The following is a 59039-nucleotide window of genomic DNA, read 5'->3' as shown; positions in this document are numbered from 1 at the left end:
ACCTGTGCACTACCACCTGCGTCAAAAATGAATAATAATTAAAAAAAAAAAAGTTAAAGAAAAAGACACAAAATGTGCGGTGACGTGCGCGTGGTAAGAGCAGTCATTCACTTCCTCACATGTGGGGCTGCTGCAGGCAGGGTACACAGGACTTCAGTCCAACACACAGAGACAAACAAACATTCACTCCTACAGTCAATTTACAGAGCGTCCAATTAACCTCTGCATGTTTCAAACCCACAAACACTACACAGTCAGACCTGGTCGTGAACCTGTGTCTTTTTGCTGTAACCACTACTAACCACTACCACTACTCCACCATGTGGCCCCTGTCCAATTCAATGTAGATTAATGTCAAACTGACCGACTGACATGCAATGTCTCTTGATGACTCTTAGGTTAGTGTCTTACCAAATGTATCAGGATGGACCGCAATTATCAATAACGTGTGAATTGCAATACTAATCCAAAGGTCAAGATGTGAAACAATGAAATTCTGCAAGTGTAGACTTATTGAAATAAATAAATAAATATGTAACTAAGAACAAGATTTGCTACCGTTGCTTTATTCATTCATTCATTGACGACAGCTTCATCCTCGGGGAGCTGAAGCCAATCTCAGTTGACATAGGGTGAAAGGCGGTGTGTGGTCTATCATAGGGCCAACACATAAAGAGATGCATGGTGAGAACATACATATTCCACACAGAAAGGCCCTCGGCTGAACCCGGGATGCAAACTGGTCACTTTCTTGATGTGAGTCGACAGTGCTAGCCGCTATTCTGCTGTGTGGTCCATGTTGCTTTAATATTACAATTTTTAATTAATAATTATGAGAGGGTGCCCTGTTTTCCACTTGAGCCCCTGCCCCCTCAAATGTCTGTGCACACCACTGGGAGAGAGTAATGGCTGAAGAGGGGGCAAGAGGACGGACTGGTTTATAAACTACACAGATGGGGAAAAAAGTAATGGCCTCAAGATTGCATTTTGTTCTTGCTCCAGCAGACTGTGCGAGAGCTGCTGCAGTCCGACTAACAAACCAATTAACGCATATTCTCTTAGGGTTGTGAGTGCAGCACTGATGTGATGATTGACTGCCACATCTCACAGTGTTGCCAGTAAAGACGAGCCTAACTCAGGACACAATCGTCACACATTTTTACACTTAACTGTATAATTATGGGGCGTTGGATTAAAATAACCTTCATTCATCCTGCGCAGCGCTCAGTTCAATGAGTGAAGTCAAAAGTTCAACAAACATGGGTAGGAGCTAAATTGCAAAACTTATTTGAAAATGGAAAAGGAAGAAACACTTCTTTTTATTTTCCACCTCATGATTTCCCTGCATATCGTGCTCATTCCAAGGTCAATTGAGGGCCCAAAGCAATTTCATATTCCTGTTAGAAGTGGAGCTGGCCCTGCATGAAGAACTCAAATCCAGGTGAACCTAATAGTTGTAAAAAAAAAAAGAAAAGAAAATGCATATGAAGGCAACTTTTTTATATTATTAAAAAAAAAGAAGAAAAGAAGAAAAGCCCTGAAGAATGAATAAACAAAGGCAGCTGTTCAAAATCGCTGCTCTTCAGGGATGATATCTAATGATCTGTAATTGTTTACAGGAAAACCGATGGAAGCGTTTTATAATAATCATCTGGTGTAAGAACCAAAACAAAAAAATAAAATGGATGCAAATTATAGCTTGTTTCGTCTGGTTGATCATCCACCCATCAGCACTTAGTATTGAGTTTTGTTGTGTCGGAGATTCAGCTCAGCTGCTACATTACCCATTCATTGATTTTTGCCCCTGGCTTTGAATATCTAAAGACCTGCTTGGTGCCATAAATCAGTTGTCATGTGGTTGACTCAGGTATTTTTGAAGAATGCAGTGAAAGAAAAACTTTCGAGCCAGTATTTCCTCATATGAAATCATATACCAAACATTAAAGGTTAAAGGTGCTTCATGTCATCAGCGTTTCCCCACAAAGCGCTGATCGTGATGCGCCGCATGCACGCCATTACCCAGAATACCTGAGGAGGAACGAGGAGTCGCATGAATCAAAACAGATCTCTCACACCTCACCACTGAGCTTCCGTGTCGCATTCTTACCCTTGGTGTTTTCAGGAAGTATCCCGCAGAGGAACTGCGTCTGTCGCCTCACACCTGCTTCCACCCCCCGCATTATCGCCTAAATTAATCAACTGTGTTGATACATTTATGTTTCCACTTCCACATACAGACAGATTCTACACTGTAATTATCACCCCTGCGCCCATGTGTAATTTTTCCTCAATCAAATATAATTAGGACCTCACAATGTGGCTGATTGGGGATGATAACTTTATTGAGAGGATGCAAAGAATCTCAAAACCGCACCATTCTGGATTGGCTGATGACAGAGGAAGACAAGAGGATTAACAAAATATCACTGGAAAGATTACTTGTCACATTTTTTTATTGGTTGGGACTACAGGCGGAAAATTAGCCTCAGGCTACAACGTGGCATATCCACATTTTAATATATATATAATATTTATTAATATGCCTTGTCTCTTTCCTTAAATAAATAACAACAATAACAATAATATTAATTTTAACTACCTTAGATTCAAAGACAGATTGCTCTTATGCAATGTTATTTTTGAAAATGGCTTTCCATGCCCCTTTTTTTTTTTTTGCCAGAGACTAAAGCCAAACTAAATAAGAGACTCAATACAAAAAATAACCTGAGATTATTTTTGCATTTACAGCTCAGGAGGAAGAAAACATGCAAATCCACAGCACAAAGTCAAGGAGTTCAGTGTAATTAAAACAACATCCGTCAGGGATATGGAAATATCCCATGTCCCTGTGTCCAAATCTCTGGGTAATTGTGAGCACTTGTATAACCAAATGAGCTCAGAGTCACTCGGGGAGTTTGAGAAAGTCAGAACACAGTTGCCACAGAGCCTGAGCACAAGTCGCAGAGGAGGATCAGTGCGCTTTTTGTGGCAACACTTCATTAAAGACAAAGGGACTGTGCACAGGCGTTACACTGTGCACCAAACCAAGCTATTTTTTCACCAGCAGACACCCCAGGGGAAGCACAGGCTATGTTTAATTTATGATGCTCACTGTGAAAGGACTTTGGCTACACACTGGGTATAGAGAGGAGACCGAGCAGCCAGGATCTTTCATAGATAATAAGTCAAATCAAAGTGTATTATCCTGTTCTGTGTGTTTTGTGAGGCAGCGTGTTCCCGAGACTTGCTGCAGACTGACTGACCACAGTCTCAGTGCTCTGACACTGACTGACTCGCACTGTTTTCTTTATGGATTTTTACTGAATTTGAAGGCGGTGGCAACTCTGTTAACTTTGTCTTTTCAGGGCGGTGAGGCATGGCACGATCTGGGTACGACTGTGAGAGATATATCATGTTCAACAACTCCTCCGTCTTCGCTATCAGTTGTTTGGACATTTTTAGAGAGTAGTGTTAGACAGCGGTGTCACAAGCTACTTTTTCACTTTCACACAGAAAAACCCAAGTCAGGCAACGTCTCAGCAGCTGTTGCTGTAAGATAAATGCAAGATGGATGCATGTTGGGAGGTGTCTGTGGGAGACACTACTGTACTACGCTGCATGCTAATGAGCCGAGGACTTCTGAGCCCCGCAGAGAGTCTAATGTTCTCCTCCAGATGGCCATTACATACGGGGACGTATCACCTCAGCTGCTTCCACCACGACATTTACACTCCCCAATTGTCTGAAAGATTTATGTGTGAAAATACCAAGACAGCCCAGAACCCCTCTCCTCTTCTCTTTCTTCCCCTTCTTTCTCCTCTCTACTGGGGCTTCAAATGTGAGGTTACCAACACCACCACAGGCCCAGCAGGTCTCTTGGTACTCACCATGCCAGCACCACAGGGGAGCAGAGTGGCTTCCTGAGTTCCACACTGTAGTACAGGCATCCCAGCGAACACTGTGGGCTTGCCCCAGGAATGCCTCCTGACCACAGCCACAGTCACTGGCACTAACAGGGAGCATGAGAGCGAGAGTTGGGGGGGGGGAAGAAAAGGAAATGCAGTTATCAAGTTTGTCAGAGCGGAGGTGACACAAAGTAACAAACTTCAAGATTTATTTTTACTGCATGTCAGATAAGGAGCATCATGGATGATGACACAAGTGCATTTTAGCTGTCTAATCAAAAATGTTCTATTTAAATGGAGAGTCCATCCTTATTATAATTTGTGTATTTCTTTAAAGCTGCTGTGTATAACGTCTGGCGATTATTGTTATTGAGGATGTTATTATTCTGCCTCTGTTCGTAATGTAACTTAACATTATTTGAATGCTGAGTCCTTCATCTGAAAGCTGGCCATTAAGCAGTTTGACAGGATAAACACCTCCTACGCCTGTTTGCTCCTGCACTGCGGCTCAGTGTTTTTTGTTGTTATTTTGTGCAGTAGAATTAACTTCTGAAACGTTTTGGCGGCTTCATACCTTTACTTGCTCCCTGGCTCCCAATAAAACTCCTTATCACTTTCAAAATCCTCCAATCGTTTTTATAAATGTTTTAATCGTAATAATATTATTACGATATTACATAGAATGTAATATTTACATAGAATATGTAAATATTCTATGTATTTACATAGAATGAATCACTTCCTGTGTGCAGTGTGGGAATGTCACCGGGCGAAACAAACAGTTTCTTAACACAACTGATAGGTTTGATCAGCACTGTGCAAACCCATTTGACAGTGGTTTGAAAATTTTTTAATTTTCTAGATATCGCAAACTGTCTAGGCGTTATGGTAATGAGAAGTACGCATGCCAAATCCAACAGTAACAGAAAGGTGAAGGACTCTCCTTGAAGATTGAAAGGACAGTCATTACTGTGATTTTTGATTAGACGATTGTTCATATCCTTGATGAGCACCTGATTTCTACAGGCATTTTGTGACCCAGTGCAGCACCGTGATTTGTTATTTTATTGCATCTGAAGCTCCCGTACAGAATATATACTATACTGGGAAACACAGAGAGAGTCTGTGTGGAGCTACAGCTTTATGTTGAGTGGCATATAGAATATCACATTACTGGGAATTAATGTCACATGAGTTGAAATGGCCAACAGTAACCTTGGGTTTAGGAAGAATTGCTTTCCTTGAGTCACAATCATATTTCCTTAAGCTTCATGCTGCAGCAACAAGGAGCTAGACAAGACACAGACATGCTTTTTTAGCTGCGTGAGTGAGCGTGGAAGTGCTGGAGGGGATACAGGCCTGTGCGCATACTGTATCTGGTGCGTGTGAGTGTACACCTGTAATCAAGTGGACCCATCAAGACTAAATGAGACAGAAAAAATAGAGGGAGACATTGTCCTGCTGAGATCCCAGTTTTAATCCTTGCTGATGAGCCTGTATCATTCAGAGTATCAATCATCATCATCATACAACAAAGTTGTATAACAGCACTTCAGCACGCCAGCACACACACACGCGGCACCACACAGAGGAGAGAGATAATACCCGTATATTTGAAGTAAACTCTTGATGACACAGAACTGGGCCGGGCATGCTTTAACCCCTGCACACTCAGCAGTGTCTCTGTGCCACTTTGTCTCCACTAATCCTCTGTGATCAACTCCTATCTGGAGAGAGGGACGAGGCTCTTGGCGGCCTCTTTCAGACAGACAATGTGCATGGTAAGTAGGTAAGTAAAGAACAGGACCAGGACAGTGGGGAAGTCCCATGAGCTCACTGTCTAGCGTGATAGTGCGGCAGCAGCAGCTACGCCTACCTGCTCCGACTGCAAACTCTAGGGAGTGTCTCCAAGGAGGTTTGTGGAGCATCAGCTTGTGTGTGCGTGTGTGCCATAAACTACCAAATATCACGAAACCATTTTGCGAGTGAAACCCCTTAAAACTTAATATCTCATTTAAAACCATGTCAGGCTGTGTAAGGTTTGCACAAGTCATGATTATGTTTGGGGGCTATTGTGATGCTTTGATGAGTAAAACCTTCCAGCACATCGCCCACATTCACTTTTCACATTCTTTGTTAATACTCTGACCTGAATCATTTCCTCTCCAGGGAACAAGACAAAGCAATTTTGTTTGGAAAGTTAAAAACTGCAACTCGGGACCAAGTTCTCAGAATCACACTATACAGTCCTTAAAAAGCAGTACCAAAAGTAAAGAAGTCTGAAAAGCAGCCACTTTTGTTTCCTGTATAAGGCAACGTTTTAAGCAACATTTCACAGATCAACAGCCAAACCAACTTCATTTTAATTAGTGACTCAAATTTTACTGTTTCTGGCAAAATCTGTCAACATTATGAATGATTATGATTCTTGGAAATGTCACACAAATAATCTGGAAACTGAGTCAAAGTCATTAATTTGGGTTCATGTTTTGGTTAGCATCGTTGGCAGTAAAGGACACAAGTTATTTCCCTTTGGCTGAATTTGCAGGAATTTGACTCTTTACTCTTTCCCAACTTTTGTCTGATGATAATAAATTATTATATTGCTGTTTATTGGAGATTATAAATTTCTTAATTCCTGTCTGGTCTGGATGAATCAATCCCTGACTTTGATGTGACATTATGAACTCGTGGTTGGAGGAGTTCACGTCAAGCCCCAAGGTGTCCAATGATGCGTCTTTGATCGGAGTTTGCTCTGAGCCACGACACTGAAGGAGAGTCTGTGATGATTTGTCACTATGAACTCTGTCTTTTGTACATGAAAGTAGAAGCACATACCTCAAGAGCCACAGTGGGGAAGTCTGGTTACAGCATTAGTCGACGCAGAGGCGCACAAACATCAACCTGGACTGCCCTCTAGTGGTAGGCCCTGTTTTTGTATTTTTTATGGAGAATTGTTTTTTATTATCTTTAACTGTAAGAACAGGGACAACTCAGACAATATCACTCATTTCACTTAAAATACTGAAAAGAAAAACCTCTCCTTTTTTTTTTTTAAATCAAATAGTCACTGCCAGTCCTAGAGTCTGGTGCCTTTTTTATTATTATTAAAATAAGCTGTATTTTGTGTGACTTAGTACTTTAGAAGTACTTTAGATTTTAAATAAAAAGGAAAGCCTTTCACTTACCACAAACCTATTTGAATTATTGCATTCAGTTTTGAGTCAATAATTGCAGTTCAACTGCACAATACATACCACTTTTTATATTGGTCTTTATTATGTATGTTATATTATTCTATTATCACACTATGAAAACTCACTACTCAATTTTTAAAAAAAATTGTAATATACACTATTCGCACTGGTCATGAATATTGATATTATGCTACGTACTGACAAAAATCTTCTTCCTCCTCTCAAGGACATGAAGGTTGCAGACTCGAGAACCTGAGCCAAAATCAGCTGGGATGCGGAATAATGGATGATCAGCTGCTGGCGAACGATGTGGAATCTGAGGAGCTGCTGTAAATAATGAGAATAACCAGAGAAAGTGACAAATTTCAGGTGGAACCAAGGTCAAAACAGAAAAGAAGTAATTTCTTAAGCCTGGCTGCCTAAAATAAAATGTAACTGTAGGAATGAAAAGGCAGCTCAGTCCACTTCATTGTTGCCTACAAGAAAAAATAGCTCATCTATTTACATAAATTCAAATGTATTTACAATTATACAAAGTCCATCACAATGGCAAGCTATTCACAGTAAGGACTATCAGTAAGTGCACCATCAGTAACATCTATGCAGGAACTACGAGTTGCCAGGTTTGAGTGTTTTCAGCAAGTGTGTTTGGTTATTATGATAAAGAATGACAGAGTGGAACATAGTAGATAATAAATATAGAGAACTCTTACCTTAAAACTGCATCACACAGTGCATCACACATGGAGCTGGAACTGTGAAAAAAAGTGTGCATGAGGATGAGGGGGAAAAAAAGATGCTATATTATTTTGATTATCTCACAAACTTAAACAATAAAACAAACCCATGCCCTACACAAAACCTTTTAGGACCAAACATTATAAAGTGTTGAATATACAGTATATAAAAAGGGGGGGAAAAAAAACTGATATCAGTTGTGAAGTTAAGACACTTAAGTGCATTATATTTACACTCAACAACAACACTGCCATTTTATGTTTACAGGCCAAATATGGCTGTGCCAAATCAGTGTCCAAGGCAGCACTACATTCTCTACCCACATTAGACATAAAATCTACAGTACATATATATATATATATATATATATGTATAAACATCTGAGTAATAAACAGAATCACACTTTATAGTTGGACTAATAAATGCTCAGAGACTATAAAAATCTGTTTAATTAACACAACCGGCCCTGTTGTTCCGCAGTGACTACAGTATGTCAATGCTTTCTTTGTTTTAGAAAACATCATTCGTCTTCAAACTGGTCTTCAAACGCAGGCAGCGAGTGGAGGTATGCGCGTGCACACACACACACGCACACACAGAGGGCATGTCATTAGTAGCAGCTGATGTAAGATGTCTACGAGAAACAGAGTGAAAGTGACAGAAGCTGTGGCAGAGTCCTTGTCAGTCAGGTCTGCTGGCAGCGGCTCAACACAGAGAGCAGGTGGAAAAGAAAGATAGCTCACATACCAACACATCACAGAGCGGCTCAAAGAAGTCTGTGTTGGTCTGACAGCACACAGCTGCTTCCTCCATCACCAAGTTAGCATTTAAATATGGACCTTTTTTTTTACACAAATTCTAAAAACTATGTAATAATACAACTACTGTCATATCCATGAGCTTTATTTATCAGAATCTCCAAATAATTTTTCCACTTGTTATTGTTCCCCTCCCCCTTATCTCTGATAACTATCAGGAGCTTTAAATATATGTAAAACAAAAAGATTAGAAATGGAAATGTATAATAATAATAATACAAAAAAATGCTGGGTGTGATCAAGAAAACACAAAGGTGTGCAGGGCAGGGCTCAAGGAATCCCTACAGTGACGCATTTGGCACTGATGGAGTTATTCAGAGAGAACACACATAATCAGTGTGTGGCTTTAACTGCACAAGAGTAATTGATGTACCTGTGCTCTGCTGCAACCCCATCAAAATGCTGTAAAGTTTTCCAACTTTAGAAACACAACAAAAACAATGTTCATTGAAAAACTTAAGGTTTGCACAAGTCATGCTTTATGCTCCATGGTTTATTGTGTTCGACAACCTGACGTAAATGACTCAGAGACGTATTTTATAAATTGAGCTCAGTTGTCACAGCAGTAGGTGACCTCAACATCAAATGGAAGAGGACAGACTGTTTGTCTTATTCCCGGGCGATAAAATATTCTTCAGACAGTCCATCAGCTCATATAGTAAGTGTGCCAGCAAGAGCAGCGAGGCTGTTGCGTAAAGGCTAAAACCAGAAAGTGAGAAAACAGGTTGCACAAGTCTCGCTTCACATCAGATAAAGGTTGCTGAAGCAGAGACAGAACACCAGTGGCTCAGTGTGTGATTTAACATGACACACGATCACAAGGATGTTTGTGACCAAAGCACAGACACACTACACAACACTGCCATTAAACGTGTGTCACTCTGCAACAAAGGCAACCCATATGTTTGTGATTCTCATCAACCAAAAGAATGCAAGTAGTTGCCTTGGGTTTTCAGTGAACTATGGTCTGGCACTGCACATTTTTAGTTATTCAAACCAGCAACCTTCAGTTATGATCCAAGGTCAAGCAACTGGACCTTCTTGAGTCAAGTTGAAAGTCAAGTTTCTGAAGATGACAGAGAACATTCACAGATGTGAACTAAAACTAAAACAAACAATGAAAAGTACTTTATGGTTAATTTTTCTGGATCACAAGACACAAACATTTAAAATGCCACATTTGGTTCCCAGCCTGTTACAAGTAACAGTATTTAATTTACAATAAAACACATAAGCAACAGTGAGAGAGTGAGTGATATCCAACGAGTGCAACATGAATGAGAACTGAAAACAATGTACATGAGGAAGATATTAGTAAAAGTAGATGCAAATGTGGGTATGGCAGTATTTGGTTGATGTCGGGCTGGCTCTGGTTATACTAACTTGATGCAGCAGAAATGAAAAAAATGCACTAATATGTGGTTAAGATGCTTCCTGAAAGGTCTGTAATGGCTTCATCATGTGTATGACAAGAATTGTCTGAATGGAGTTGGTGGTGATTAGGTGAAGAGTAAGATGAGGTGGCAAAGCATCAGCATTAGTCCCTGAGCAGCCCCAGCTTCTTCAGGGCCTTGCGACGGTCCTCTTCATTATCTGAACGTGGGCAGATCAGCACACTGATTCCCTCTGATCGAGGCAGCTTAGAGTCCCTGTGGGCAGGCAGGGACCTCCGTGGGTCGTGCTCTTTACTGGTGGCACGGCCCATCTGCACATTTTCTCCTTGAGCGCTTGGAAATTCTTTCCTGCTCCCCAGAGAGGCAGGGCGTGGCCGACTGTTTCGCAGCTGACTGGCCATATTGAAGTCTTGACTTGCTGTAGAGCTGCTTAGTTCCAGGCCCGAGCGTTCCAGGGTGGCTGATTTGACACCTGTGATCTTGGGTGGGGTTAAATATTTGGTCAAAGTAGGAGAGTTAAGATGAGGCATATTTGCCTCTGCATCTCCATTGTCCTTTGAAACATGTTTGACAGCAGACGCTCCATGAACTGGCAGAGATTCTGAAGGGTCACTGAAAGCAGCAGGTACTGGGAAAATATCTGGAGCTGAAGGATTAACTGATGGAGACGTAGCAGGAAGAGGCTGTAGAGGGACAAAGACAGGGGATGGACTGTTGACATAGGTGTTAGATGGTGTTTGTAGAGCTGCTGGGCTGAATGGAGAGGGAGGAGCTCCCCATGATCTTCTAGTTCTGGGAGATTGTGAGGGAGATAGAGAGAATTTGGGGCTGAGAGGAGGTCCTGAAACTGCCTCGTCACTTTTTAGCAGGCCAAGTTTTCGGAGCGCCTCCATGTGGACTCTCTGCGGGTCCAACAGCACCTGGTCATTACTAGTGGTTACCCCGTTGCCTTCAGAGGCAGTCGCCGGTGACCTGTACGATTTCTGAATGTTGGCAGGAAGCTTCTTAGGCTTAGGCGCCACAGCAGGTGGACTTCTGGGCTCAGCAGACTCTGGAGGAGGACTCCTTAGGTAGTCAGATGGGATGGCCAGTGGACTCGGACAGGGAGACACTTCAGGTGACGGCATGCTTGGACTTTCCTCGGTCAAAGACGAGCTGTATGAGGTTTTCTTCCCAGAGGCTCTCTGACGAATCTGTTCCAAGTCAACAGTTGTTAATGACTTGTTGTTCTTTGTACCTGCAGATGGAGGAAAGCGTTTGACTTCCTTTGGGTGTGCAAGAGGATGTGGTTCATCCATGAAGTCTGAGGGAGGAGGAATCAGACTCGGATCCATTCCAGAAGCCTCACTGGACTTATCTGGATGAAGATTGTTACCTGTGACAATTATAGGATTACCATTTGCATCCGTAGTCACACACAGCTCAGGTCTGTTAACAGTGACTAGAGGTTTTGGTTGAGTGACAAGGTTCACTGGTGATAGGAGATCTTGTGTATTGGGCTCAGAAACAGGGTGGGACTTTGGTTCAGAGATTTCAGACAGAGTATGATGCTCTACTTCTCCAAATTTAGACATAAAACTGGAAGTGTCTAAAAAAAGAAAAGAAAATGACTCCAGTTAGTAAACAGGACTGAAGACAAACAACCATCAAAGGCTACATCCATATTGGTACATTTAAAACAGCACTTTCAAACACTGGGCTTGTGCGTGCCAATATAAACAGGAATCAGATTATCTACTGGTATTTGGTTACTTAGATGCAGGAAATACAACTAACAAGAAACAGCAACAGTGAAAAAAATAAAAGCAGAGTTGCCGTTTTGAAAAGGTGGAAGTGTTACTTACAGCTTTTTCTAATTTCCCAGTTTTAGTTGCCTGATAACTAAAACAGAGTGGACACTAGGTGCAAATGTACATGTACGTATGTGTTGCATATTAAAACTAAAACACATTAAGTTGCCAGAGAGTATGCAGAGCAGAACAAATTAACATACCGTTAACTTTTCCCTGATCCATTTTTCCTGCCTGTAAGCCAAGATCTGGTTCATCGTTTGAGATGCCGCTGTCCTCCTGTATCTCCAGAGCCTCGATGGTTTCCTCCAGATACATGATACATGCCCTCTCTTCTGCAGATAAATGCTCCATACTGTCTTCACTCTGCACACACAACAGAAGGTGCATTTTACAAAGTCAGCGCAACCTCATGAGACACAGTATGTAGCAAAACCTTATAAAGGATATATATAATAAAAGATTTGTACAGTATATATTGTCAGAATCGGTTTCAAAGTGACAAAAAAGTTGACATTGTTTTTAAATATATTGTATAAATATATATAAATATTTATGTCATTTATACAGAAATGGAAGTCTAAAAAGCAGTGACATTTTATTCACAGAAGTATGTTTATCACAATAAAGTAAGGCCAAAAGGATCAAAAGACACACTATAATTGGAACACATTTGCAAGGCCATCGGTCATGGTGACCTTGACCTTTGACCACCAAGTTCTGATCAGGTCATTGTTGTATCCAAATGAATGTTTGTGCCATATTTGAACGCATTCCCCCAGAGGTGTTTGTGAATGCCTAAAACATTCTGCCTCCGGACACTGGTTATCGCTGGGGTGGTGGAATAATACACAGCTGCAATTTGTGAGAATTTCTCAACACTTCAACAATCTCTGTCCTTTATATAACCCTAAACACAACCATGATACAGAAGTAATGAGCAATAGGTCAAAGTTGTTTAGGGTTCAAACAGCTACAAAGGAATGAGTAATTACACAACTGGTCCTGCTCCTCCTGACTATCGTTCATTCTTTACAGACATGTCTGGAGACTTGTTTCAGGTGACTTCATGTAGTTCCTGTGAACAGCTTAAGATCTTCTCCCCGCTGGTCAGCCAAAAAAAACCCAAAACCCTCAACTATCACTGAAACCACTTTAAGGCCTCTCTAGCAGATTTACTCCCTCTCATTAACGCTCACTGTACAGTCTCATATTGGCAGTATATGCTCATGCACACATAGTTGCAACAAAAGAAATTAGATTAATTGTCAGATTTATCAATAATAATGTGTTGCAAAATAAACAGGTGAGCTACAGGGGTCAATGAAGAAGGTGACTGAAATGAGATAACCTACAGCAGCACTTACATAGCCAGAGTTCATGCTGATTACACTTTCACAGCTACCAGCACTGTCCATATTGCTCAAGGATTTAGTGGCAACACCGCCTGGCCATGAGTCACTCTTCGGCATCGCATTAGGAAGACGATGAGAGCAGGAACTAGTCTTCCCAGTCCTATTTGTACCTTGTTAGAGTCAGTCTGCGAAGAAAAGATTTACACACTTTTACTATAAAATGCTGATTTGACTTACACAAATCAAAGCGAAGCTTAACACAAAAGGTGAAACAAAGCCAGTTTGAAGACAAAAAAACCCATCGTTAAAGAGATCATTAAGCTAAACCACCACAATTATTTATACAATGATTCATTAAACCTTTCCATTACTTGGATTAATTAATGCTATTAATTACAGCTCATAGCTTAATGATCGTCACAGTGCAATTATTTTCATAATGCAATTATAACATGACAATAGGCTTTCAAGCTTTGAGATAACCATGATAATAAATGAGCCATTACATAAGATAGTGGGTGAGTTAATGAAAAGTACAGATTTATGCTTAGTTTACAAATCTATTACACACATTATTCACTGTCCCCCTGTCATACAATATGTATGCATGTGATATAGAACACTAAGATGGTCAACTATTTACTTTGACACGCCAGTCATTAAGATTCCTTTATCAAGTGTAAAAATGTTCATCTTTGTTTGTGAACAGCCATGACATGCTCTCTCCATCATGTTTAATCTTTTAATGACAGTGGATGTACTGGATCATGTAACCGTTCTTATGTTTCCTACCCATTAGCTTATGTCAGGTCTGAGAAAAATGTTGTCAAACAAAAACCACAATGGATTAATGACTGGTTCATCATCCGGTAGAGGCATTTTCAAAAAAATGTCACCTAAGACCTGGTGATTTAAAAACAAATGGCATGCATTTATTTTTTTAAAGTTCATTCTGTGTAAGTGCTTACAGTGCCAGAAACAATTTACAGTTAAGACATGAGAAACTATATGATCACTGATCAAGTTCAAGCACTATTAGTATGAGTTTGGTTAACTGGGTCACGCAAATACAATGTACTGTATTCTTCAAAACCATATATTCATCATGTAGACACAGCGGCACTATCAGGTTGTGGGTGTGTTTGTGGAACGACCAGAGCAGAGTTATTGTTCTTTTATCTTAAAGAAAAACATTTGAGACATAGAAAGTTACCAAATACAAGTTAATCTTTATAGGTCCGTTTTATCTGCTTTCCGTCTGTTGACAGTTGTCACTGATGTCATTCATGTGTGATTCAATAAATCTTTCTAATAATAGACATGGTAGCATCTTCTCATTCATGTCTCTTGCATGTTTCTTTAATGCTCTGCATGTACCCGTGATTAAAGCCTGTTTTATCAGATGATGAACATCATTCATTCGCAGATGTTCTTGCTGATTTATGGCCTTTTTATGATTGTATGGGGTAAATTGCATATTTGATTCTTTTTTATTTAACCAGATTTCCTCTGGTTAAATAAAAAAATAATAATTTAATAACTAACTAACTACTATAAATAATGCGGGGAAAAGTTTTGGCTGTTGGAAATGGCATATTTATTCATCATCATTACCTTCACTGAGAAGGTAGTAATTAATAAATGAAGCTAACTAATAATCAAGTTAATTTAGGTAAGCTATGTGTGTCTGCTTATGAACAGCGTACATCGAAAAGTAAACGAAAGATCTCAATGAAATCTTCTGGGGATGAAGGTCATGGTTCAAGGAAGACAGATATATTTTGGTTGTAACTTTAATGGATAAAATCCAGATGTTTGTTAGGGGAGTGTATGTTGACACCGTGGAAAACGAGTTTCTTCAGTGCTTCCTCTGGTTTATAGATGTTCATGTCGATTTATGTAATGATGTCAAAACTATTTGTCCTTCATATCACTTTGATTAGCACTGTTATGAGGTCATTTAGGTAAATAAACTCTAAATGCCAAAAGCAAACAAGAATTCTGGAGAAATAAGGGCCTCTCTATTGCAACAGGATGATGAGGGGAATCAAAATAATGCATGTTTTTCTAAACATAGAAACAAACCGAGTTAAAAGTGAAACACAGATTCTTAAATGCTGACATTTGCAGTCACACCAAGCACTTGTAAAAGTCACTGACATTGTGGCACGTTGACGTGATGACACAGCAAGGAAACCTATGGAAAACAAGTAGATCGCCAACACCCACATTTAAACATGTTTGCTAGAAACACAAGCTTGTTGACAAAGCAGCCAATGGGCTACAAGAGAAAGCTGTAATAGCTGCTAATTACAGTAACCTCCCGTAGGCTGTTCCTGATCAGCAGAGCAAGACAAATGTCCAGACTGAAGCAGCCAACACCTTCAAACTCTGAAAAAGGCAGCACACCTGTAGGGCAGTAGTGGGGAGGATCACTACACCCAGAGCTGAGTCAGAATTTAATAGTGACAGGAATGTCACTTTGCTTGCTTGCATGTCTTTTAGATAAACAACTCTTAAAATCAGCCAAGTGCGACTGATGTGACTGGGTGTAAAAACCTCGGCAGAAAAAACATTTCTTACACTCGACTTCTTATATGCCGGGGGATTTATCATCTACAATGTAAGGTCAGTCAGTCAAATAAGTTGGTTAATGATTAACAGTCAACAAAGGTTCATGGTGAACACCAAGTTTGCGAAACTCTCAACCTGCTGCAGAGAACAGAAATATTTCATTAATGTTTAGCTTGGCAGCCCATCCCACCAAAGAGACCATTATTGACATCAATGTGCAAATATTTGAACCTTTCGACTGACTCAATGCCTGCTCACTAAATACTGAGTGATTAAGCATTTCTGAACAATGTGTTATTACTGTAATACAATACAAGTTTCCACTGATAGTCAAAAGGAGTGTTTTGATGAGAACTTCACCTATTCCTCCATTTCTCGTCACCTAATCTGGACCTAGAGAGACTGGTGATATTTCACACAGGACACCATGATATGCAAATAGGACAAACAAAAACATTCTCAATTCAACAGTGTCATCAACTACAGGGAAAATGTGTTTGTTTGTTTGTTTGTTTTGGGACCGTGAGTGCATTGACTTCCATTTACTTGGACAGACAACCCAAGACATAGTCCCTAACCTGAACCATAACTAGTTAATGCCTAAAACTAAAATGAACCTAATTTTGAAAGAAACAAAGAAGCACTGTTGAACTAAACAAAGACGAACCATTTTTTGTTTTGTTTTCTAAGTCATTTCACATTTTTAACTCATAATTTGACAAAGTAAAAAACTGCTCTCTTACTTACTTCGGGTAAAAGCTGCGGCTGTTCCTGTACAGAAACAAAGCTCATTCCATGGCGTCACTGAAGGGAACCTGTCCTTTCCCTGTCTGCTACTCCTGCTCCACACTGCACAGTGAAACTGCGACTACAGGCAACAGACACGACAGGTGGGAAGTGATTACAGCCAGGTGAGCCAATTAGCTTTCGGACAGGTTGGCATGTGACCAATCAGCCAACACCTGACTGTGACGTTTCTAAGCAGGAGCCATTTTTACATAGATACGAATCTATGTTTATAATTTTAACATACACATAACTATGTTAGAAATCTTTCAATTGTTATTTATTTGGCAAATAACACACTAAATTCACTGTAAAACTGTATATTTGACTGCATAATAACAATAACTATAATTTAGCATTAAAACAAATATAATTTCAGTTAAAGAGCTTGTATATATTGGTGTATAAACCATTACAGAAAAATAAAATATTTCCATAATACCAATGCTGTAAATGTCAGGCAGCTGTGGTATAAACCTTACATAAGGTGGTGGTCTAATACATGTTAAACACTGTATGTAGATACTGTATAGATATTATGCAATACTTAGATTTGTCGAACAAATAAATACGTGTGACTAAAGTCTCGGAAATACTAACACTGGCTTTCATTTAGGAGTCTAAATGCTAGCTCTTCTGTTTTGAGCTAATGACAATGCTAGCATGCTAACTTTAGCAGTTCTAGCATAAAATAGATGCAATCGGCATTAACATTAGCGTGTCTTAATAGAGTGGCACCATACAATACCAAGTTCATCTATGAATTTTCTACATTTAAAATGAACACCTTTCACAAATAGCATCATAATTCGATCAGATTTTTTATTTTATGATGCTGAGAAATGTCACGTTTCAAAACGTAGGCCTCATATTTACCTTGATGCGATGCAGCCACAGCTTTCCATGATTCAAGTACAGTTGCATAACCAGAGTAAACCTGATATATCTATTTTATCATCAAAACAATAAGCATAGAAATAACATTTTATATTGCTCCTATACATGCCTAAATGTCATGTCAAAGCTAAAGAGAATTATGTTTTTTCAGTAGCTACATTCCTTGTTTTTTTAAAACCCATTAGCATTGCTCATAAATAAATAAAAAGGATTTAACCATATTACTTATACAAAAGAATTAGTTAGAATTCATTTAGTCATAGCTGTGAACATTTTATTCTAAGAAAAAAAGTGCAATACCTGAAAAAAATCTCGACATGGATACACTTTAGTAATTGAATTTGCGAGACCAATATATCAGTATAAAATACAAGGCTGTGTTAAACATTCATATTTGTCACTATTAAAGAGCCTTCAATGAAAACAAACATAAATACGTTTGTTCTGTTAAAAGATACTGTTAGTTGCAGCCTGTACCTTCTGCAGTGGCTCGTTGTTTAGAGTGACAGTTGAGGCTATGAGGACATTTCACCCTCAGCTTGTGTGTATGATAACTTGCAAGTTTGCCCGCTCTCCTCTGAAGTCATCAACGAAAGGCATCACCTGATCTGTGATTGACACCTGTAGTAAATCTGGCAGACAAATGGCAAAAAGTTCTATCGTAACATTAAACAAAACGAGAATATAAGCAAAGAGACATTTCTAATTGCTCCATTTATTAGTTGTACAATTATGAAAAATATTCATATAAAAGACTGGAAGCCCAAGATTATTTACAATCTTTTTTCCGAAGTGAGGTCCCTCTTCTGAGTCATTTTTCTCAGCCTTTTTTTTTCTTTTTTAATGACAGGGTATTTATTCACGATATGTTTAACTTTATAAGACATAGGCCTTTTCTCTGTTTTGACAAACGTCAAAAATTTCATACATACATACATACATATACATATCTATATATATATATAGAGATATCTATAAAAGCAAAAATCATTCAAGTATCAAAATACAGACTGCTAGATTCATGTACAATATCATTCTCATCATTGTTGTTACTTGATTAGTCCCAGAATATCTCTCCTGATCCTTAGCAGAATGTGCAAAAGCAGAATGGGACCAGGCTGATGGCCGAAGGTGCCGACACCAACGAGCTGAAGACAGTGTACCATAAAGATGACGTACTGGCCTAAACAACGTACCACATATACAATAACAGTTAAATCAAAGGACCTGACTATGTACCCATAAACAAAAAAACGTACCATTAACAGTCAATGTACTAAGAGTTAGTTAGCAGAGACACGGTATGCCCTATTGTTCTGTTCTGCAGCTAAAATCTGAAGAAGCACCAGCCTGCATGGCAGGTTTGGTGAAAAATCTTGGCTAGATTACTTTAACAAAGACGTCGCTAAGGAGCGAGAGAACTAAAATGAACCACGCCTGATCCAGTTCCTGCATTAGGACACATCACTGTCATATAAAACAATTAAAACTTAGAAACAGAGAAAACCTTTAAATCAAATAAAAGCCACTCCCTGTTGTGTCACAATAAAACAGTGTCTGTAGTGTCAGTTATTTTGTCCTGTCTGAGTTTGGTTAAACAGTTCCTCCCATGCAAGCAGTCACTGTTTATCACAGTTGTTGGATGAGAATCAGATGATTATAAAGAGACGCTACAGTGTTTAGATAAAGGACCGCTGGGAGTGTGTACCTACAGTGTGCGGTCTCTTACCATTACTTTGTACCTTTGTGGCATAACACAAAAATTATACGTTCCTCATCTTAACCACTTCCTCTCTGGCATCAGCTTCTGCAGGTACATGTCCTGATGGACAGGAAGTTAATCAGGTGTACGCGTATGTGGAGCAAAGTGGTGAGGTCATGTAAACGGACGGAGTGAGCATTGTTGGAGGCTTTGTGTGTCTCTGGGCCCGTGTGTTACTGTGGATGAGCAGCAGGTATGATCCGGCTGGTGATGCGATCTGCTGCACGACGGCACTTTTTCAATTAAACCTCCTACCCACCATGCAACAGGGCTCTTTCTTTTTGGCTGGGAGGGCCCACAGTGTTCAGCTATGGGGAAGGGACACACACACACACACACACACACACAAAAGAGTGAGGTTAAAAATAAAGTTGAAATAACACCAAACAAATGGACAATGGATAGTGATGGATTAACCCCCACATAATGATTAACTCCTTTCACTGGCAACAGTGAAATATTAACATAGTGTCTTTCGGCAAAAGTAAAGGCGATGTTGACAGGATGAACAAAGAAGGCATTTGTTATGAAAAGAAGAGAAAAGACAAGACTGATGAAAGATGCACTTATTCTTACACACTTGGGGATTTGGTAAAAGAGTTTAGTTCGAGTAAGTTCACTCCAGGAAGCATCAGGTTCAGATCCTGGTGTTCTGATTGATAGACAAAGGAGGGCATGTCAGTCTTGATCATGGACCATGAATATGTGGGTCCATACTATCCTCTATGCCTTATTTAATCATTAGTCCAACAGACCATATCACAGTGTTTGGATCGTATCCTCTTTTGGCTCCAAGTAAACAGCTGACACTGTAAAACCTCCTCAACTAATCCTGTGTCACCACTGAATAACTTCAAAACCGGTATCCCGAATTAACTAAAACAATCTGCGACTTTCCCACTGATGCATAGAATTACATGACCAGTTTCCCGGTTCCGTAGGGAAACACGTCCATCCAGGTACAAGGATGAGTGCTGCGGGTCACTCCTGGCTGTAGATAAATCAAGATTTTCCCAGCACTCAAGGGGTCAGGAGTTGAAAGATCAGTGACAAGCCTCAGAGTGGCCGTCGCCTAATTGAGCAAGAAAAGCACCAAGAAAAAAAAAGAAGAGCTTATCACTGAAAGTTAATATCAGGAAGCTAACTGCGGGGGAAGAAAAGAAAGCAAGGCAAACAGAAAGGTGAGTAATAGAGTGACGGTGAGAGGAGGGGGTTGAACTAGCAGAGTGTTGTAAAAGCAAGGACATGTGACGCGACGGCTGAGTGGAGATGTGACAGAGGGGATGCAGCCCGAAGACAGAGAGAGACAGTCACAGTGAAAGGCACACAAAAAAGAAGGGAAGGAAGAGGGGTGAGACCAGTCCCAGGTCGAGAGGTCAGGAGGAAGAAGGGTCCACTCAGAATATGGTGGTCTCATACTTAGTGCTGATAGTGCGCTTGGATTCCTTGGGGTCCACAAGCCACGTGGCGCTGCCCTGGGACTGAGCGTCTCCCTCCTGGTCCACAATATCACCCTGTGAAATAAGCAATATGTAACCATTTTATTAATTATTATTAACACAGTTAAACACCATTTAAATGTAAATGTGAGTAATCGATAATGTTTTTGTCAACTGTGGTCACCCTTAAAAACAGTAGTGTATAAACAGATATTGGCAAACAATGTTGGTAAATACATTTTAAAAAGCACTTCTGAAAAACAGTAACACATTGTGATTTCATCACTGAAGAAGCCTCCATATTCTTTTAAATGCAGTCTGTGCTCAGTGCATAAAACCTGTTCTGTCTTACTACCAAACTGTCTCTAGAGGGCACTCAAGTCAAAGGTAAAATTCTCTAGGATCATGTATATGGAGTTTAAACAAGCTCTGATATATATATATATATATATATATATATATATATATATATATGTATACAGAAATCTTCACATTCTCATGTAACTCATATTGTACTTTAAAAAATAAATCTAATGTACGTAAATAAATGAAAAGAAACTCAATACAAATACAAAATAAATTCTCACAGAAAATGGGCAAAAAGACAGAGTGGATGCTGGGCTTTTCAGGGAAATGAGAGCAGAAGAAAAAAGGGAACGCACACGAAGAATGGAGGATGGAGATACGACAGGATGAGGAGACAGCACCTGAGCCACAGGGTGGGAAGAGTACAGCGGTAGGAAGGAGGGACGGTGGGTGGTGCAGGAGTAACAGTTACAGCAACGACTGTCGAGGGGAGGAGAGTCCTGGGATACATGAACACCACCAGGAGGAACCAAAGGGGGAAAAAAGAAGGGAAAGAGGAGGAGGAGTAGAGGAAGAAAACGAAAATGATCCGACACAAATAGTTTGTGGTTGAACGGCTTACAGGTGTGGATGTAGCTCGGAAGGGCGTACTTGGGATTAAATAAAGGTTGAAAATGTTTGTATTAAAAAAAAAGACAAGGCAAATAACACTGAAGGGATGATAAACATTTCACAGTCTTACAGGATGCTGAGTTCATGAGGCTGCAGACGGACTTGTACGGCGAGCTCCTGAGGTTATCTCGTTTATGTTTAACACAAGCTCGTCTCGTAGTGGTTTAATGCTAATGTCATTATGAGGATATGCAAAAATAAATTGAGACTTATCTAATGTGTTTGATTTTTTTGACAAAGAAATATAGCATGCATTTTAGTGATGTGTATATATATATATATATACATATATATATATGTACACATATCTATATATACACATTTTAAAATTAAGTTAAAATAGCATACAGGAAGTTCTTTTATTCTATAATGAGATCAGAGTCTCGCAGCCCCTTGGCCATAATCAACTGACTGTTTGCAGTTGTACTCATAAATCATAAAAATGTCAAAAAATATTTCTTTACTTTTGAAGAAAACATTGTTGTTATTTTTTGCAAACAACTCACCCCTGACTTGCGCACACTGCTGCGTGGTCTGGGAACAGGTCGGCTGGACTTGAGCTCAGAGACCTCGGACCCTGGTCCTACAGGGAGGGTGTGGTGGTGTTTGTTCCTCTGGGCCTGCAGAGCCAGCTGATAAGCAACCTCAAACGCCTGGCCCAGGGTCAGGATAATCTCATAGGTTAAGTTCTGAACAGGAACAAGAGAGAGGGAGAGGCAGAGCAGGTAAATATTGTGTTTTGTTCGCTGTAGAAACATTGTGCAAAAACAATATCAGCTTCTTTTCCTTAAAAAACCTTTCCCAAGACAAACCTGTAAAACATAGAGAGGTGGCATTTATATTGTGCAGCAGCAGGCGGCATTTTCCCTCAGTACCTAAGATTGTATTATATCTGCTGCTGCACTCTTCTGCGATATCCTGACAGCCTGAAAATGTGAAATATAAGTGCCTACAAACTGTTGTTGATGTTATTATTCTGCCACTGACTAAGGCAGCGTTTGTGTACAACTGCAACACAGGGGCGGGCAAGAAGGATTCATGCCATCAAAATACTCAACAACCAGGTTTTTTTTGAGCAGTAGAATCAATTCTGCAAGTTTTTTGGGGCACCTCTTTGTGTTTTCCTGACATACTCCAACCCCTTCCGCAGCATGCTCGCTTCACAAACACAATGTTGCCTCCGTTTGTTTTGACATAAAAACCACTATACTGACAAATACAGAGAAGCTTAGTCAGTATTTTGACAAGAAAAACATTAGTTTAGAAATAAAAATTAAGACTACATAGCTGCTTAGGAATTCAAACTATATGAAACTGGTGTTACTTTACAATTGCAGAGCTCTGAAAACATCTGCATTTCTTTTTTTTTTATTATCTAGAACCTGTTTGCTTAATGCCTGGATTTGTGCTCCTTCTTTGTGACATGAAGAATGTGTCTGGTGGATGTTCACAGTGGCAAACCCCACATAGGAAATCACAGAGATCAGAGCGCTACAGTAACGACAGGAAACTGTTGTCATGCTGAGTGCCGTCTGAATGACTCTAGCTGTGTTATGAAGCAGATTAGCAGGATAATCACTACATCACTGTGGGGACAGAGTGGGCAACAGGAGGCCAGTTATCATGACCACAGCTGTAGTGAGTCTATGAGGACGCAATCCAACTCAGCTGAAGCAGGACACCTTTAAAGAGATAAGGCAGTCTGTCTGGAGATAATAGTGTTGACTGTGCAGTCTGTCACATCAGCCCAGTGCAAAGACAGGAAATGATGTTGGCAGAACTCAAATGAAACAGCCAGGAAAGTTTTTCAGTAAATTCTGTAATGAAGTTATTTTCTTATCAAAGAGTCTGATTCACGGCCTAGTCAGAACAAAGGTCTTTCTGCATGGAGTGTGCATGGGTTTTTTCCGGGTTTTCTGATTTCCTCCCACAGTCCAAAAACACACAGATTTGGGGATTAGGCAAATTGCACACTCTAAATTGACCATGGGTGTGAGTGTGAGAATGGATGGTTGTTTGTCTCTATGTGGCCCTGTGATGGACTGGTGACCTGTTCAGGGTGTACCCCGCCTTTCGGCATATGTCACCTGGGATTGGCACCAGCACCCCCTGTGACCCTCATGTGGAGGATGGATGCTCTTATGATAAAGGTGCATCTAAGATTAAACTCTAGCACTTTTTATGTCCATTTTCTAGCACCTTACAGCAGTGGTAAATTAAATAAGTACATGCAATCTTAAAATGATTATTTCACCTTTGCAAGGTCACATGGTGTCCATCACTGTGAGCATCTAATAAGCTAATAAATACATAGCTATTTATTGTGGAAAATGTGTACAATTCCAGGCATTTTCAAGCACTTTATCCAAGATCCATGCACTTTTCAAACCTTGAGAACACAACATTAAAATCCATAAAATATTCAAGATTTCAAGCACCTGTATGAATCCTGTATGGTGTAAGATGGACAGATAAACCATTGTGATTTGAGCCGACTACAGCAGGTGAGTTAGTGAGTGCGCTCTTACCACATCTACTGTACTGAACACATGGCAGTAGTGGTGGCTCGTCTGCAGGTCCTTGGTGATGTAAGCAAATGTACACAAATCCTCTGGGTCTTGGGCTGCACACGAAATATTTCGGATCTCGTGCTCTGCGATGATGTTCTACAGTGAGGAGAGGCAGCACATGTGGCTCAGTAACAGACTGACAATGACAACCTTTTCAAAACAAAAAACAAAAAATGTTGCTTCAGCAAATCAGCTCATACAGCTAGTTCAAAAGTATTTGTAATATGCCGCTAAAGATCATAGACTGCAAAAACGGATGTAGTAGGGAAGTAGTAGTTGGCCACCAGGGGGCATGCCATCACCACTGTGTCAAATCACACGTTTGTTTTGCAAATGGAGGACTACATCACTTTATGCACACAGTTTATGGTAAACATACACAGTGTTAAGGAGAATTATGTGTCGTAGCAAACCTTATTGGCAGCATCAATGAACTTCACACCCTTGTAGGTGATCGAAAGCACAATGGTGGGGACTTTTCTCATTTGTTCCGTCGACCTCTGGGGAAACCACAAAACAGTGCAGGCAGAAAGAACATCACTGTGATTTACCGTTCATGATTCTTTATTTTTTTGTTCGCTTAAACTGGAAGACAAAAATAAAATCCTGTAGCATACCCGCATTTTGGCACAAGCATCCTGTGTAGACTCGGTACCTCGCAGGTCCTTAATAAGCATGGAGCCAAGGTACTGAACGGGGAAAAGAAACAGGAAATTCAGTGTTTTGTATCTTTAGTGAAAGTAATGCATGATTAGTTGGATGAAATGTGTAAATGTACATTGGCTTCATAAGCGCAGGACTCAAAGATGAGTTTCTCAGGTTGGTGATGCCAGTTCTGGACGGGGGTGTACGGTGCTGCCAGACTGGGAGGCCGCAAGGTTAGACGAGGCTCTCGATGTTGTTCTTCATACCGTTCCTGGAGATATCAGAATAAATGTTAGAATCACAGATGTCTGTCAGGGCCTAAATACTTTTATTACATCACAAGAAAATCCTTGATCGTTAGTTCTGCTGCGAGTGAGAGATAAAGATGAAACACACATGAGTTCTGTGTCGTTCACTGCGGTATCTCTGGGTAACATCGTAGTCGCTATCTGGCACTTTTTTCCTCCCCGTCTCTGCAACAGGCAGCAGTGGGTCCATTGAACGTCCCGTGCAGGACTCCATCTGACTGAGGGGGGACGAGGTCTGGGATCCAGGCAAGTCTTGGCACTGGGAGAGTCAGACAAACACAGTTAGTTAAAAATATTAGGAATATATGAATATATGAATTGAACTGAAAATAAAATAAGTGTATCACAGTGTAAAAATAAACACGTGGGTATGAAGTTAGAAAAGGCGTTTGTGAAACCATATAAAGGTCTGAAGGATCTCACCCTGATCTGAGACAAACGAGGAGGCTTGACTGGAGGCTCCTCATATGGTCTCTCTGCTAAGGAAGCAATGATACGTTTCCTGTGACCAAGTAAAGTGATCTTTAGCACCTGGAGAGAAAAAGGAGGGAAATGTGGAGCAGCTCTTGAGGTTAAAGCAAGTTTTTTAGAACCAAATGAGACTCTTAAAGTTTTGTAGAAGCTCTTGTGACTTTTTGTTTGCTTTACACATTTAAAAAGGTCCTGTGTGTAAGAATTAGTGACACCTAATGGTGAGACTGCTGACAAACGACAAATGAAGGACTCACGTTGCGTTCACAAGCACTTCACGAAACTACAAAGACCTTTGCATACTAAGCATGTGTGTCAAGTTGTTCCCATTGATAGAGCTATTTTAAAGTTGGTTTATGCGTCAGGATTATGTGGGTGCATCTGTTCTTCTTCTTCTTCATCATTCGCTTAATAAGCTTCTGCTTTAAAATGTGAATCACACGCTCTGGGTGGTTTGTTGTTCACACTGCTGCAGAAACATGTTGACACAAGATGGTGGCCTCAGTAAGACAAGATCATTGCCTTAAGTACATATAAAAGGCTTATACTGAGGGAAAGAAAACCAGATTATTTTATTTTAAAACCTACTACACAAACATACTGAAGGGTAATATATTCTGTCAATAAATCCTCCTAAAGGTTACACTCTGGACCTTTAAGCAGGTGAATCACTGAAAACATTACTCCTAAGAAATTAACTGTTGAAATTGTTCCCTTATTTTGAAATTTCTTGAACACATCTGAAAACAAATTTCAACATCTGCTACTACTTATAACCCATGTACGTCAATGGGACTCACATTCACAATCTCTAGCTCCCACAGGTTCTTGACACAGTCCAGGCTGCGGTAGCCACTGGCCAGGAAGTTGTGCAAGTACTCGTGCAGTCCAAGATTCTCCAGCCAGGAGGACAGAGAGCTACTGCCATCACAGCCCAGCGCTTTCACCTGCAGATGACACCAAACACTGCTGCTTTAAGTAGTCTGAGACAAAGGCCATGTCACTATATGTGCTTCCTTTTAGAACACATTTTCAGGATAATGTGAAAAATGACAACAAATAACAATAACCCAGTGCAGGTGTTAAATAGTAGGAAGGTGTATACAGATTACATTTACACTGGGAGAAGTAGTTTGATTTTGTAGTTACACAGAAGTGACAACAACACAATGTAAAAAATGACATTACAAGTAAAAATCCAATATTAAGAAAGGACTCTGTAACTGATTACATGTTATTTATAAACACGCAGTCAAGTCCATTTGCTAGCAGTTAAACGTTACAATTCATCATCATGAAATGATGTGGAAGGAAAAAACTGTCCTGTTTTTCTCTACAGGGAATTAGTGAATACTTTTATATAAATAAATAAGCTAGTGACAACATCAACATATTTCAATTATGAGATATAGAGGAGCGGGGAACAGTGCACAACTGAAAAGTACATTTCCAATTTTATAATATACGTACATTGTTGAATTTATGTTAAGATATTCATTTATAAAACAGCCAGAAAGATAAATGTAAAAACAGTTACCCTCTGAATTGTATAGAAGAACAAACAAGTATTGCAAAATACAAATACTGAACTTAAAGTGCTGTAAAGGAATAAATAAAAACTTGGATAATTGCTTTCTTGCAATGCACAGTGTGCTGATATAGGAAGTGTAGAAGTCGCCAGTGATTAGTCACCTTAGGTAATGAACGTGCTGCATGCAGGATCTTCTTTCTGTGACTCGGGTCTGTGATTCCAATCTCTCTCAGGTCATGATCCTCCATCACATTGCTCCCCTGTAGAACAAAACAGAACACACAGCATACAGGTTTGAAAGAAAACTCGGGTCATATTGTGTGTTTAAAACATAAACAAATCTCTACATGTATCAGCTTTATATCATCTATAAAAATCAAAAGTTAGATCAATGATCAGAGCGTAGAGAGTGTGTGTGTGTGTGTGTGTGTGTGTGACCTGCAGGGGAAATATCGATCACTAAAACAGTGCTACTGTTGCAGGAAAAAAAAAGTCAATTATTTCAGAGTGAGATGTTCAAACTCCTTCCTGAGACCAAACCAACTGACTGCAGCACTGAGCTAAAGTCGATTTACCCCCTTAGATGAGATGTGAGTGCGAGTATGTGGGGGAGAGGAGGCCAACAGGGATGAGTGTGAATGATGGTAAAACCCATCTCTGATTACACAAAGAACCACCTTTGAGACCATGTGGCAGGCAATGGGTAATGGAGAACGGAGAGATAAATCAATGTCAGAAGTGCAGAGTGGTCACAGATATTAAATGGATGGCTCGAGCACTCGAGCTTTGATTATTGACTGTAGACATCTGCAGTTCTTATAATTGAAGACTGCACTGATATTGTTTTTTGTATTAATTAGCATTTGAGTATAATTTTTTGTGCATGCATACCCACAAACTAGTTTTTATATCTTGGTGAGGACACAACATAGACATAACGCATCGTCCTAGCCCCTTACCCTAACCTAAACCCAGTTATAAACCTAAAACCTGGTCTTAACCCTGAAAAGGCCCTTTTAAAGTTGTGGGGCCCGTACAAAATATCCCCATAAGGTCAAAATGTCCCCACAAATATGTGTTTCTTAGACCTCACAAAGATATAAATACAGGTATACACACACACACACAGCAGTGAGGGGACAGAAGAGGAACTGTCTGTAGGTCAAACCTGACAGCCTGTTTTTCATGCAGGACAAGCAGATGTAAATGATGGGTAGAAGAGATATGGGGAGAAGAGGAGGAGGAGGAGGAGGAGCAAATGTGCCAGTCAAAGTAAGAAGTACAGAGTAATGCTGCCTCTGGAGTCACAATCTTCATAACAATTTTGCTGAGTCATTCATTGACCTACAGTTCTGAAACAATTAAGTATTTCAAATCAAAATTGTAATTTGAAACAATGCAATGAAGATTTCTCTCATTACTCATTTAAAAAAACAAAAACAAATAGAGTAGAGTATATAGAAATAGAGTATGTCTATATTTTGATAGTATTAGGTGAGCTGGATGGATAATTGTGCTTTCGCGATGCATGGATCACTGCTTTACTGAGATGAACTGATAAATGGCTCTTAGTGGGTAAATACAACAGTAACAGACTGGCTCTTCTCTCATTTCCAGACTACTCTTTGCTGCCTGAATCAAACCAAACCTGAACCCGCATGAGGTGAAAGGGATCATCTTGCGTCTTTGAAAGGTAGGTATGGAACTGTCCATAAATTTTATATTCACTTCTGCTACATCTTGATAAACCATTTATCAACAGACTTTGGGAAGACAAATGGACTAGCATGAAAGGCTCAGAGGTGACACCTCTGAAAACCTAATGCAGCTCCTTTTCCTCATCACAGACTCGACAGGTCTAAGAGTGAGAATGAAGCGGTCGAGGAAAAAGCTGACATCAGCACAACATGGGTGAAAAATAATGCATTAGAGTAGTAAAGGCTAGGTGCTTTTTGTGCCTGTGCTTGTGTGGCCCATCCATCTCTGCTCTGCCTTGTCCTCTCATTAAAATAATGCTGCTGCTGCTCTCTGCTCAGTGTATAGAGGGTGAGCACAGTGGCCACTCTGGTTTAAAAGCTCTGTGAATCCAGGACAGAGGCACAGGGGCACGGCTCAGTCATTCTGACCGTCTAAAGGACAGCTAACGGCAGCACTTATTCTCCGTTAGTGACTATTATTAGACCACACGGGTCTGTAAAAAGATACTGTTACAGAATGACTGAAGACAGAAGTAAAAAATAGAATATTAACCATGTATTTGAACTAATTCCTGTAAAAAAAAGACCAATGCATGACAAAGCATCAGCACAACAGAAAAATCTATTTATCATCACCAATATTGAGTTTTTAATGCATGGGGCCATTACTGACTTTGTCTGCAGGCTTTGGCGGCATTGACTTGCTCCAGAATAACCTGTTTAAATGCTTTTAAATGCATTGTACTGTACGTGTGTTGTGATGTTTCTCTCTTGCGAAACTTCAGATCAGATTCTTTCTCAGTTCTATTATGCACCCAAACTCTTGGTGCGATCCTGGACTTTGAGGTAAATGTGTTCCTCTGGAATATAAATGACTCAATGAACAAAATGTTTGATGTGCAAGAGTCGCAGTTTCCTTAAATACAAACTAACATGGAGCTCTGCTGGCTGTCTCTGTCACAGACAAATGACATATCCACCAGAAGCTGCGTACAGAGGTTAGAGAGAGAGGGAGGGTAAAAAAAAGAAGAGAGAGACGTTTGTTGTTTTAACAAGCTTGTCAGGAGGACTGGAGAACAGCATGGTGCTGCACAGGAGCTTGTTTCATCAGGACATTTGCTCCACAAGTCGATAAAAAGCATCTAATTTGTTTCAGAAGAGGCTCGTCTCCATCTCGGTGCTTGAACACAAGACAATCACTGCTGTTATCGATCCACTCCTAGCGAGCCTGCAGGGCAGACAGAGATCACAGCAGTGTGACGGGCAGAGTAAACACTGTTTAATTAGTAATCTCACTGCACACTGTTTATAGTGTGTACATCTCTCAACCAATGAGTTTTAGTGAGTGTTTTAGATGATATCTACACTTTATCAATGTGAACCTCCTGCAGGTGTTTCGGTCCAGGGCTTTCTTGTTCCTCCCACAGTCCAAACCCACAGGTTAGGGTAATCGGATGTGTGAATGAGTGAATTGTGTGTTGGCCCTGTGATGTACCTGAGTTTGTGTGAACACTGCATCAGCCTCACGATTTCAACTGTGGCTAAACTGCATTAGACAGTGCACATTCCACAAAACGAGCAAAACTGAGCAAAGGCAAGGTGACTCATGTGCATTATTCTCAGCACCCATTTGGAGACTGAATTATGTTTCGTAAAAAGGTCAACACTTGCCGAGGAAGGACGCGCTGTTTCGATTTTACAGCTCTTTTCTTAATCCTCGGGTGATTTCAGAAAGCCAGGTGGTTTGTAGGCTTTGTTCAACGATAGAAATATTCCCAGCTCCACACTTTTCACAACCGAGGAAGTGTGAAAAAGAGAGTGAAAGACTAAAAAAGAGAAGGGAAATTGCTATTCTGAAATCACCTTAAGTAAATTAAAGGTTTTTCATTGAAATATCACTCAGCAGTGAAATTAATTATGCATAGCTGGCACCTACAGCTATAGAATATATCCATACTTTAGGAGAGCATTTTTACTATTGTTTATTAGCATCATATTTCTAGTCTTGAAACTGTAAAATAAACGACTCCCTGGGAGACAATCCAACAATCTACAAGTCTGCTTAATCTTAACCTAACAGAAATGAATCAACACAGAACAAACTGAAATCACTTCAACATGTCTCTATTTCGTGACTCACACTTTAATCTTACCACTGAGAGAGAGGAGCTCAGATAAGTTTGCATGAAGATCAGTGTCATTTCTCAGCTGCTGTCCGTGTTTACTGAACACTGAATTCATTCAGTTTCTCCAGAGGCTTAGTTTGTCTGTTTTCAGAATAAATTTTCAGAATAAATCTTTCGAGATAATGCCTCTACTGTCCGTGTGTACAGATTAGGTGACTGTATTGGTCATTTGGTAGGCCCCCCCGATTTACATTGTGTCTTTCAAAGAGCCATGGTTCAGTGACAGAAGGTGTTCCATCTCATGATTCATGTAACAATAACAGGTCATTTTCATTGCTGTGAAGAGAAAGCTCAATTCTTCTGTTGTGCAGAAGTTAAACTTGTCTCAAAAGCTAAAGGACTGATGGATTTATTACCAGTTACTTGGCTTTCTCAACCGTAAATGTGCTATGATTAGTATTATTATTATCATTGTACACACTGATGAAAGTGGTCAAATGTCCTACATTTTGGGGGTTATTTGGATTATTTAATTGTTTAAAAATGTTGACACAGCTCTCCGAGTGTGGCTTATATAATTTGTGGTTTCTTGAAATCCAGTGTGAATGCAGTAGTATAGTTAACACAGTAATAAAATAAGTGTAATTCATTACCTTTGGTTATGTTTTATGCCGCCTTTGTCTGTTTGTGAGCAGCATTACTAAATCACTTAAGGACAGATTGTGATGAAAAGATGATAAAAGAGTTTTTGTCTCTAAACATAAGACGGCTGTCTCGCTTCCAACATCCCCGCTGGCTCAGGCTACCAGCTGGGTCCCTCATTCTCTCCTTCATCAGTCCTCATTACTGACAAATACGACGGAGCCAACTCGTGGCGGCGGGGCTCTATAAACTTGTCGGCTTGGCAACAGCATCCCATTGCTCAGTGACACTCTTCCATTCTGGCCTGGCGTCAAATGCATCTCAGGAAACAGTGGCCTCCTGAGCTGAGGGCAACGTGTCTGGGACACTGAGACTATGGGATGACCCCGATTCAAACCATGTTTGACAGCACGGATCAAAGTGCATATGAATGGACATGAACATCTACCACACATCAGTGAAAACTCACAAAGTGATTAAAAAAAAAGAAGTAACGAACATTGAGAAGTGGAAACAACTGTAAAAAAGTAAAGATCCATTTGGATATTAAATAAAAGAGGGGGAGGGACTCACCATGTAGTGCAGGTCGTCAAAACCGTTGAGGAGCAGCTTGCTCTCATACTGTGGGAGCCCCACGTGCTCCAGCCAGTCTCCCACGGGCTGGTCCAGCAGCCGGCCTGCGGCACCTGCTGACAGGGGAAAGCGCTTCAGGAGGGAGAAACCTTTCAGCCGGTAGCAGCGGCACTCTGACGATGAGACGTGGCATTGCCACATCATTCTCGGCCAGCAGAGCCGAGCGCACCGGCAACAGGAAGGCGGAGGAGACAGTGTCCTCTGTGGACAGGGCGTCAGCTCCCGCAGAGAAGCGGGGGCTGAACCACAGTCACCCAAGATGGATTAGTTCCCCTGATCTCAGGGGTGCAGGAGATATATAAAAAAAAAACCCAGATATGTGCTGGATGGCTACCAGCTAATATAAACAAACGGTTTAGCTATGACAACTAGGGGGCAAGCCAAAAACACAATCAAGACAACGCTTCCTCCTCCAAAGCAAGTGTGCAACAAAAGAGATCATAACCCGTCAGAAGGAGATTCTACATGTCCCGTGTCAGCACTTTCTTTCCAAAACAAAAGACAACAGCTGATTTAATTAAGGTCCTGTTCTGACATGAAGAACAACTCATAAGACTCTTAAGAGAGAGGAGAGCAGCTGTTTCCCCTTTCAAGGGAAAGTGATTTGTTGTCCGCTGAAGTTCTTCTGGAAAGCAGTGCCAGAAGCAGAAGACGGTTAAATATCCTGACAACCACTGCACACATGGACAGCAGCAGGACACGCGGCAACTGTAGAGGGATGAACACAAACCTGTGACACGGCTGCAACGAGTCGTGATTGATCACGGGACAGAAGTGATACTGACGGCTATCGGCAGCCTCAGCTGACTGGAGTCTACACTATAAACTATGATGACAGAAGAGGTCTTTCTGCTCCTTGTGTTGCTTTTACTCCATGCCATACCGTTATGTTGACTTTCACAATGAAGCACATGTAGTTAAATTAGGTCTATTTACCTTGAATTAACTCTTGGTTAGATCACTGCATTTCAACCACAATTTTAAAAAAAACAAAACCCTTTTCTGCTCATGAAAAGACATAAGGAAATCTGCCAACTTATAACAACAATCACATTTCATGACCCAAAATAAAATGAATGCATCTCCCTTTCAGTTCGCTCATCTCTTTAACCTGCTACAAAACCGAGCCTATTCCTGAGGACATGTCCTCATCATACACCTCCTGGTGGTCCTTCTAGATGCTTGGAAAATAAAATCCACTCAGGGATCCAATCAGTTACTTCAAAGAGCACTTTAGTAATTGCCGGTCCCCAGATTAAACTCCCCTGCAGACTACAGAGCACTAAAATGGCCTCTTCTCCGCCTGGCACAGTTTGTGAGACGTGGTCAAGTCCAAAGAAAAAGCTTGTGCAGTCCTCTCCAGACTGAAGAATGGACCATAGAGTCCTACAAATGCCGAGGTGGCGTCCTCCTATTGTCTCGGCAGTTCACAATGCTGCCTGCAATTCCTCCCTCTCCCTCTCTCTCTCTCTCTCCCTTACTGCACGCGCTGCCCCACTCCTCCCTCCCTCTCTCACCCCCACCGCCTCTCCATCATCGCCACTTCTCTCTGATACACTGCAGGTGGCTGCTCTTTTGTCGGTGCGAACTAACAGTTTTCCAACTACAGACCCCCCAACCCCAGTATTCTGCAGCCTCTGCAGTTATGTTTTCCTTCACCGTCCTGTCCTTCACTCTGATGCTGGAGTCGATCAGAGTGGTGAGGAGTAAAAAAAAAAAAGTTTAAGTGGCTGCAGGCACAGAGCGATTCAGCTTTCTAGTCCGCACTAGACTTGGGCGGAACAATTTAGGGTAGAACATCAAATGGCAACTTTATTCACGTGTATTGCCATTGATTTGCAACTCACCTTTTAAATAAATGTTAAAATTCAATATTTAATGTAAGATGAAGCATTAGCACATGAGATTTCATCAAACTATTAAAACTATTTTAATAGACTATTTAATAGACTAAAGCAGGAATGAGAACTCAGTGACATGAAGAATTGTCATAGAACATAAAGCAAATAAAATTGATTGATTAATTGTTGGTGATGTGGCTTCTCACATGTGTGTCAAACACAGAGCTTCTACACACATATGGATTCAGATGTATAAAGTGTGCAGAGATACACACAAGAGATAAAATGGCGCTTCCTAGTTTACCGCAGTGGTCTAGGCTTTCCTCAAGTGTGCAAAGGATAATTAGCTCAAGCCCCGACTTACAGTATGGACGGCTAAATATTTAAACAGCTCACTCCAATGCAGAGCATAACATACACGAGGACGAGAGTAAGTAGAGAAGAAAAACAAAAAACGTGGTGCTTTGGAGTACAAGGATCTGCTGCACTGCTTTAATATATCATCATGCGGCTGAGGCAGACTGCAAACTGGAAGGCAACGTTGAATAATGTGAGAGGGAGTTGATTGTTTGGGATACAGCTACAGTTCCTGAGCGCCATCCATCAACTCTGTTGACAAGGGCTTTTCAAAATCTCAGTGAACAGGAGGAGGGCAGGTACAGAATTCTTAACGCTACATTACAGATCGCAGGGCTGGATCATGAACCGTATATGAAAATGGACATGGTCTTCCGGGTTCCTCTCCAAGCCAAACAGGGAGTGTTGTACTGAATGTACTGAATAGCCACCAGGGGGGCAACAACAAAATCTGTTTGAATAGGAGTTACTTCATTTATAAACACCGGTAAACATTTTCTTGAGTTAATGGTCTCAATCGCTAGTTTCAGGTCAATTTTATAAATGATATCATAAAATGATAATAGGAGTATGATAAAACAAATACTTAAAACCAATTACACTTTCAAGGCAGGTTCAGAGACCTTTTTCATTTGCTAAGAAATATTTATCTCTGAGCAATGGAAGCAAACTGAGCTGAAATTCCTACTGGTGCTTAAGCTGTCGGTCGGTCAGGGGTTCGACCTACAGCGAGATAATGATCCGAACTTTTCGAAAGAAAGGAATCACGAGACAAAGGCTTCACACGTGGTGAAAGAGCTGACTCACACCTCACAGAGCCGAGAGAAACTGGGGAGAAGGTGAAGCTAAAGCAAGAGCAACTTACGGGAACTTCCGAACTTTCTGAACAAAGCCACATTTCCACTGTTAAAAGAATCCGATAAGTGTATTGCTTAATGTAATTGAGTCTTTATTCTTTTAGATCACAAATTGTTAGTTGGTTTCTGTGTGTAAACACCAGGATAGATACATTGTAAGTATTTCAATCACAGCTGACAATAACAATTCAGATTTAATCGACTGAACTAGACAATCTCTTTGCATCATTTTGTACCCGAGTCTCAGATGTTAACCGAATCTTAATTTGTTCAAGCTGCATCCTTCGCTGAACAGGTCTCCCAGGCACCGGTTTTATTTTCCCCTGAGGTCAATGATATGGATAATATGACTTGTATATTATCCATACATCACTATTATAAAGAAAGTCCAATCAGGTGTGGTATAGAAAGAATAAGTAATGAAGTCCTGTAATAATAAACCTACAGAGTATGCATCACTTTTATTTAATATTCCAATTAAAGGTTTTGAGAAAACGCTGGTATTGAAATGAAGCCAAAATATGGCCACAGGAATCTCTGCCTACAGCCACTTGGATTGTTTAGGGTTTTAATGTTCAAACCAGAAAACAGATGAAATTGGCATGGAAGAACATGGAATTAAAAACTGCAATGTATGAAAAAGTACTCATAAAAAAACTCCCAAAGAGCTTCCATTAACAAGTCTGCTCTGAGCATGAAAATAACAGTAAAAGTAATGATGTGAAAAAGTTAATTGGTCATACTCTACCTGGCGTAGCATATTGCTGATCTCTGGAAAAATCGATGCCAGCACCAATCAGTGTCATGATCTTCTCGATCTGAGGACGGGGACACAAGAGAGACAGAGAGAGATGAGAACTTGGGAGCAGACGTCATAGTTCAGCCTCCACCCGTCACCAGCACAAACACAGAGAAATGTCCCCATGCCTTAAACGATAAAACCACAAAATGCACCAGCCACTTCACTGAGAGAAGTCAGTCACCGTCGTTTTATGACACCACATAAAAAGTATTGAGGGGTATCTCGAGCAGCTGCGCCATGGTCGGTTTCCGTTATGCCCCATTTATGGCCACAGCGCAGCAGCATAATCGTTTCTGTCGTTTCATATATTGGGGGTGGGGGAGATACTGCAGGTAAAAAGCATCTCAACTGAAGGCAAAACAATTGCGGATGAACATGACGAGGCAAAAAAGATTCAGGAAAGCATTCAGAGAGGGGGAAGAGTACAAGTCAGGAAAGAAAAGACACGTCAGGTTAAACTATCTGTGTCATGAGGATTGGCCCAATAACACTTATCTACGGTTTGAAGGCAACCGAGACTCATAAAACAACGCAAACAGAGAGAAAGGGAGAGAAACTAAAACAGTGAAGAGGCCCAGTCATTTCATGCATCGCCTCCTAATGCATGAGAATATTATCACCATGCCATACACATGCACACTTTATATTACAGTACAGTAACGACATGGCAACAGTATTTTAATACGTTTGTAATAAGGTTGGTTGTAACAAGGCAGCTTGAAGATAAAACTGGTAGAAGTGTGGTAATATTGCAGTAATACCCTGTTATTTCCAAGGTAATAACTTGGTAATGAAACTGTAGAATTTCCACATTATGAAGTTGAAACTCACTCTCCTTATTTAGTGATTAATAAATAAATTAGACTGTAAAGCCTTAAAATTACTTTTCAATTACAAAAACATTACCATACTGTTACTGTACTGTATTGTGTTGGTCCCGTTTCCATTTACTGCTTTCAAAAAAAAGCACCAAAGTCACGCTGGGCCATCGAGCTGCTATATTATATTTGTCACAGCACAAAAACAGCCAGTTCAGGGTCGAGTAAAATGAAAAAAAGTAGAAACTGACAGCACTGCCATCAACCCTGTCAGGAACTGTCACTCCAAATTCTTTTAAAGGATAAGGTCAATTTCATAAACTGTCCTGAAAACTTATTTTCTGTGTCCGTTTTGGAAGATTTATACAAAAGCAATGGCCTTGACATGGCTTATACTGAGTCTACGTCCTGTCTGTTGTTCTTACAGCCCTGGACAGGTTATAATAATTATAAATTATATTATAGTGCCACCAAGTCAACATTTGTAAGGCTCTCTTCATCAATCAGAGCCTGGTACAGTGAACGTGTAGTTTAATGGTGCAAAATTAGAGGAGAGATGACTATCAGAAGAGCAGAGACAGAAATCTAACTTTGAAGATTGATGCACAGATGACAACGTTATCTAGACTGGAAAAGGGAATTAATAATCACTGAGATAATTAAAAAAAGAAAAGAAAAAGGTTTATTAAGCCTGGAAGAATCCCATCTACATCTAAAAAAGAATGCCCCTGAAGAGGAGAGAACCATGCCCCAAAAGGACCAGGAGATGTTGTTTATGAAGATGGACGTCTTACGCTGTCAAGGGAATTAGATCTTCCCTGTTTTGCGGTGGGAGAAGTCGTCTGTGTCTGCTGAGAGAGAATTCAGGGTTTTGTTTTCGCCTTCCCTTCTGGGCAACTACTGTTCGTACACGGTGCCAGCAACACTCCTCCAGAGTTTCATTATAATCAGTATACAAAGGTCCTCTAACACACTCAATCTGAAGGCATTCAACTGAATGTAACTGAAAATAAACATCATTTCAAATGGTGCATCAGTGGGTGTGGTGAAGTGAATCACTGAAGAATTAGTGGCAAGACAAAATGAAGACATAAGAGCAACAGTAAAAAAAGAAAAGAAAGCAAGACATATACACACAGTTGCACTGGTACGGTACAATACATATTCATAATATTTTTTATGTTTAATCTGAATACGCAGTATGAGAGAGCGAGAGAGAGACAGAGAGACGAGAGAGAGCGAGAGAGAGAGAGAGAGAGAGGCTATTATTTTTGTTTTATTTTGTCTGCGTGATGTTACTGCTCCATACTGTTGATTAAAATCCAGCATATTGACCAGATGGTGGGTTAGTCACACACACACACACACACACACACTCAACAAATAACCTCCATTGATCAGCACCAACAAAGACCCAGATGAGTCAGCAAAAAAAAGAAAAAAACATGCTACTGTGTGCCGTGTTTTAAGTGCCAAACATAATCATCCTTCATCCTCCGTAGTGGATGAAAGGAATAGTTCCATATTGCGGCACTAGGCTTTTTGGGAACTTCTTTGACACTCTTATAGCTACATTTGAATATTATTATAGTTTTGTGTCATTCGCCTTGGCTTAAGCTGCAAAGTCTTGCACTGGAAATCACTGCAAATGGCCAAGAAATTCTCTGGCACAAAACAAAAGGTCAGTCAAAGTAGCACCCGCTATGGTTTTTGTAGAGATTAAACTCATAAGATAAAACAGTAGCTCATTATTTTTACCATTTTCTTATCCAGCCCTGCAGAGAAGTGTACTCCTATTATTATGTTAGGGGGCATTCACATGAGGCCACAGGTGTCATTACTCAGAACCCAAATCCTGGGAGCTGCAGAGATAACTGACTTTGCTGCATGCACTGAAGACAAAACAAAGAAAGTAGGTAAACAGTGCTGGGTTTCACTCACCCAAGCTTTGAAGATTGTGTGTGATTCAGGAGCTTCATGTGAATGACGGCAGGTTCAGAGTTTATTTCAGAGTGAACAAAGATAAGTTTAACCCATTTCCTTTCGCAATTATCAAAAGATGTGCGAGGAAAACACCCAGATGTGTCTGATGTGTATCTTCACTAAAAATAATGTACTGCAAGAAACAGCCCCTAAAAACCCCCGTACAAATCACCTTAAATAGTATGATTAATGATATAAAGTCACTCTTGTGCCATTGAGGTGGTTGATAAAACTGCTCCTTTGAACAGACTCTTGGACTGGTGCTATTGTAACTCATGCGTTAATGAGTGCAGGGCAATGCTCTTGTCTCATTAAGTGGCAGAGGTCTGTACTAAAGACTCCCGTCAATGGCATCAGTCTTTAGCAACGAGCAATGGAGGTGCAATCTCACTCATTTTTGACTCACAGGAGACAAGATATGCCAATGTCCTATGAATACTGAAGCAGAGGCTGCAATAATCTGCACTTCTGATGTTCTGAATGCCTTGACCTGCTGTGTACAAAAGAAATCAGTAGCTGGCTGCATTTGAAACACACTGCAGGTAAATAAGTTGTGTCACTTTGACACACTAAATATGTGTTGAGATGTAATAGTGAAAAAACGCAGAGCTGCATTCCGTCTTGGTGTATTGGCTTTACTTGTCCGGTCAAATGGAAAAGGGAGACAGTCCAGGGAAATTCAGAAGCAGCTACCGTGAAAGGCAGGTGTGATAAATAAAGAGTCGGAGCTGGAAAATATATCCTTATCAAGGGACACAGTCCAGTGATTTCCTCAAGGTAAAACACATCCACAGCAAGAAAAGCCTTTGAATTTCATGGTCGAGGGCTAAGAAGCTCAGTGCCACCAGGATGAATAGAGGTGTGAGGGAGTGGAATGTGTTTTTGTGATGCAGGATCAAATCAATACAGGGACCTGAAACAGAGAGGCATCCATTGTGAGCGGGGCTCTCGAGAACAAGGGGATACAATGGCGAGGGTCAGAAGTCAGCAGCGGGGTGGAGGTCAACAGCTGAAGAGCGAGCAGTGATGAAAGCTGGTGAGGGTGAGATTAAAGACACATGAAGCCATTTATCATGGTTCTCACAGCAGACGTGCTGCACCACCACGAGAGCAGGGAATAACTCACTGGGATTTAAAAACATTTTTTTCCCATCAACAGCCTTGAGAATATGACCAGAGCAATATAACACTGGGGGTCAGTGAGGAGGCTTTTGTTTAGATTCAAATGAAACACCTCCGCAGACAGCATGCGCACTCGGAGCAGCCACAGAGGCGTGTATGGTCAGCACGTGACATGTGTCAATCCAAAACGCAAGGCTGCGGACAAATAATCTAGTCTAGATAAACAGGAAGTCTGTTTCTGCAAACATATTCAAATGTTTTGTTTGTTTTCACACAGCTCACACATAATAAGCTACAGTGAAACTTAAATGTAACTTCTTCCCCATGCTGCGTTAATTCCTTACATGAAAACCCAACCCCCTCCAAGACTCTGAACCATGTGACCATGTGACATATCTGGTCTGCACAGTTGCTTATAAACCAGGGCTCCCACACCTTGGTTGACATCTGGACAAATAGATAGTCCTTGATCAAAGCCAGTATTTGTAATGCGCTACGTAACTCTGCGACAACTTTTGGAACTCCCTTCGCTCCACCGCATTGGTTGTAATGACGTCATTTCTGGCTCATGCAGCGTCACGCTGGACACACTTTGGTGATATAAACCAGGCGTAAATGACGCCTGGCAAAGTCAGTGCTCCTGCAGGGAAGGTGTGCCCAGACCACTGGCATCAAAAGGATTGGAATGAATCCATGGAATGGCATCAAGGGTAACACAAGCACATCATCACCTAAAGGAAAGTGCCACTGCCTCCGTGCTCTATGGGGAGAAAGCACCGTCAGCTGTCCCATTAGCAACCCCCTGAAATAGCACAATGTCATGCTTGAACTTTTAGGAACAATGCTCCTTTTAAAAAACTGATAAGTTTGTCAGCTCATGCTCAAACAACGTAAGAATACAGAGCTGTGGCTGCATGTCGGAGCGTCCCATTGCTGTCCTGTGGGGTTAGAGAATAGATTTCCCCTGCAAGGCCGTGACACACACCCACAGTTCAGTTTGCTCTCAGCAGGTCATCTAAAGGAAAAGTTAGCCCAAGTCCATGCGTTTGATTACATGAGGACAAAAGATGTTTTAAGTCTGTAAAAGGTTCTCAGTAAAAAACAAAACAAGAAAAACTACATGACTTGTGTGATTAAAGGTCACAAAATTGACTTTGTAAAGCAAGAGCTTCAGAAAGTAAGACAACACAAGCCCTTTCCCCAGTTTTAAACAAAAACAAAAGCAAAAGAATATCAGTTTAGGATTTCATTCAATTAGTTAATGGTAGGTCGACAAAATGAATGAGCCTCCACTAGAGCTGTAGCCCTGAGAGGAATTAATACTCACGAAAGCTGGTTTCATAATGACTATTGTATCAGAGGAGCATGAATCGAAAATGAAGTAAGAAGTGAAGTGGCTGTGGATGGAGGCCCTCTCCTCTCCTTCTGTTTCAGTCTCTGTCTCCCTTTCTCTCCTCCCATCTGTGGAGCTCAGTTAGCTGGCCCACACAATGTGCCCCCTGGATTGTCATCTTCAGTCTGATCCCGAGGACCAAGACCACGTCACATTAGCATGCGCTTTGCACACCGACACCAGCACACACACACACGCACAGACTCAGAGCTCCTTTAAATGGAGAGATGCATAGGCCAAAGACCTCATGCAAGTCAAATCTGCTTGTCCTGAAACCAGAGGCGGTGCATCTGCGGTGAGGGTGTAGCTCAAGTGGAGAAAAGAAAAGGGGAGAGAAGGAATGAGAGAGATATGGAAGAAAGGGGAAGAGGGTGTGAGAACTGGAATATTTAGCACCACCGAGAAAAAGATGCATGTGCATATGTGAGAGGGTGGATTTGATAATGTCCTGGGACCATCTGGGTAAAATGCTGTCTCACAGCTCAGTAGAGTGTTGCAAAGCAGGCATTCATGACAGGCAAGATGGCTGCCACATAAAGAAACAACAGTGGATGGAGTAATACAGGCTGAGGAGAAGCTCACAGGAAGAGAGCGAGAGTTTTCAATGTTCAGTGTACACTCCTAACATCATTAAAGAGAGAGCAGTCGAGGTTACGCCCAATCAAACTTTAACTACTTTCCCCCACACATTCCCCCCTCATTTGCAATGCACTTTGTATCGCCAGTGTGAATATTTCCATTTCAAGTGAATGTAAGCTGATTTCCTGAAAGGAAAGGAAGAGCGTTTCGGGGCTCTCGCTTTCTTTCTATTTTTTTTCCTGCTTTCAGCACTGAACTCGCAGGCATCTGAATCCCTATTCAAGTGAGGAGGAACAGGAATCCAAGCTCATTAATATTAACTACAGCTCTGAAATTGGACGAGAGAAATTGGCTCATCAGAAGTGCCAAATCTCATTTGGGGGGAAAAAGTGTCACACCTTGCAATCGCCACTAGAAAAGGAGGAGTTCATTAATGCAAACTGCATCTTAATAACATTAGATTTGAGGCAGCAGTCTTGTATCGTGTTCATTGCAGCTAAAGAATGGTTGGTCCGCCTGACAAGCTGCTTCACACACAGATATAGTCCATACCCAGTGACCTACACTACACATACTATACATGAAATGGCACAGAAGAAGAAGAGTTTGTGCTTACTATTTTATTCTGCAGTAGGATAATCGAGGTCAACTGCATTGGCTCGTATATTATTACAATCCCCAAAACACTCTTATTTTGTGACAGTGGGGAGTAAATAAGATACACTCCCATGGGATCAATGAATAATTTAATATGAATTGTGGTCGCTCTTTGCCAGCAGCCTACTTCAAGATTTCAAACACGGCTTTAGGCATTCTGGTGAACTTAAACATGGCCAATTTACCCAGCAAACCTTGGCTTGTATGGTGCACACAGTAAATGAGGCCATTGTCTTCTTTGGTGTGCACAAATACACTATTTTCTGTGAGGCCGAGGACCAGATGCACACACAAATTAGAGTGACACGGTTGCGACACACATTCACTGCAAAGTGCTTGTTTTTCTGGGCGCGTCTGTGTTGCATTGATATGCACTTACTGATATTAAGTGGGTGCTTTTAACGTCTTGGCAGCCTGTGGCCAAGTGGAAAGGGAACTTGGCTTGTAACCGGAAGGTCGAAAGGGCTGGGGTACCCCTGAGCAAGGTACCCAACCCCGATTGCTCCCCGGGTGCTACTCAGTGTGGCAGCCCATTGCTCCTAATTCTAGGACGGGTCAAAATGCAGAGAATAATATCCCTAAGGGGATTAAAAAAAATTGATGCTCAGGCCAAATAAGTAGGTCAAACTGATTTTTGTTCACTCTGAAACACCATCATCCAGACGAAGGACCTGAATCAGGTGGTGATGGAGAGGATTCACCTTTGTTTAGATTTTTTTTTAATAAGTTAATTGAGTCGTCATCTTGTGGCCCCTCAATCTATTTCATGTGAATGTTTGTTTTTGATATATGTATGATGCAAAATGAATCTTAATTCTCACCAATGCTGTTTTTGCTACATTGTGATATAATTTAAAGCTAATATCGTCTACCCCGACGGAGCAGTTGTTTTCCCCCCACACAGTTGGACTTTTTTTTTTACTTGACTGTCCCCCTTCTTACCAGAATTCAAGCTCATGTGGCCCCCAGGTCATTTGAGTTTGAGACCCCTGACATAACCGAAGCGCAACCCTTAAGTGTGTTGGTAAATGACACCCCGGGCCCCTTTCCACATGTTTTCCATGCGTTCTTAAGAGCAGCATGTGGACGGCCCCTTGAAGTCAATAGTACCAACCTGATCAGTGCTCATGCTCGGTGTATACAGCTCGTCTGTTCATAAACAACCAACGTCAAGCTTATTACTGGCGGCTAAGGGGCAACGGGGAGTAATAACAACAGTAATGTCATGGCTGTCTTGATAACGTCACGCGCTCAGAGGCCACATCCCCCAGGTGCAGTCTGAGGAGGTGAAATGCTCGCTGAACAGGAAAACTAGACTGCACAGTCCAACTGTGCCCAAGATGTTCTCCACTCTAGACCTTATTACTCCACTGCACCACTGCTGAGGGGCGATAATGCCAAGTCACTCCTTGATAAAAAAAGAGAATAACTTTTTCCAATAAATTGTAACTTTCAAGTTGCAATAAGCCAAAGACACTTTCTGGACTGAGAATGACATCAATCTGTACGTTAGATCAGAATTTACGACATCTGTTGTTATTAAGAACTAAAAACATGAATTGACTAATCAATAAATAAAATAGGCCTGTAATACAGAGTAGATGAAAATGTGATTGCTCCGACTGGCTAAAGTTTAAAATCTGCAGAGATATCGACCAGAAGAAAGAATAAGCCGCTATTATGTTGTTTCACTGACAAAAAATAAAGTTTGATAAAATACTTCCTTGTGTGTCCGTGCCAGAACTATAAGCTGAAGTTACATTGGGATGTTTGCAGATGGCGGGCACTGCTGCAGCAGATAAAGGAATAACTTTTGTTGACCAAATATCAGTCAAACTTACACTGACGGTAGTGTTTTGAACTTTGACTATATCCTGTATAAGGTAATAGCCGCTCTCCATCTGAGCATTGACAATTCTATTTACAGTCAATTTGTGGTCGTGCATAAATGCACCTCAATGATCGGCTCTGCAGCAAGATTAACACATGGCTCAATTGATGGTAAATCACAGGCTAACACAGACAAGTAAAGGACTTGATTAAAGAAGTATTCACATAACAATGTAGATTATTATTTAAAGCATTCCAGTAACTATACATAATCCAGTGTAGTCATGGGTGAAGTCAAAAACACTACTTACTTTGTAGGTTGGGCCAAACTAGTGTCTAGAAAATCTTACACATTACATTACATTATGTTACCTTACTTTTTAAGTCCAAGTCTAACAAAGAGCTGAATGCAAACATTACAAAGGAAAGTAATGTCTTGTAGTTAACGGTGGCTACACTCGAGCAGAGTCGAAATTTGAATTTAAATTTCAGTGAAAAGTAAAATAAGTGATCGGAGAAAGAAAATGACATTTCCACACCTTCCCTGGACTTCATTTACATTCAGAGCTAATTCCGCCCAGCAACTCCATCAGTCTAAAAAAGACTGATGATTGCCTCCATCACTGATCAGCCATTTATTTCCTCCTACTGGAGCTTTAAAAACCTAATAGAGGAGCTCAGAGAACATCATTAATGTTGCAGACAGTAGGAGAATTGAAGTAATAAACTAATGAAAGAGCAAGTTAATTGCTCAGGCTTATACAAGTGTACACCCCGCTGCTCACTCATTGTTATATACACTGTATTCACAGACAATGAAAGCTAATATTATGTGAGCGAACATTTAGTCTCAAATCTGACGCTTGGTCACTTACGTCTCAAGCCACGCAATCAAGCTGGAAAGGTATTGGTTGGACGTCTCTTGGCTAATTCTCCATTTCTTAGAGTTGTTTTATACCCCGATCACTATGGCTCAGCTCTTTATCAAACGCATTGAAGGGCTGAGCGTGTGAATACAGGCTTTTCTGTGAAGTAACATTTTGGTGCAACATCAGCAGCGAAGACAACTGATGTAAACACTTCTGTTACAGCTGTAGATAAGTGGGTCGTTCATGAGTGCCAGATGGAGCCATTTGCAAGACGTAAGTCTGTAATTGGGTTTCTAAAACACAACCGATAAATAAAAAAATCAAAAACACAACTGATCATTTTGTTTGAACATGATGTAGTCGATCAGTACGTTTCCATGCAATTCAATCAAGCTACAGTGGTGAGAGTTAGGCCTGTCCAGGTAAACATAAGCAGACTAAGGCCCAACAAGGGAGGCTTTGTCATTTCTCCTGCTGGAATAAGAATTTTAAACTATGTACAGTGCATTTTTGTAGCTTAGTGAGTGTGTGCATGATAATATTAATATTTTGTTTTCAAAAGCTTTCATAAGAGACTTGTCGAGACAATTCCATGAGTTGTTTTTTGTAAATATATGTTGTGTGTAATCACCATGGGCTTGAATGTTTTGGTTCCACCTGCTTTTTTCATTGAAACAAATGAATAAATAAATGAAGAAACGTCGTCTTAAACACAGCACCTTAATGAAGAAGCAAAGACACAAACACAGCAAAAGGACGAGCACAAACACTTACCTCGTCCCATTCTGAAGTGAAAGAGGGAGATTTCTCAAGCCTCTTCTTGCCAGTGCTACAGTTAGATACCGACTCGCTTCGGTTCCCCAGTCCTCCTTCCTCCTCACTGGGAGGCGACACGAGCAAGTCTGAGTCAGACTTGGAGAGGCTGCGTGCAAGTTTCAGGTCCCCAGGAGGGTGCATCCTAGCGGCAGACACTGCCCCGGCCCCCGAGGTCCTGTGGTCCTTATTCACAGTCGCATAAATCGCTTTTGGGTCACAGTCCGTCAGGATGGCGGCCATACTGGGGCGGCTAGGTGGCGGTGCAGCTGCTGCTACTTGCTCTTTTACTTTGGCGGGTTTGCTTGTTTCTTGCTGACTTTGGGCGGGTGGCGGATCACCTGGAAGCCTGAAGGCCTCCTCGCGGCAGTCGATGACGGGAGATGATCCGTGCAGGAGGCCAGTGAACTGCTCTGGGACACCTGCTTCCTGATCCTCGCTGAGCTGGGAGTTATCTGGAGACAGAGAAAAACAATGACCAGAGTCAGGGGGGAGAAAGAGAGTAGCTCAAGGCTGGAAAGTGGACTTCATACTGAGGGGCAGATCCTCAGAGCACAGCTAACAAGAAGCCGCCCACACAATCCCTGAAACAGATCTGTAATTGTTTCCTACCAGGGGTGACGGAGAGAAAAAGAGGGAGAAGATATGGAGTGAAAAGAGGGTGTATGTTAGCTGGAGAAATAGCAGAATTCCAAACCCAGCTTGCAGTCGTCTGGCGACTATCGGCTGGAGCCTGTCTGCTGTGTTTTGTAACAGAAAGTTGAGGCTGGTCATGTTTGTGACTCGCCTCACCTCACACACCCACTGGTTCTGTTAGGCTCCTTGGCACGAAACGACACGACACTTAAAATCTCCCCGCGAGACATTAAAAAAAAGCTCAACAAAAGCATCAGAATATACAACAGAAAATCACTAGAAGTCGTAAAAATCACACAGAAATTGTCAAACTTACATCGTGTGGCTTCTTCAATGAAAACAACTCCTTCATGAGACCAAAAAGCAAATGTAATTAAAAACAAGTATGTTTTCCTCCTCCCTTTTCCAGTGAAATTACTGCCACATACGCCACTTTTCCACAGTCAAATAAGCCGTTACTCGACGGTGCACGTCATTGTCAACACTACGGAACAAACGTGAGCTTCAGCTGTGCCCAAGTCCTGCTTTCATCCCTCTCTGCGCTGCAGTGGTGCCTGTTGTCGTCTGCTGTGTGACCAGCTACCCTCTGTGTCGTTCTGGCTTCTAATTCTAGACCCTAATGGTGGTTCAGGAATGGAAATTTGAATCACCCCATCCTCCTGCAGCCAGACTGCTGATAATTAGCGCTGTGACACATGGTAAAGGAGTGTATGTGGAGAGAGAGAGTGTGTGTGTGTGTGTGTGTGGTCACGTCTCTACTCCTCTGCCAGGGTGACAGGGTCAGGGTGTTTGGTGACAGGGAATCCAGGGCAGTCGCATCACAGGAAACGTAGTGACCAACGTTGCAACACTTAGTTTGTCCTTCACAAAAACACTTCTTGCTCAACATGTTTTGCCTGTGTTATCTCTGAACGAGCTGCTCAGAGAAAGAAAACATCCATCACACACACACACACACACACACACAGTGAAAGAGTTAACAGTTCAGTCCTGGAGGGTGTGATCTTACTTACACTCTTTCTTCCCTAAACTGCATCATTTACAGTTTCAGGGGCCATTTGCAGTGAGGGCTTGTGCCAACGCCCTCAACTCCATTTTCTCATGTTGCTAAAGACTTAAAACATCTAGGACAGCTATGTGGGTGTTTGTAATGAGGGGTGAGTGAGTGTACTGTGCACACATGTCAGGAGCACAGCCAAAAACCCACCCTCGCCTTGGCAGCGAGGGAGTGTGAACGCCCTATGAGCACATCAGCGTGGTTCCAACAATCGCACACTGCGTTAACTCTTCGTGAGATCACTGCACCCCCCGCTCATGCTCTGCTGGGGGAAAATGCAACTAGACAGACACAGAGAGTGAGGTCACCACAGAGGTGGGGTATGTATTTAATTTGGCAAAGTACACGCCATATCTAACAAATGATGTCATGTTTGTTTGACAGGCTGTCACTCCACTCATCTGAATAATCCAAAGTCAACTCAAGATCTGCCTGTGAAGACATAAACCTATTTTTGTTGAAGACAAAAGGATGTTTTTGACTCATAACCATGTACGTGTTTGTTTGCAGAATAACACACTGTGGCTGTTGGAAATGGTTTTCCTTATTGATGTGCCATCCGTCACACAATGTTAATGCACAGATGATGTGAATTTATGTTTTTTCCAATATTTTTATTTACTAAATAAAGTTCTATCAGTTTTTTCCGAACTGAGAGTTTAACTATCAAACATTAAGCCTTAATTGGATTATTTTCTTATAAGGGCTTAACAACATTTAAGTGGATATAATAAAATGACTTAAGAACATGCAAAATTGCTTAAAAGGCTACAAATTGCATGAGCTAATCTGGCACTAACTATAAGTGACAAACACGTAGATGACGATGCTTAAAAAGACGTGTGGTCAAAGAACAGTCAAGTTTATTTTTATGCTCACCGCTCACATAATATGGAGACTGGTATTAAGATTGTTAATGCCAAACAGGTGCTTTCTCTCCTTATCGCCTTTTCATCCATCTGTTGCAGTTCCACTGGATCAAAACTGCAATGCACACAAGAGCCCATTTCTGAAGCAACCAAGCAAAGCATTTGGTCGAAGCATGAGGAACTCTCCAACAGAGAACCACAACTATAAACGCTAAGACTTCTGTGACATGAAGGGAATGAATGACACTGAAACTGAACCAGAACATCAAACTTTACTATGTCCTATGTTTACACTGTTACTGCTACGAGAGAATCATAGGACGCTACCACCAGGGAGAATGATTCACTGGGAAAACACCATAAAACAGTACACAGGGGTGAAAATCTGTTGAGGAACGACGTCCTGTCCTGCTGACAACAGCAGTTCATAACAGATGATACACTGTGTTCATATCGCTGACCGTGCACGCACTATCCTCCCACCTGCCGCGGAGCGTGCCGAGGTCTGATCCCTGGCTCGTCCGCACAGGGAGAGGAAATTAAACCCCAGATTCATCTCAGCCAACATGACAAAAACATATTCACACAACAGCACTTTACGTGCAGACTGTGCCTGCTGTCCTGGTGAGTAACGAAAACAAAAGGAAGGAACCACCACTTTAACTTCCTGACGTTCAAAAAAAGACGGATGTAGTTACATATAAACCAAACTTGTGGTTTTTGTGGCTTAAAAAAAGAGAAATGAGAATTTTGCAGTCAATAAGGAAAATAACAGGGAAATAAAAGTATGCTATAATGTATTTGATTTTTAATTATTGATACAAATGTTTCCTTTTAGACATCTGCTTGTTTGGTTTTAACAGTTACACACTTTGTAATATTAAGAAAAGTGTGATAAAAACAAAGTTTATTATGATTATTTAATATGTGATTTATATTTCCCTCATTCCCTGACTTATTAACATGTTTCACAGAAACGCAAGTGGTCATTTTGTAATGATTAAACTCAGTGTTAATACTCTAAAAGGCACTAGTTGGTTACATCAGGTTGTGAGGGTGTATTTTGCAAAAACTAAAATATCATGTTAGCGTTTCGTCAATAGACCACGATTTGTTACTGAAAAACCTTTGCATCGACGTACGTTTGACATCAGTAATTTACTACTAATCAGTAACTAACTTAATTATCGTAATCAGATCATTTCAAGTTACATTAAGAGTCACACTCTCACAGAGTTGTGTCCATTTAACTGCTTTTTTTTGCACATTTCATAGCTGTGGTATGTTAGAGTTGGTGTTGCTGGTGTTTGAAGGGGAAAAAACAACATATAAAACCTTCCCACAACCACAGTGAGAGAAGAATTAAACAACCCAAACCCAAGCTTATGAAAAAAGGCTGTTCCTCTTCTGAGCAGCAGTATTAAAATCTGCTTGCCTACCATGCTTCTTTCTACAAAAATAACAAAAACTCAATAAAGATATCTGTAAAAACGTGACCATACTGCTCCTCTCCACTGTGGGCCTCACTGAATTACAGCATATATCCACATTCATGCATGGATGTGCACATGGAATAGGAGACAGGAGTGGTGCAATCTGATCAAGAATTCGGTTTCATATCGACTATGAAATGAGTCTTGCTCACATGCCAGTGCACGTCATTCAGCCGATTCCCTGTGAGCCAAATCCACTCTGTTGCTTGCGAATGCCAGCCATGCATTCTTCCCTCACAGTGCAATTCAAGCCAGTCCATCTCAGCCTGCAAACTCAAATGCATTGCTCCCATTTCACCCTCACAGCATTGCCAGCTGCAGCTGCTTTTCCCTCATTGTCTGCTAAATATCTGAGGACTGAGGTCGGACTCACCTCCCGAGAGCCGTGGTAGCGCCAGTCCGGGAGGGTGCAGGGTGTCTTTCGTCTTGCTCGGGGCTCTGAGGTCATTTGGGGCAGTGGGTTTACGCTAACATGGAGAAAGAAAGGAGAACAAAAAGGAGTTAATACAGTTCTGCCAATCAAGACACACCTCCTAGGGCTGAGCATCGATCGTCTGTACTTTTGTTGGAGTGACCAAACTTCCTCTGTATCTCTGTTTAACCTGACAAACTCGTCTGTCCTGTATTATTCATACAGCCAGCAAGATAATTGGAATACAGCAGTCATCTATGTCAGAAATTTGGAACAGACAATTTGAGAGAAAGGCAGCATTGAAAATCCTCTATTGGACAAATTTGTTCCTCCCCCATCAGGTCAGAGGTAAAGGCGACCTGGGACAAAGTGCAATAGATACAAGTTGCATTGAAACAACCAAATCCTCTGTGACGCTTTAATCATGTATCATTTGGCTTATTTATTTATTGACTGTTGACAATATTTCGGTGGACGTTTTGTTTGATCAAACACTCTTGTGACTGAATTTTGTCAGGTTGCTTAAGCAATATTTTGTGCCGTTTATGTCTTTTTAACCACTGCTGTAAACCACATTTCCCATTTGAGGGACAATAAAGGTCTGAACTGAACACACAGTCATGATTGGCTGTCCAAGAATTTAAAGTCACCAAGCTGAGAAGGGAAACTTTGCCATTATTTATAATGATTTTTGGTTTTATTTTGTTAAAACAAAAAAAAAGTGGCATTGCTTTTCTGTGTTGGCATATCACCATGGTAGAATTGGCCATTAAAGGACCAGTGTGTAAAATTTAGGAAAACTAATTGGCAGGTTTGGCAGAAACTGAAGATATAATAATTTTATTTTAGTTCTTTTTATACATGCACATTCACCTGATTGTATGAATTGTTGATTTTCTTTTTTTTTTAAATTGGCCCAGAATGAGGCTAAACACTATTATAAATAAATGTTGCTAAGTTGATACATATATACCTAAACTAACATCCTTAGAGTGATGGTGGCAGGTTTGACTTGAGCAGCCATTACATGGCTCTGCTCAGGCGGCTGCACAGAGAAAAACAAGCTGCTCATTTATTATCATTGGACAGCTGAGGAGCACCGCTAACCTAACAGGAGCATGAATTAAAAGATGTGGGCAGCAGGTGGGGTAGTGGACGGGTGGCAGGGATAACAGAATCTCTGAAACTGTGATGAATATGAAGGGGCAATAAAATAAGATACAATATGGCAATAAATAGAAGAGGCCGTTTTACAAAGACAGACAGTTACGAGGGTCAGTTTAAGACAGTCACAGTCTGACATATGCTTCAGTCCCTGACTGTGAAAAGGCAATAATCTTTATTATATAACTCGTTCTGTCCACATGGTCATGCTCTAGATATGAAATTGACATTTCAGCTGGGTCCTGTTCTGCTGTGCTGCTGTTCTCTGGCTGTTGAAACTCAATCCAAATGTTTTTTGTGCAAATTTAACTTGAAGTATTCTTACAAAAGCAGACAAATCCAGAGTTAAGAAAGAGACTTTGATGCAGTATTGAGGTGGATATTGTTTGACAGTGGTGTAAAGACATACAGACACGAGAAAAAAAAAAGCAAGAATATAACAGATACCTATTTTTATGTTTTAAGTTTAAGTTTTGATTGAATTTTATGTAACAAACTTACATTTCACTGACACACATGAAGAAAGTAAACCATATTAAATATATAAGCAAGAAGTAAAAAGTCACATGTTTTGGAGCAGTTTATGTATGTACGTTTTATAAATACTTTCTACACTTAAAACACAAACAGAACATAAAAGAATGCATGTGGAGGACTCCACCATATTAAAAAATACTGTACAATAATGATAAACAACACATACCTGAGGTAGGACACTGGTGGAAGACTGTATAGTGGTATTGTCATCTAGAACAAAAGACAAGTGAAATGTGGAATAACAGATGAGGTTATTCACTCAACATAACATGAGACATTTGTCAGCAGAGACATTATACTAAGGAATTGTGAAAGTAATGTAGAATTAAGTCATGTATTATGCACAGCAACATTATTTGAGGCTACAAGTCAGATTGATCTTCTTGCCATTTAAACAGGGCAGCTTTTAAAAACAGACATTTTAAATGAATTGGTCACAGTCTCTTTATCAAACTCAAGAGAGGAAGCAGCAAAAAAAAAAGAAAAGGCTCTGTTTTTAATGGCCCAATTTATCTGCACAGGGGAGTCGTGATAATGACACCGGTGATTTAACTCCATCCTTTCAGCTCAGTGATGTTTTCTACTGGTGATCATGAAGCCGATAAAGTTAGAAGGCCCAGGGGAACGGTATTAAAACAACCATATCAACAGCTAGGTATCAAAATGGCCTCATAATTTAATCCCATTTAATCCAATTAGATGCAGTGTCAGTCACCAGACACAAGTGAGGAGCGTCTGTTCTAGTACAGGAAACACCGTCATGGTGAGGACTGACAATGTGCATTATGATGAGTAGCAACAGGAAAAGTACTCTGTATTCAGTTTATCAATGAATATCCCTTGAAAACATCAATATTTCCAATACCCTAAGAAATACTGACAATGCACAGTTTTACTACCTTTTTTGGACTGGGACTCTTGGCTTGGCGGTGGGACTTTGGTCTGTGCAGTCAGCAGCAACTCATGGGATCCTCATCAGGGATCGAAGTAAGGTTGAAGTAGAACTGCTGGGTTGTTTTGCCTTTCAGACTGGCCAAGGCCTCCATAGACTCTGCAAAAGAAAAGAGAGAGACAAACATAGTGTAAGATGATAGGGGTGTAAAATAAATGCCAAGGATGGAACAAGGAATTTATGCATGGTACAAGAATGGGAGCCATCATCTACGATTAAAGCCTAGTTGGTTTCATGGTTCCCCTGTGAGTATGGGGAAGATTGGAGAGTATGAAATGATGGTTTCTCACATGGTGTCTTTTGCTCCCTCTCAGTCACACACACACTGACTTTTTTCAGTGCATTCAGCCAAGCTGCCACGTGGTTATAGTGAGTGGGTGTGGGCCATTGTCATGCACACTTTACAAATATATCAGTGGTTTGCATGTTTGAGTAAGTAATAGCATACAAATCTTCACGGTGATGTAATACCATCATTAGAGCCCTGCTCATAAATCTATGTGGTTATATGTCAGAAGATGAAAGCAGTACAAATCCATCTATTGATAAGATCAAACATGCCTGATGCTACATTCAATTTCCATCAGTGTGTATGAAAATACAGACCCTGTACCGTATATTGAATCAGTATAAGTATAATGGAAACCAGTTTAAAATGTATTAAATAAATGCTGACATACAGTTAAATGGCAACTGTTGCATTAACCTTTAGAGGAATTGCCTGCGCCGAAATATCACTGGTCAATTGTTAAAAGCTGTTACTAAGAGAAAACATAGGATGCTATTAATGTCAAAGCTCTGGAGAAAGTCCATAAACCACATCGGGAAAGGAAAGTGCACAACATTTGATATTAACATTTTTTTTACTTTTAACAGGAAATGCTATCCTTCCTAAAAGTGCATCTAAGACATCTGTCCTGACTGCACTGTGACAGACAGAACCCTATTTGCATTAATGCAGCCCCACTTTGAACTCTTTGCCTTATGGAGATCATAGATGATGTACTATAGACACACTTTTTAATCTTTTTGGTGTGGTAGAATAAACACAAACTTTGAACTCTGTGCTTTTTCAAAGGGGGCATTTAGGAAATTCCACCATCTCATCCTAAACCTCTCTCCAGAGGCACAAAGACCTCAATTAGACCTATCACTCCTCATTTGGTGTGGGAAAGCCCCCTGTCTCTCGTTCCCTCTCTTCTGTCCCCAATCCCCCTCTTTCTTTTCCTCCCCATCTCCCAAATCTCCTTCTCCTTCTGTTCTCTCAGCCCCAAATCCTCTTTTCATTTTATCTCCTTCTCTTTCACTCTTTCTATGTCTTTCTGCAAAAGTGCTCTTACTCTGTCTGTCTGTCTGTCTTTGTCTGTCTGTCCCTCTGTGGAAGAAGAACGGCTGTGTGAACAAGTTTAGGCTTGACAAAAACGTGTGAACCACAGATATGAGTGTATCAACATTCCTAATTTCTTTCAAAACAAAAGATAAAGGCTAATGTTGGGTCATTCATCACAGACCCGTTTTCTGGCAGACACTTCCTGTGTAATAGTGGAAATGTTCTATTTGGCATGAAAACCCATCATTTTTGGAAACTGATAGCAGTGAAACTAATTATCTGAGTGAAATTAATATCAGCCGACAGATGTGATGAATGATTAGAGCTGTTTGCACTGATGCACTGAACTTACATCTGTAGATACATGCTTGGAGTAGCCAATGATTTCACATCTCATGACAAAGATAAACAGCTCTGCAGCTCTGTTAGTATAAGATGAAAGAGCCAGGGAAGTAAATGCAAAAACAGGCTGAACACATCTGTGATGGCCAGCGGTGTCAAGGTGTGTGCTGGCTGTGTGCAGAGGTTTCCAATAGTGGGCAGGGAGCAGTCACTCAGCCTGACTGCCTGCGCCAGCCTTGTTTGTAGTGTGTCACTGTAGCCACTGGGTGTCATTGCACTCGGCCTCTGGAGAGCACCCAAGCAACTACTCAGCCACCCCTCTGACTCACCTCGATGGAAACTTCCCCACTCAAACACTTAGGACTCTGTATAAGAACTTTGTATAGAGCCCCTATGGACTCACTAACTCATATGTTGTAAAAACGAGAACATAGGCTGAAGGAAATTGAATGGTTGATACAGTTGGGATATGTTTAACAGTAATACTTTTAATCCTTTTTGATTGTACATAAATAATCGGAATTTTATGAATGGTTGCACTGCTCTGTTGCTTAATAATGAAACGTAATTTATAAATAAAGCATTAGTTGTGTTTAAATGTCACCTGTTAAGATTATTTAAAGCAGTTTAGAATAACCCACTTCTCTATACGGATGAGACATTTACAACAGTGTTTATTAATGTACACTGTCCCAAATAAACAACATTGTATAAACACATAGTGTAGAACTTTGGAACTAATGTATTTTACTCGGGTCCTATAAACTGTCAGTGTGTGTGACCCTCGTTCAGCTGAGCAGCATATGTTGCTTTGGACGTAAAATGCAGTTTAAGTAAGACTCTGAATTCAACAATTCCTGGGTATCCAACATATAAACTAAGCGAGCAATTATGGTGTTATTGGAACGTGCGTAATGGCGCACAGCGCGGAGAGAGGGGTGATTTGGAAAGAATAAGGAGCGCAACCCCTCCTCCCACTCCCTTCACCACGGACTAATTTCAGTCCTGTTAAAAATGACTCAGAATTTAGTCTGACACGATGACTTTGTCATAACGCGTGTTGGTATAATGTCATGTCGCGTGTTATTGAAGTAACGGGGTGATGACTATCACCTGCGTAAATGGCACACCGCCCTTTATCCCGCTCCTGTGGTGCGTGTCTGGAAAAACTGTTTTCAGAGCCCACGCAAACACCATCAATTATTAAGAAACAAATTACCCTAGGGATACCACCGCCCCTTGATGTTCCTGAAGCCTGTGACAGCTCCGCCGGGGGAATGGTTGGTTAAAGGTTGCATCACTTCATTTGAGAGTTAATTCAGGTTAATTGTTCATGAGCAGATGCGTGGTAGTGACTATGACGCTACCTGAAACTTATTTAAGAGTTACAAATAACTTGGACGCGTGTCACCTGTAAATGACTAACCGTACATAAAACAGTGAGGACTAAAGCTGAGTCTTGAGGCACCGAGTCACGTTTAAATATAGGTTTGACTTGTCTGCGAGAACCGATGAGCTGCCCGGCTGACAGGTAAAGGTATGTCACTAATACATACCTTCATGGTGAAAGCTTCTAATCGTGTTGGCCTTGCTGGCGGCTCTTTCTGCGTGTTTCCCCATGCTCTTGGGTCGTTTAGTGCTGTGGTCTCCGTTTGCTGAGTGCATGCGGTAAAGGTCCACCATGTACTGCGGCACCACGGCTTGCTTGCTCGGCGTCGGTCTGCGCCTCAGTCCAAACATATTGAGAAGGCGAAGCTCAAACTCGTTGAGGAAGCTCTCCGACTGCTCCGGGCTCTGCTTCCCGGATTCGCTGTATTTCCTCCGGCCCACCTCGGGGATAAGTCCCGTAGCACCTTCCAGCAACACCTGAGCGATCAGCAGTACCATGAGAGAGCGGACCACGGCGACCATGATCAGTCAGTCCCTGTGGAGAAAGTTGGTGTCTGTCAATACTCTGGCGCTAAGATAGTGACATGAGGTAGACGCAGCAAGGGGCTTCACTGCAGCGTTGCCCAAACAGTGTGTGATCTCTCCATACAGTAGGAATGATTGAGGGAGAACAGGTTAAAAAGGGAAGACACCTCTTCACTTTGAAGTGGAACAAAAAAGGGGGCTATGCGCCGCAAGCCCCTCGGCTATATAGCGCGTCTGAGGGAAACAGGAGATTGATCTTAACATGAACAGAAACATGAAAATATTACGGTGAAGGAGATGAACAGAAATGGGTTGACGACAAATTAAATCACTTAGAAAAAAACAAAACAAGTGATGTTTTGTGAAATGATATGAATCAAGGAGAAATTCACGTCTGCATAGCTCCACAAGAAGCATCAAAGAATGTAATGAGAAAAGAGCTGGAATATAGAGCAGCAGGAGAAGCACACAGACGGTGCTGCAAGCCTGTATTTGCAGAGGCTTTGACGGTCATGTATAATCATAAGGGATAGAGTTACTTCAAGAGGCTCGCAGGTGTTAGATCTGACGTGCGTACCAGGGCCAGATGTAGCCCGGGACAGTAACATCAAAAACGAAGTATCATCTGAGCAACACAGTCTCAAAATGAACAACTTTTATTCTACTTCATTTTGCTTTTCGCGGTGTTTCCCCGCTCGTTCAAAAATGAGAACGTTTTAACTTTTACGCAAACAAACAATGCGCCATAAAGTTGGAGAACTGGTGATTCGCAGCGTTTAAATAACAGTTTCCACCTCAGACAAGTTATTTCACACCTGATGACATTAGGATTGAGAATTGTTTTCTCAGGCATAGTTCCATAACTTCAATCAAACAACCATGTCGCCGTATTATACCTGACGAGGAAGCGCTGTGTCTGGTCGTCGTTCCACCTTTGGGCTCCGATAAATTCCACATTAATTCGTGTTTAATCCACGCTGCTTCTTCTTGTGGGACCAGAGACAGTCCAAGCTCCTCGCCGATCGCTTCTCGCACATATTCTCACCAGCTGCAGTTCGGGTTAGAGGTCTTGGTCAGCACGGAAAATAAAAAAAAAAGTTAAGTCTATGAGGAAGCAGGCTCGTGAAGGCAGGACCGATCTAAGTATAAAGCATCTTGGCTGAACATCTTCAAACGAGAACAATTCTCTCAGACCCAAAGTTGAGCGGCACTGGCTTAATTTCTGGAGAGAAAAGCGCACTTCAAGTGTCGCTCCTCCGATTCAGGGAGCGCGTCAGCTCTCCTCCTTGCGCCACAGTGTAGTGGTTCAATTGATTGGTGCTTTCTCTTCCCCCAGCGACTCTTTTTGTCCTACAGTGATGTCACCAAGGGGCTGTCAATCATTCGTCTACTATAAAACACCTCCTGCGGACCACTAACCCGGAGGCAGCAGACTTTTTTCATGTCTAAATGAGCGCACATTAGAGCCACGGTACCTAATTTTGATATTCTGCATGAATAAACCATTACTGCTCCATATACTCCAAAGTCCATTTATTAATGTCTAAAAAGCTTGGGAGCCCTACACACTTTTAAGAACCATTAGTTGAGGAAAAAAACGTTGAGTTTCTCTGGCATCTGCACATATACTGGAAATTTACACCATAAAAATAGTTGTTAAGTCAACAGTTAAAACCATACTGTTGCTTTTAGTTGTGTGTGTTTTTCTATACATAGAAATAGCAATCACCTGTTTGCTTTATGCTTTTAAATAACATGAAAATAGCTTGTTATACGGTCCCTCTTTAAATATGATATAATATCCCTGTGTATATGACTGCACTGAGCAAAAAAACATGTCAGCCCATATGGTTATTCTTATAATTAACCGAGCGATCTTAATAGCAGGATCAAACACGTTGACGTTTTTGGAATAATGCTAATACATAATGACATCACAGTGTGTTGTTTTTGTGGTTTTATTTCAGACTCTGCAGAGGAACCATCACATCCTCCTGTTGAAATTTACCCTGTGTGTGTGTGAGAGAGAGAGAGACATCAAAGTTGATTTATTCACACTTCCTCCTGCCTGACTTCATCTTTTCATTTCATTCCAACTCACAGCACTTTATCAATATACAGTATCAGTGGCAGATTTTGGCAGCATTTATTGGTGT

The 59039-nt window shown here is 41.0% G+C and overlaps 3 protein-coding genes across 11 annotated transcripts; all 3 read right to left on the bottom strand.

The window, feature by feature from the left end:
• Positions 1-9114: 9114 nt before the first annotated feature.
• Positions 9115-16639, bottom strand: LOC122777732 (specifically androgen-regulated gene protein-like). The gene is made up of 4 exons (XM_044039158.1): positions 16519-16639; positions 13210-13382; positions 12046-12208; positions 9115-11640 (listed from the first exon to the last, which is right to left on the bottom strand). The coding sequence occupies exons 2-4, from the start codon at positions 13312-13314 to the stop codon at positions 10196-10198; spliced, it is 1713 nt and encodes a 570-aa protein (XP_043895093.1). The 5' UTR covers positions 13315-13382; positions 16519-16639; the 3' UTR covers positions 9115-10195.
• Positions 16640-18149: 1510 nt separating this feature from the next.
• Positions 18150-53303, bottom strand: LOC122777730 (ankyrin repeat and SAM domain-containing protein 1A). 9 transcript variants are annotated; one of them, XM_044039151.1, is made up of 18 exons: positions 53245-53303; positions 52512-52555; positions 50606-50699; positions 46139-46632; positions 37726-37782; positions 36060-36129; positions 32197-32312; positions 27320-27418; positions 26428-26574; positions 25580-25687; positions 25245-25415; positions 24982-25119; positions 24821-24892; positions 24617-24703; positions 24162-24299; positions 22140-22322; positions 20636-20730; positions 18150-20288 (listed from the first exon to the last, which is right to left on the bottom strand). In XM_044039151.1, exons 4-18 carry the CDS (start codon positions 46418-46420, stop codon positions 20273-20275), a joined length of 1779 nt encoding a protein of 592 aa, XP_043895086.1. In that variant the 5' UTR covers positions 46421-46632; positions 50606-50699; positions 52512-52555; positions 53245-53303; the 3' UTR covers positions 18150-20272. The 9 variants fall into 9 exon arrangements, with proteins under 9 accessions (XP_043895086.1, XP_043895087.1, XP_043895084.1 ...); XM_044039152.1 differs by having other exon boundaries at positions 18150-19524; XM_044039149.1 differs by having other exon boundaries at positions 18150-20730.
• LOC122776813 (bone morphogenetic protein 2-like) lies at positions 53296-58182 on the bottom strand. The gene is made up of 3 exons (XM_044037535.1): positions 57780-58182; positions 56526-56893; positions 53296-53396 (listed from the first exon to the last, which is right to left on the bottom strand). The coding sequence occupies exons 2-3, from the start codon at positions 56878-56880 to the stop codon at positions 53296-53298; spliced, it is 456 nt and encodes a 151-aa protein (XP_043893470.1). The 5' UTR covers positions 56881-56893; positions 57780-58182.
• Between the last annotated feature and the right edge of the window lie 857 nt (positions 58183-59039).

Source organism: Solea senegalensis, linkage group LG11 (assembly GCF_019176455.1).
Source record: "Solea senegalensis isolate Sse05_10M linkage group LG11, IFAPA_SoseM_1, whole genome shotgun sequence".
Classification (NCBI taxonomy): Eukaryota; Metazoa; Chordata; class Actinopteri; order Pleuronectiformes; family Soleidae; genus Solea; species Solea senegalensis.
The sequence above is the reverse complement of the archived record's forward strand: the minus strand, read 5'-3'. Positions and strand labels throughout refer to the sequence as shown.

Coding starts and splice junctions, on each gene's coding strand:
- LOC122777732 (XM_044039158.1), bottom strand. CDS start 13,314: ATGCCGAAGAGTGACTCATGGCCAGGCGGTGTTGCCACTAAATCCTTG. Junction 12,209..13,209: donor TCAGCATGAACTCTGGCTAT/GTAAGTGCTGCT, acceptor TTGTGTGTGCAG/AGTGAAGACAGTATGGAGCA. Junction 11,641..12,045: donor GGATCAGGGAAAAGTTAACG/GTATGTTAATTT, acceptor TTCTTTTTTTAG/ACACTTCCAGTTTTATGTCT.
- LOC122777730 (XM_044039149.1), bottom strand. CDS start 46,420: ATGGCCGCCATCCTGACGGACTGTGACCCAAAAGCGATTTATGCGACT. Junction 22,323..24,161: donor TGTTCAGTACAGTAGATGTG/GTAAGAGCGCAC, acceptor GTTCCTGTTCAG/AACTTAACCTATGAGATTAT. Junction 20,731..22,139: donor GCAGTGTGCGCAAGTCAGGG/GTGAGTTGTTTG, acceptor CTTATTTCACAG/GGTGATATTGTGGACCAGGA.
- LOC122776813 (XM_044037535.1), bottom strand. CDS start 56,880: ATGGTCGCCGTGGTCCGCTCTCTCATGGTACTGCTGATCGCTCAGGTG. Junction 53,397..56,525: donor TAGAAGCTTTCACCATGAAG/GTATGTATTAGT, acceptor TTTCTTTTGCAG/AGTCTATGGAGGCCTTGGCC.